At 48.6% G+C, this 59,834-nt stretch overlaps 2 protein-coding genes and 1 long non-coding RNA gene across 3 annotated transcripts; all 3 read left to right on the top strand.

The window, feature by feature from the left end:
* Nucleotides 1–171: 171 nt before the first annotated feature.
* ERG28 (ergosterol biosynthesis 28 homolog) lies at nucleotides 172–6,353 on the top strand. The gene is made up of 5 exons (XM_032974203.2): nucleotides 172–373; nucleotides 2,330–2,504; nucleotides 3,375–3,465; nucleotides 4,194–4,312; nucleotides 4,981–6,353. Exons 2-5 carry the CDS (start codon nucleotides 2,357–2,359, stop codon nucleotides 5,070–5,072), a joined length of 450 nt encoding a protein of 149 aa, XP_032830094.2. The 5' UTR covers nucleotides 172–373; nucleotides 2,330–2,356; the 3' UTR covers nucleotides 5,073–6,353.
* Nucleotides 6,354–9,899: 3,546 nt separating this feature from the next.
* LOC116953965 (dihydrolipoyllysine-residue succinyltransferase component of 2-oxoglutarate dehydrogenase complex, mitochondrial) lies at nucleotides 9,900–48,685 on the top strand. Its single transcript, XM_032974309.2, has 15 exons — nucleotides 9,900–10,051; nucleotides 15,854–15,893; nucleotides 22,522–22,573; nucleotides 23,881–23,942; nucleotides 24,158–24,232; nucleotides 25,032–25,087; nucleotides 25,932–26,040; nucleotides 27,223–27,396; nucleotides 31,059–31,129; nucleotides 31,952–32,049; nucleotides 33,878–34,008; nucleotides 34,708–34,781; nucleotides 39,628–39,711; nucleotides 42,405–42,572; nucleotides 43,151–48,685. Exons 1-15 carry the CDS (start codon nucleotides 9,974–9,976, stop codon nucleotides 43,283–43,285), a joined length of 1,407 nt encoding a protein of 468 aa, XP_032830200.1. The 5' UTR covers nucleotides 9,900–9,973; the 3' UTR covers nucleotides 43,286–48,685.
* Nucleotides 48,686–50,459: 1,774 nt separating this feature from the next.
* LOC116953909 (uncharacterized) lies at nucleotides 50,460–54,584 on the top strand. Its single transcript, XR_012929576.1, has 2 exons — nucleotides 50,460–52,038; nucleotides 52,253–54,584. It is a non-coding gene; the product is annotated as an uncharacterized LOC116953909 (long non-coding RNA).
* The last annotated feature ends 5,250 nt before the right edge of the window (nucleotides 54,585–59,834 follow it).

The following is a 59,834-nucleotide window of genomic DNA, read 5'->3' as shown; positions in this document are numbered from 1 at the left end:
TCTTTGTCTTTGGTTGTGTATAACTTTATTGACAACGGCTGAAGAAAGCTGCCCCGCTATTGGCTTTGGTTGTGTATAACTTTATTGACAACGGCTGAAGAAGGCTGCCCCCGCTATTGGCTTTTGGTTGTGTATAACTTTATTGACAACGGCTGAAGAAGGCTGCCCCGCTATTGGCTTTGGTTGTGTATAACTTTATTGACAACGGCTGAAGAAGGCTGCCCCGCTATTGGCTTAGGGCGGCCACGCCACCACCACCCCCTGCTGAAGCGGCGGATGAGGCCATCGCTCTCTCCTCTTCCTCCTCCTCCATCCCTCACCTCCTCCTCACCCTTCGTCCTCCCACCCGGTCGGAACGGGAACGCAGAGAGAGGTACCGTACAATATTGTTGCTGCCGTGACCCTGTGCCACCTCTTGTCCCGTCGCCCTTTTACCCACCCATCACTGTGAACGGCTTGACAGGCAGCCGGAGTGTTAGGTGGGCCATACATTCAGTGCGGACGCATGGAGGGGAGAGGGGAGAGGTTAACCAAAATGCGTACGGCTTGCGTATGGGGAAGGGGGGGGGTCTACTCACAATGTACGGATAGGAAACAAGGGGGGGGGGTGGTGGTGGTGAAGCCTCGATAATAATTTGTCGAAATTGGCCTTCAAATTAGTTAGATAGTCCGGCGGTGGACTGTCCGTTTGCACGCAGGTTGGTGCACGGTGCTTTTTTCAGGAATATTTTGCTGGGGTTTTTTTTGTCATGTATTTTGCTGTTTGCACGGTCACAAAGTCACTTTAAGATGTTTTTTCTTTGTACGTGTTTTAAAATGTTTTGTTTGTTGTGGTTGCACCCGATTCAAGAGCCGAATGGCTCACAGGGCTATACCAAAATAAACTGAAACTGCTTAAACACGTTAATATTATTATGCCTTGATCGTTTTTGCGTGTATTAAATATCGGCCGTTCTATAGGATTCGTTTGGGGGTGGGTGGTGGGTGTAAAAAGTCCGCGTGCGTACAGGTAGGGAGGAGGGGAGGAGGACTCAAGTTTTGACAGATTTTTGGGTACCGACTGAATGGATGGCCCCTTTAAAGTCGATCGGCAGGCAAAAGCAGAATTTCTCGCGTGTGGCGGGGGTAAATTGTGGGTAACTCCGAGCTGTTCGAACAAGACGTCTGTCTGGCCAGCGTGCAAAAGAGTCGGTCAACGCATCTCCTAGAAGGGTTTTGTTTTAGCGAGATGCTTGCCTCCAGTGCAGGGCCCTTTATTCGTATTTTTTTAAAATTATTATAAAATTCAGTACAACTGGCTAACAGAAGAATGATTTTCCCACCTGATGATGGACGCTTGGTGTTGCGCCCGAAACGTCGTGATTGATTTTATTTTATACCTTTCGTGACTTTACCAAAAGAACCAAAGAGTAATGATCAATTGTCAAATAAAGTTGACATTTTTGTATAAACATATGAATGCATGCCTCCTCTCCGTAATGATGTCATTATCACAGTTTATATTTTTTCCCCAATTATATTCGGATTGTGATTATCAGCGCCATGCCCCGAGACAAATAATTATTTTGGAAATCTTGGAGAGCAGTGCTACCCCCCCTCCCCCCCGTGTTTGAGAACGGCCCGCGGAAGTTGATATCCCACAGCTACCTCCAAGTAACTCTTGGTTCAACGAAGTACAGTGGAGAGAGCAGCACCCCCTCTACGTTAATGTTTGTCGCGTGACAGTCCAACCAATATATTCTCATAACTCGAATTAAACCAAATGAAGAGTTGAACCAAATGTAACGTGATGGATTTTTTTCGTGCAGTAATTCAGCAGTGGATTGACATGAACATGTTGCACTGGATGGCACCCAATCAAAAAGACGGGTTGGCTCTTTTCCCCATCAGCCATGTCTTTCTCTTAGCCCTGCTCACATCCCAGATTGTCACGGCTAGTGAACCAATATACTGTATGTTCCTGTCCGATGGGTTATGACCTGATTTAAGAATAATTTAGTGTATTTGGTATTTGCATCGCCACGAAGGTGCTATGTTTCACAGACGGACAGAGTCTGCCAGGAGTGAGCGATGTTTGCAATGTGTAACCCCAATTGAGTAACTTGCGGCTAATATTTCACATTCGGAGCGTTACGCTGGAATACAATGGGCCCATTTGTTTCGGACGACTTCAGGAGATTTTTTTTTTACGTCCACTTGTGAAGCGGACGTTATTTATACGGTTAATCCACCCGCAGTTGTAACCAGAGCGGGCTGTCGGATTCAAACCAAGAAGTTCTGCGGCAAGTGGCGAACGCGCCACCCCCGGCTCTTTTGTGTGTGCCCTCAGAGACCGCGTGTGAAGAGCTGAGGCATCATGGCCGGGGAGGGACCAGGTCGCGTGCTGTCTGTCCTGCGGGCGTGGCTTCTCATCGTGGCGCTAATGGCCCTCGGCAACACGATTCAGACGTTCCGCAACCACAGCTTCCTCAGCACGCACCTCTACACGGGAAGCCCCAACATGGGTACACCACTTTCTTGTCCTTTCATACAGCGTGATCAAATCACCCGCAATGCATCCGATCTCTTTGGATTTCAGCGAACCAATTTCGGCCTTGCTAGTGCTTGGATTGAGGACTGCTGTGCATAGTGGCGCAACACCTCTAATCCTGCACTGAGGTGGATCGCACAAATGTTGTGTGAAACTCCCCGCCCGTGTGTGTCGAGAAGGAGCCATGTCCTAGCTCACCAGGAGAAGGCAGTACAGCAAAATGTCGATTCAACCTGTTCCGTCTGCATAGGGTAGAGTGTTTCCGTCTCTCACACGTGGGTTTCCTCCGTGTGCTTCGGTTTCCTCCCACATGTAAACGCTCATTAATTGGCAGATAACATCTTTAATATGGATGAGGACTGGAGAGCTTGGGCAATTGTTGGCGCCAGCCCGCATGTCTGGCTTTTCGCATCTATGGATCATTCTCTTTGAGGCTGGAGACTGTGGGCGTTAGAAGTTTAAATTATTACAACAGGTTTTCAGAGGCTGCAGGCCTGCGTGGTGGGCAGCAGACGACCGCAAATTCATTTTTTGTACTGTACTGGCCTGCCAGGTCTGTGCCCTGCTTTGATCAACTGGCACTGACCAGCGCGGCTGGGCAGTGCCGGTCCTCAAGAAGCTCCCGCTAGCTGGAGCGAAACGTCAGACATTGTGCCGAACAACTCGGGTTACAATCCAAAAACAAATCGGAGCTATACGGCACAACCGAAAAAGCCTCCACTGGTATTGGCTCAGCTAATCACGTTCTCTGTCTCAATATGCCTCCCACACTGCCCTTGCCATATTCAAACACCTCCTGATATCCCTGCCACTGCTGTTACGTCTGCCGCTGCTCCCAACCTAGTGAACGGATTGCACGCACGAGCATACGGGGTGTGGACGATGCTGTCTTCGATCGTCCGCCTAGCCTGCGCCATTGACATCACCAATAAATCGTGAGTGAGCGTTCATTTCTGAGCAAGTTACGTTTTGCCACGATATTACGTCTGTGATTACATTTTTAATCCAAAGAAATCTGATGCCCGTAATAGTGATAGTGGGGTGCCGCGGTGGTGAGATGTTAACTCCCTCGCCTGGTCGTGGATTCGATCCCAACCCTGACACCTGTATATTTGGTGTTTGCATGCTTAGAGTATTTGTCTACTATACATTTACACATGATAAACCACTTTGAGCTATAATTTTAAAAAGAGCTATATAGCTCAGTGGGCCTTACCTGGTAAAATAAAAAAGTTAATGGCAAAATTGGGAGAGAAGATATGCTCAACACATGGCCTAATCCAGATGGCCATACTTGAACTGACTTAAGTGTGTTTCTCATATTAGTATCCTTTATTTAATCACCAGGAAATGGCATAAACCCATTGAGCCACATGGAACATAATTGCCTCTTTTGCAAGGGTGACATGGGTTACATCATGCAATTTTAACTACACAATATTTTAAATAGATTTCAAATATAACGATTCTAGATTAAATAATAAAGTATTGAATAATACAGGTGAATTACACTTTAAACATTGACATATAAAAGCATTATACTGTCATTGCTGGAAATGAAACTGACTACATAAGGCAAGTAGGAGTCGATGTACACTTTGCATTGCACTTGCACGGTTTTAACATCTGCACGTTGCGTTGTTCTTTATATCTTTCCCAAAAGGCTTTACCTCGTGTGCTTGAGCACATTCGTGCTAGCTCTGGGCCACTTCCTGTCAGAAGCATTTGTGTACAACACAGCGCTGCTCACCGTAGGCTTGGCTGCCCCGCTGATTGTGGCCGGTACGACCTCAACACCAAAGTCTGTTCGTTTACCATCATCATCAGTCGTGTAGGCCTCTCCAAGCAATTTGTTTGTCATCTCTCGCGATCTTGTGATACTGCAAAAATCCGTTGATTTCCTGCACACTAACTACTTTCATCGCTCCCTTATAATAAGCAAGGGGTCGTTTAGCTCAAAGTAAAGTACGCTGCAACTCTCCAAGTATTGAATAAGCCGTGCAATGTTTGCTGAATGAGTGTAAAAGGCAAGCATTTAAAGTCTGTGCATTAGGGTGAAGACTCATTTGACATTCTGAGCAAGTAATTGCCTGCTCATGCCACTGCTGGCTGAAGGACCATCACTAAAGGTGGCTCTGTTGTGCCTCGATGATATTTGACTTACTCATCCACGCTGGCCAGACATCTGGCAAGAGATGAAAATGCCCTTGCTTTATCCCACCACACGCAACCTGCCGATACTGTGGTGAACCCATTCATACTTCTGCTTGGACAGAGGAGGAAGCGGGGCTTTAAGAAAGTTTCACCGACAAGTTCAGTGTGCCAAACATTGCATACACCATGGCAGCATCCCCGAAATGGCTTTTAAGTTGCAAGTTATGCATGGCTCGCACGTAACCTTGGCATGAATACAGCTGATATTAACTCTTCTGTCTGGTTTGTCCCCCTAGGTTCGTCACTTGTGGCCATGCTGATTGGCCTGTTGTATCTGAATAAAGGAGGAGAGGTCACGTCCAAGGAGAGGCGAAAAAAGGCTTTCTGATGGTGCGGTTCGACTCTGCAGTTGTCGCGTTAACCAGTGAAAATGCACGCAGCATATTGCCGTTCAAGTATTGAAAGCATTTTGCTCATCACTTTGCAAGAGTGTGTGTTACAAGTGACTCAAGTGACGTGTAGACTCATGTTTTGCATTATGCAGCAGTACAAGATATTTCAATATGCATGTGACATTTCATTGTTTAAGAACTATTATATTTAGGCTACTGATACATGCAATTGTGTGTATACATTTTAAATTAGTTTTTATCTATATGTAGTAACATCAATATCAATTGGGAGAGTGTGTACATTGATACCACTCTAGATTCGAAACGCACAACAGCAAAGAAAAAAATCGCTTCTCGAATCAAATCGCGTTCCCCTAAATGTGACCATTCATAATCTACGACTAAATCACCCTCAACGCTCCCGATCTTGCCTGATCTCGGAAGCCAAGCAAGGTTGATTCTGGTTCGCACTTGAATGGGAGACTGCCTAGGAATGCCAGGTATTGTGGGTGTAGTATGAAATGGCTGTATATCAATAGGTATTTGTTAACGTGTTAAACTTTTTGAGTATCAAGCCCTGTCCTCGTGTATGTTTTTTTCTGGGTACTTCTACATGCCACCTACAGTATTAAGGGATTCGGTCAAACATTCCGACGCAAGACCCTCTTGAAATAAAAGGCCTGAGACTACGGGAGGTAATTCTTGGTAAAAAAAAAGAGAGAAATATATATAATCATGTAATTGTTGGGAGTGGTGTGTCGATACTCATAATAAATCTAGTATTCAAAAGTCCAGGCTGCTTGGGTCCAGAAATAAGTACATTAATTAATGTACAATCGTTTGTTATATGTGCATATTATTTTTACATCTGATTATTATGTATTGCCCTGGAGTATTTTTGTGCAGCTGTGACTGTATTCTGGGAAGGCGTCTTTATTTTTTCTTTTTCGATGTGACGTGAAACCGGAGTGAGTTATCTTGTGCACGTTTCAAGTCCCAGCATGCATCTCGTGTTGCCGTGTCTGTTGGCTGAGTCACCCTTGAAAAAGAGCGGGAAATCTCCATGGGTTATTACTCGGATAATTGATTCTGCATCTCAAACCTGACCCCACTCATCTGAAATTGTGCTCAACATGGCTACATCAAAGTGTTCATGTGCAACTCCTGTGCTGCTTCCCCCTTCAAGTTTCACATTCTCTGCAACAACTATAATGATTCGAACTTATTTATGTGGACCTCTGCACCTAACCCTTTAAAATAAATATCCTACACTCTTACCTGCTGCTTGTGCTCGGTCCGTATGTTTTGCCCTGTCGCGGTTGCATAATCCAGGGATGTCCAAACTTCCTGACCCTACAAGCCACTTTCCAACATCTTAATATGTCCGAGAGCCAGAAAACACACGCGATTTTACACATGGCTGTGGAGTTTCGCATTAGAAATCTGCAAAGCACCTCAGGAGTACTCGCATCTGGATCCGCTGCCAGGGGCGAGTGCTCCAAGCTTTTCCCGTTTCAAACATTGTACCTGTTACAAATGAAGGTCTATTGACCAGTAAAATAAAATAAACTAGCCGTGTCTCTATGGAGCTGCACTTGAACTGCCCAGGGAACTACAGTCGGCTTTTGATTGGAGGTGTGGCCACGCCTGGTAGTCTGCCTTTGTATCTGGTGACATCTATTCTATCTCGTGTGACTTTTTCCTTTTGGAACTTGGTATTACAATTAATGAGCTTTTTTTCTATCAAAGTAGGGATATCAAATTTTGACTTAACTTTCGTGACTGCAGGAATTCATATTCTTGGTTCTTTCGGTAAAGTCACGTAAATAGAAAACAAAAAATATAAAAAAAGAATAAATAGAAAATAAAGCAAACAAATAAAAATAGTAAAATTAAAAGAAATTGAAAATAATAAGAGCAACAAACCCACGACGTTTCGACCGCTTGTGTTGCGATCGAACGTCGCGGATTTTTTGCTTGTATTATTTTCAATGTATGTTATTTTTTGTATTTTATTTAACGATTATTTTTGCTTTTATTATTTTGAATGTATTATTTTTAATCATTTTAAGATTTAATTTTTTTTTTATATTTTCGATGTTTTGTTTTCTACTTACGTGACTCTACCGAAAGAACCGAGAATAGGGATATCAAGTCAAGTATGGAAGCATTTGTTTACTTCGAGGCATTGTGTAGAAGCATCCGCCCTCTGGCGCCAACCTCTAGGAGTCCCCCCCCCCCCCCCCTGCTCGTCTCCCAAGCGAGCTCCATTCATACGGATCCCCACTGGCAAAACCCCCCAAGTAAGCTCCCCTTCCTAGAAGTCCTTCCTGGCAAAACCTCCAAGCGAGCCCCAGACGATCTGATGCACCCATAAGGCTGTTGCCATCTCCTCAGCCTCCTCCATCCGTGAGGTTCTCTTAACAGAGAATCTGATTGGCAGGATCATCCAAGGGGGAGAAGCCACGTGCCCAAAGTGTGGTGGATGGCGTTCCTGTATGCAGACAGCAGGCAGCAGGCATCATCTTCGTTTATTGCAATAGCCTTTGGGTTTGACAGGCATCGGGTCGTTACCCCAAGGTTTTACGATGGGACCTGGTGATTAATGAGTTGTGCCATTAATAGGGATATCGGCGCCTTGGAATGTACAGAGGTACGATTGTGCTGTTTTAGGCAATTTTTTCTGAGTAACCGCAACGCGTAGTCAAATCCTCAAGCGAGGAAATGTGATTTGCAAAAGCCGGAGACTGAAGAAATTGATAAAGAATGAAACCATAAGAAGCTCAATCACGATTAAAAATCAAAGCACTCAACACATTCATCAATAGCATTGCCTACAAATAATACACCATTACAATCTGCGACGTCTCGGGCAATGGCCCTTCATATCACGTGCTATGAAGGGCAATCCCCCGAAACGTTGCCGATTATATATACGAAGGCAGTGTTAATTTCGAATGTTGATTTTTGCGTGTGTTGTCAGCATTGCTCTATTTAAAAAGTGTGACTTTCGGTACGGAAAGACTCAGATGTGCAGAGGGCTGCGTTCGAGGCCGGGTTGTGTGGTTCTCAAGTGTGGTGAGTTGATGGTCCCAGCGCAATCACCAACAACTGCTTTAAAAAAAACCCAATCACATTATCTTCTTTGGTTCTTTCGGTAAAGTCACGTAGAATGAGAATACAATAAATTGATAAAATAAAATAACAACACAAGCGGCCTTCATCAGGTGAAGGGACGAGACTGTCTGGAGGACAGCGCTGGAGCGAAAAAGCCACGCTCAGATCGCTCCAGCGCTTTAAATCGAAATCCAATCACATTATTCAATGTTGCTTCTGCATTTTCAACCAATGCCATATTTGTTGTCAGCTTGAACAATATAGATATCGGCTTTTTCTTGCCATACTACGAACATCATTCTCTCACGTGGACAGCCGGTGGAAAAGTGCTGCCCACTCCCCGTCTCGGCCAGATGTAGCGTTGTGAGACAATTTGGGTATGTGTTCGAATTCGGTGAGCATAACTCAGTATTTCAAAGAGCCACAGTTGCAAGTGGTGGTGAATACAAGAAAAGGTGGTCCCTCATCATCTACATATCAATAAGGGTCACGAAGTTTGTCCTTTAGCTTAAAGAGCCGCATGCGGCTCTAGAGAGCCGCGTGTTGCCCGACCCATAGCGGCTTGGGGGAAAACCCAAAGACAAAGATCCCCCGTGTAGCCTCGACATACTGTTGGGGCAAGTGCTGTTAGCGAGTAGCAGCACCTATGAAGGCTGCCACTGTGGCACACGAGGGGGTGGGTGGCCAGCACCACGCCGCCTTTGTCTCCTCCAGTGGCGAGGTTTACTACACACCGCACCAAGTGCTCATTTGAGGCTGAGTAGACCTAGGGGAGGGCCCAGGACCTGAATCGAACTCGGGTCGCCGGGTTCGTAGCGCGAACCGGTACGCTACCACTCCCCACAATCATCATCACCACCACCACAATCATCATCACCACCACGATCATCACCACCACCACCATCATCACCACCATCACCATCATCACAATCATCTTAACCATCACCACCACCGTCATCACCATCACCACCACCGTCATCACCACAATCATCATCACCTTCACCATAACCACCACCACCTCAATCATCACTATCATCACCACCATCATCATCACCACCGCCACCATCATCACCACCATCATCATCACCACCACCACCACCATAATCACCGCCACCATCATCACAATCATCACCACAATCATCATCGCCACTATAACCACCACCACCTCAATCATCACTATCATCATCATCATCACCACCGCCACCATCATCACCACCATCATCACCACCACCATCATCACCGCCACCATCATCACAATCATCATCACCACAATCATCATCACCGCCACTATAACCACCACCACCACCTCAATCATCACTATCATCATCACCATCATCATCACCACCGCCACCATCATCACCACCACCACCATCATCATCACCACCACCACCATCATCACCGCCACCATCATCACAATCATCATCATCACAATCATCATCACCACCACCACCATCATCACTGCCACCATCACAATCATCATCACAATCATCATTATCATCACAATCATCACCACCAACATCATCAACACCGCCACCATCATTACAATCATCATCACAATCATCATCATCATCACAATCATCACCACCATCATCATCACCGCCACCATTATCACAATCATCATCACCACAATTATCATCATCATCACCACCACCACGTGGTTGTATGAAGGAGGCGTGCGAGCCCCGGACTCCTCCCCCTCCCCCCTCCCCTCCCTCCTCCCTCACCCTCCTCCCTCACCCCCTCCTCTCTCTCTCTCTCACTCGGCAGCCAAGCAGCCACCATGTTCGCTTCAGGCCGACGCCTCCCACGGAGCCTTGGCCGAATCCACCTCGCCAGGGGCTCACCCGCCGGCCTCGGGGTGAGTTTTACTGATGGGTGGTGGTGGTGAGTGAGTGGTGAGTGGTGGCGAGTGAGTGGTGATGGACACGCGCCGCGTCTTTTTTGTTAATTTATTTATTTTTGCGATGGTTGACCCCTTCAACCTTAGTGGAAGGTCAGTCTAGCTTGGCCGTCCGAGCAAGGCCTCTGTGTCCTTGTTACGTGGTTTTCATCTTGGGTAGCGATTACAGTTATAGTTGCGGCTTAAAGCTTGGGGGCCTCCGAATCAGAATGTGTAGCGATAGCGGAGAGAATCCTGCACACACGTCACACGGCAAAGATGCCTTGTGTGTTTTGTGTTACGAGCTGCTACCGCCGTGGGGTTTTAAAGTCACTTTGCCTGTAAGTTGTTACCGACGTCTGGTTTTGTTAGCCTTTCGCGTTTCCATTATTGCATTGCGAGGCCCGTGATGATAGTGGTGGTTGTGGTGGTGGTGATGGTGGTGGTTCACGATGCAGCGAGCTGTCCAACTGATGTGATGGTGAAACGCGTGAGGGTTTGTGTGTGTGTTGTGTGTTGTGTCTTCATCTCACTCCTCAGTGTGCTGGGAAAGCTCCTGGCAAGGATTATTCAGCATCGCCTTGCCAGGCACGCTGAGGAGAGGCTTGCGGAGCCCCAATGCGGTTTCAGGAAAGGGCGGTCCTGCACAGATGCCATATTTTCTGTCCGTCTGCTACAGCAGAGGTGTAGGGAATTCCAACAAGACCTACATCTCTGCTTTATTGACCTGGTCAAGGCCTATGATACCATCAGTAGGCCTGGGCTCTGGGTCGTTCTTCGTGCTTTTGGAGTACCTGACCCTCTGCTCACGATCATTAAGGACCTTCATGATGGTGAGCGGGCCCGGGTAAAACTACGTGGCCGGGAGTCAGAGCCATTCCCTGTACACCTTGGGGTGCGACAGGGATGTCCTCTGGCTCCCACATTATTTAACATCTATTTTGACCACGTAGTTCGTGAAGCCTTCAATAGCTGTACCGGGGGAATCTCCATATGGTACAGATATAATGGGAGGCTAATCGATGCCCGGGTGCGGTCAAGGGATGGCTCCCTATTGCTCAACCACGTTATGTATGCTGATGACTTGGTAATAGCTGCTCAGTCAGAGGAGGAGTTGGAGACGCTGCTGCTGAGACTGGAGCGTGCCACTAAGAGGTGGGGCCTTACCATCAGCCCCACCAAAACTAAGCACCTGCCTGGGTATTTTGTACCATCGGACACTCCGCCCCCACAACTCCCAATCGGTGATGGGGCAGTTGTGGAGAGAGTGGAGAGTTTCCCATACCTGGGCAGTGTGCTTATGACTGGCTCCAGTTTAACAGCAGAGGTCTCACTCCGAATCAGTCGAGCGGCAATATCTTTTCATCGGTTGCGTAACGCTGTGTGGAAGCTACCTGGTCTGTCGCTCCGCACTAAGCTTCAGGTCTTCTCGGCCACGGTCATTCCCTCCCTTCTCTACGCTTGCGAAACGTGGACCCCCCTAATGGAACATCTTCGCCGGTTAGAAACATTTAGGCTGACCTGCCTACGATCCATCCTGGGTTTAACCAGACTGGATTGTGTGAGGAGCTCACAAATCCTTGAAAGATCTGGACAGGGTCCCATCGGTGAGCTCCTCCGGCAGGCAAGGCTGCGATGGCTGGGTCATGTAGCCCGCATGCCCAGCCACCGCATGCCGAAACAGCTTTTGTTTGGCCGGATTGAGGGGGCTAAGCGGGCGCGGCACGGGCTAGAGAAGAGATGGAGTGATGTGGTACAGGAGGACGTGGAGCTGAGTGGACTTGCCGATGACTGGTACCAGCGGTGTCAAGATCGGCCTCTGTGGAGGAGGCTCGTGAAGGATGCTACTGGGCAGTTGGAGGCAGTCGCCCTCCAACAACAACGGAGGGCGGAGGAGCGACGCTCACAACAGCGAGCGGAGCGCCGGGTGGCTAAAGCACAGCAGGTTGGCACAGTAGGGGGCACAGGTGGTGCATCAGCCAGTCATCTCAGTCAGTCGACCCATGGCACCTGGGTCTGCCCCGTGACCTCCTGCCAGCGGGCGTTCGACACTTCACGTGGCCTCAGGGTGCACATAGCCTGGCACAAGCGTCGTGGTGACGTCACCGCCACTTAGTGGCGAATGGCGGTTGTTGTTGTTGTTGTTGTGTCTGTGTGTGTGGTGTGTCTGTGTGGTGTGTGGTTGTGTGTGTTGTGTGTGTGTTGTGTGTCTGTGTTGTGTGTTTCTGTGTGTTGTGTGTCTGTGTGTGTGGTTGTGTGTCTGTGTGTTGTGTGTCTGTGTGTGTTGTGTGACCTGGTCAAGGCCTATGATACCATCAGTAGGCCTGGGCTCTGGGTTGTTCTTCGTGCTTTTGGAATCCCTGACCCTCTGCTCACGATCATTAAGGACCTTCATGATGGTGAGCGGGCCCGGGTAAAACTGCGTGGCCGTGAGTCAGAGCCATTCCCTGTACACCTTGGGGTGCGACAGGGATGTCCTCTGGCTCCCACATTATTTAACATCAATTTTGACCACGTAGTTCGTGAAGCCTTCAATAGCTGTACCGGGGGAATCTACATTTGGTACAGATATAATGGGAGGCTGATCAATGCCCGGGTGCGGTCAAGGGATGGCTCCCTATTGCTCAACCACGTTATGTATGCCGATGATTTGGTAATAGCTGCTCATTCAGAGGAGGAGTTGGAGACGCTGCTGCTGAGACTGGAGCGTGCCACTAAGAGATGGGGCCTTACCATCAGCCCCACCAAAACTTAGCACCTGCTTGGGTATTTTGTACCATCGGACACTCCACCCCCACAACCCCCAATCGGTGATGGGGCAGTTGTAGAGAGAGTGGAGAGTTTCCCATACCTGGGCAGTGTGCTTATGACCAGCTCCGGTTTAACAGCAGAGGTCTCACTCCGAATCAGTCGAGCGGTAATATCTTTTCATCGGTTGCGTAACGCTGTGTGGAAGCTACCTGGTCTGTCGCTCCGCACTTAGCTTCAGGTCTTCTCGGCCACGGTCATTCCCTCCCTTCTCTACGCTTGCGAAATGTGGACCCCCCTAATGGAACATCTTCGCCAGTTAGAAACATTTAGGCTAGCCTGCCTACGATCCATCCTGGGTTTAACCAGGCTGGATTGTGTGAGGAGCTCACCAATCCTTGAAAGATCTGGGCAAGGTCTCATCGGTGAGCTACTCCGGCAGGCAAGGCTGCATTGGGTGGGTCATGTAGCCCGCATGCCCAGCCACCGCATGCCGAAACAGCTTTTGTCCGGCCGAATCGAGGGGGCTAAATGGGCAAGGCACGGGCTAGAGAAGAGATGGAGTGATGTGGTACAGGAGGACGTGGAGCTGAGTGGACTTGCCGATGACTGGTACCAGTGGTGTCAAGATCGGCCTCTGTGGAGGAGGCTCGTGAAGGACGCTACTGAGCAGTTGGAGGCAGTCGCCCTCCAACAACAACGGAGGGCGGAGGAGCAACGCTCACAACGAGCGGAGTGCCGTGTGGCTAAAGCACAGCAGGTTAGCACAGTAGAGGGCACAGGTGGTGCATCAGCCAGCCATCTCAGTCATCTTAGTCGACCCGTGGCACTTGGGTCTGCCCCGTGACCTCCAGCCGGCGGGCGTTTCGGCACTTCACGTGGCCTCAAGGTGCACATGGCCTGGCACAAGCGTCGTTTTGACGTCACCGCCACTTAGTGGTGAATGGCGGTTGTTGTTGTTGTGTGTCTGTGTGTGTTGTGTCTGTGTGGTTGTGTGTCTGTGTGGTTGTGTGTCTGTGTGTTTGTGTGTGCGGGTGTCATGAAGTGTGGGGAGCGGTGGTGTAGTTGTTAGCACTACGCTGCGCTACGAACCTGGCGACCCGAGTTCGATTCCCACTCACGTCCAACACCACCGGTGACGATTATCTCCGAACCGGTTCTGGGCCCTCCCCTACTCGGCCTCAAATGAGTACCTGGTGCGGTGCGTATAAACATCGCCACTGGGGGAGACAAAGGCGGCCGGGCGTGGTTGTTGGCCACCCATCGTCTCATGTGCCGTGCCGGCCTTCGTAGGTGCTCGCTAACAGCACTTGCCCCTGCAGTGTGTTAATGCCATGAAGTTAACCTCACAATATTTGTCCTGTCAGATGAGGTAATTGATGCGGTTTTTTTTACACCATTGGAACAAGGAAGTCTTGAGGACAGGTTATTTAAAGTAGGCTCCTGCATTGGAACCAATGTCATTCAACCCAGGAGACTCGGGACTGATCCTATAAGTGTGGTCTTGCATTGCAATAATAATATCTTAACACCTGTATCATTGTCGGAAAGGGTAAAGCCTCATTATTTCTTATTCTTAATAATATAAACGTGTTCACTTTTCAAAAGGGCCCCGCATAGAAATAATAATGTCACTTATAAAGGAATGAGATTGCCTCACGTAGTCTCAAGAATTTCAGGAAGGTCCTTCTGCGTTAGGATGGTAATATGTTTCAAAGCCATTTGTCTACTCATTGCTCTGACGCGTGCAATACTCTCTTAGGTTTGACTCCCATATGTATAAACACCCAATTAATTGGCTGAAAACATCTTCCTATAGAGAGAACCGCAGAGCTTGGTGCAATTGTTGCCGTCTTCACCGCCTGGCTGCCTTTCAGATTGTCTTTGGCTCCTCGGCGCTTGATTTTGCGTGAACGACGACGCTGTTAGCAGGGTTGTGCCTGCGTATGGTGCGAAAGAAGTTCAACATACTGCGCGAAGGTCCTTCTCCGTACTTGGTCGGTTAGGCGGTGATGGTAGCGGTGGCCGGGAATCGAACTCAGGTGACCCGAGATATGGGCACAGTGCGCCGAACCCCTGTGCCAGCGAGCGATCCAACCCTATTATTAATTCCGTGTATTCAGGAAAGCCCCAGTGAGTTTCCAGGACTGTGAAGTATGGTCAAACATACCGCTATGTCCAATATACATAGCAGGGGCTTTCATCCAGCAGTGAATTGATAAAAGGCCGACCCATTACATTATACACATGGAAACGTTCTAGATATGCATATGACCATAAAACGATTTGTACTTTGACAGAGGAGGAAACTTTCTGTACTGCATGACTCTGCTTTGTTTCTGCCGGCATTGACTAGTTTCTGCGCTCGGTCCAGTCCGGTTTGTAGGGGATTTTAAACAATTGATGTCCATTCTGTTTAAATACTGCACAATACTGTATATGGGTAATGAACATCACGTGTGGAACATACCCGGCATCTTCAAAATGCCAGCACTATGACTAATATTGTACAGTGCCTAACTTATAGTTTCATCACAGCTACCTTCTGTAAAATAACTACAGTGCAACGTCGCAAATCCAGAATCGGAATCATAAAATATATTTATACTGGAAGAATCCGATGAGCTGCAAAGCTCTTTTTCACACAATCCGCCCTGATCAATTAACTTCCGATAACCCAGTATTTATGCATGGTATAACTGACCATTTTTTTATACAGATGTTCGCAAATCCAGCCTTCTCTTACATCTCGCGTACAATCACTTCTGAAGCACAATTGAGTATTTTTAGAGCAGTTTGCGCATTAGTTTTGTCCATGAACCTATTGGTGTGCACTCTTAAACTGCCATTCTCTCTGCTCCTTTTCACATTGCCAACATATCACATTTATTCCCTGCTTTATTTCCCAGAGAGGGGTTGTATGTGCGATGTTATACTCTGTGCATATTCAAAAGTCTCAAAGTGAATTCTTCCATCCATTTATATTTTCCACTGTGGTTGTTTTTTTGTCTTCTCATGGTTTCTCACTACCAGGCCAGCAGTAATCGACCTGCAAGACATCTGCTTACTTCGGGTGAGTGGAGTGTGTGTGTGTGTGCGCCCCTTACTCAAGTCTTATTAGGGTGTGGTCCTTGGGGTGTGGTTACTGACTACGTCCTAAGTGCTCATGTGAAGCCGGTCGTTATTGATCAAATGAACACAACCGTGCGCATCGTCTTCCACGACGTTTTCCCGCTGTTGTCGGGGAACCCACCGCAGCCACCCTCGCCAACGCTGCGGCGCCTGTTAACCGTTACGGGCCACGCGTTTTTCTGCTGCACAATGGGCGTTAAAGATTCCGTGGCTTCACTCGAAGACGCTTACGGCCATGTTGTGGCTTGTGCCACGTTTTCAATTTGCCATTTTGTAGGGAAGTCTGACATTGGTTGTCCTACGAGTAGACTCGATCCTGAGATGAGTCATAATAGCTGCTTACATGCTTGCGTCACACATTACGTGCCCGTTATAATAAGTACTGCACTGTAATAGCAAGTGCTTGGTTTACCCAGGAAAGGATCCGGCATTCTGATATTTAGCCAACGCTTAATAACGTACTCTTTGGTTCTATTCGGTAAAGTCACGTAGGTAAAAAAAAATAAAACAACAAAAATCACGACGTTTCGGCCACAACACAAGTGGCCTTCTTCAGGTGAAAGGAACAGACCTTGTGGTCGCGGCATCTTTTGAGGAAGGTCAGCGTCTCGATGAGCTGTGACTTCTTGTCTGGTTGTCTGTTAAAAGCTCTAACAGATAGGTGAAAACCCTCCCCGTAGAGGCTGTCAATTCTAGATTTGAAGCTTTCGTGACTGCAAGGATCCATACTCTTTGGTTATTTTTTTTTACCTACGTGACTTTACCGAATAGAACCAAAGAGTATGGATCCTTGCAGTCACGAAAGCTTCAAATCTAGCTTAATAACGTCGTGAGAAAAACAATGCAAGGCAGGAATTGAGCCCAGGTTCTTCTTACTTTGCCACCCTTGGACGGTCTGATGATTTACTGCCACCCATAGACATGTGGATTTAAGTAATCGATTCCTCTGCAGATAATTATCAGTCCGATTACTCAACTAATCTAAATAACACCAATATAGTTAGACTAAGTCTAACCTCTTTCTCCACGTTTGCTGCTGGACGGGAGGCCAGGGGATGGGTGGGGCTTGCTGACATCATAGTCATCGTCACGATGGGCACGATCCGGTTAAGTGTCCCAGCTACGCTTATATCTAGATTGAAAGCTCATTTATTCGGAACTGTTTCTTGCGTTTAGTTTTTTTCCCTCCACGTCCAATTATCACTGTTGGCTGCGCACGGTGCGAATGCCGTTGAACGTGCGTATTGCTGCGGAAGGAGCTGTGGCGCAGTGGTTTTGCGCACTGCGCTACGATAGCACACGGCGATCCGAATTCGACTCCCGGCCACGACTGACCCGTCAGTGGCGAGCGATGTCTGCACCGGTCTTGGCCCCCGCTACCCCTTTCTTGACCAACTCATATTGACCAGCCATGGTGCAAGTACGGTCAGACAACCCCTATCTAGCGGTTGCTTGACCAAGAGTGTGTGTTTCTAAAATGCAATTTATTGCTGATGTCCGATTGAACATCTTGCAAATGGTACTTGTTTTCCCACGTGAGTTCTCACCCTGGTGAAGTCACTCTATCGGGTTAAGTTAAACCTTATGTATATTTAAGCAATTTCCTAACTGTGCAGTTGACAAACTGAAACCTTCCAAAACGTTTCGCTAGCATGGAAGGGTAAACCAAATACTCTTAAAAGGGGTGTTCCAGACCTCTCTTTAATGCAGGCTATTCTGCCAGCAGTGGCATGAGCAATAAAAAAAATTCAGAAGCAACCTGGCCACAAATGATCTCCCAATGAAGTGGCATTTGTGAACATTTATAACAGCCAAATACTCTAAACTCGTGTTTGTAAATGTGGAGGGAAATACCGGAGGACCTGGCGAATAATCCAAGTGATCACGGGAAGATAGACACGCAAACTCCAAATATGTAGGTGTCAGGTTTGGGATCGTACCCACGACCTCCTGTATAACAGGCGAGGTAATTAACATCTCACCGCCGTGGTGCCAGGCAGCGCTGCACCTTTACATTATGAACTGAAATTATTTGGATTGGTCGCAGGGTCACCATAACGTCGCGATTGTTTTTTTGGCTGGGCCCGGCTGTTTGTTTGGGAGTGCATTTAAACAGTATCCCAAGGGCTATCATCCACTTTTAGATTCGTAGGGACTGCCGGATCTCCCAAACGGCAGTACCAGCTCGCCCAGTTTCCAGATGGCCTAGAACGGTGATTCTTAACCCGAGGTGCACGCACCCCCTTGGTATGCGAGGTTAAGAACCGTTGGCCTAGAATGTGCAGTCGTTTTTTGTATGTTGGGGAGTTTAAAGGTTATTTTGTTTAACTAGGTGAAAACTTTGAAGACCAGGATAGTCTTAAATTTGCAAGTGTGACCCGGGGTATTAGTCTGCCAGTAGGGGAGTGATGATTGCTCTGCTTATACAAAAATTGGTGATTTGTCGGTAACTTTAGAATTTGTAACGTTTGTGTTGAGCTGCATTGTGTATATGTTCATGGTGAGGCTGGCGATTGAGCCATTGGGTGGCTTCAGGAGTAGCCAGGTGAATATCTGAAAGTAAAAAAGTAAAAACTGATTTCCTGCTCAAATGAGCATTGAGGTGGTGCTCATCTGTTTAAAGCACTGAGCCAGTGAGTCTATGGATAGAATAACCACTCTTGACTTCTCCACCAAGTGACACTTATTTTATCAACCCCTAACAATGATGGGCCGAGTCGAACTGCAACCAGGATTTGAACTCGCAAACCTCTCAATTGTGAGTCGTTCACTTTACCGACGAGCCACTTGGCCGGATATTTGCAATGCCGTCAGCGAATGTTCGAAGCGAGCAGCGGTAAACTATCTCATCCACGGTTTAAGGTATTAATTCGCAGAGAGATTTATCGATTTGCATAGCGATCCGTACACTCGTATTAACACCGACAGATGCGCATAGATGCCCCATAGACTGACGTAGAAGACCCATAGACCTACATTAACACGTCGTCTGTATGGCGGAGAGTTAATCAGCAACGTCCATATGTTCATGTTGAGTTTGCTGAGTGAACCACGAGGCGGTTTTCAGGAGTTGCCTGGTGAATAACCCATTATTCTTCCAGTGAATAATTCAAGCAGGCATAGGTGTTACTCTGTGGTCCATATATTTGCGTTCGATAGGAGTAAATGTGGTTGAGATGTCTTCACGACTTTGGGATCAATATAAAATGTTGAAAATTGGGTATCGTTAGGACACATATTGGACGATCTTAGATATGTGTTTTGTTTCGGATTCATAAAAAAAATATGACCTCATGGGAAATTGCGTCACATATTATGTCACGAATATTCCTTTTCTGCCTTCATTGGTGTCATGTGGCATCAGGTGACATAAATTGACCTCTGAATTATTTAGCTGTGCAACGGCATCGACTGTTGGCTGATGAATTGCTTTTTTGCCACCATTCAATGCTTTTGATGGACAGTCAGCGGTTGACTGTGCTCCATCCTATATGTTCCACTCCGCAGTCACAGCCCAGCAAACGTTCAACACTGGGCCAACGTCGGCAGGTAGTTGGAACCGTCGGACCAACGATGGATGGACATTGGCCAAAAACGTTTCACTTTTACTGGGAGGTCGTCGCGAAAGCATTGGCATCAAGTGCCCAAGGAATTAAAAAAAATACTGTAAACTTACCATACGGACAGAGCAATGAACGCGCGTTTGTACCTCTGCCATAGAAATATGACGGGCAGTGCAAACCGGCGATGCACGCGTGTTCGTAGACCCGTACAAGAATGCTAATGCGATAAGGATGCCGCATTGCACGCCACGTGATGTGTGCCTGCCGCCGAAGCAACCGACGGCACGGTTGTATCAGGTTCGATCGAGATGTCATCGTCGCCAAAGCCCTTGATGCTACCGTCACTGCCACCACACCTCGCCAACGCTTTCTAACCTCTGCTAGATACCGCAGCTGCTACGCAGTTGACACGCAGTGACCTCCAAGGTCTGCCCTGACAGCGTCCCGTCATCTTCTCTTAGGTGTTCTCTTCCCCTTTGTCGCTAGACACTGAGGACGCGCTCCCGACTTTTGTACGAAGACAAAAAAATCAAACCTACATTCAAAATCTCAGACAATCCAAAGCATGTAGGTACAGGTGAATGAAATTCAGATGCAGTGATTATTTATTACTATAATTTAGCAATTTACAGATGAGTACGTTGAAAACAGTCTGGATTGTTAAAGTATGTAGCCAATATGCTGGTAGGGGCACACGTACGGGTGACAGGGCTAGTAGTGGTACCCGCATACTTCACAGGGCTTGTAAGGGTACACAGATGGTTGGTAGGGCTAAGCGGGGTACCAACAACAGGTCACAGGGCTGGTATTTATACCCGGATATTTCACAGGGCTTGTAGGGGTATGCAGACGGTTACACCAATGCCAAACTGGTCACAAAAGTCATTTCAATGGGGAACGTCCAAGCGGCGGACCTGCGCAATGATTTTAACCGTGTGTTACCTTGTACTGTACTGCCGGTCCACGCAACATTGCGGCATAATACATTGCGCATGTGACGCTTGTGCAACAACGTGGCTGTGGGCCCTTTGAGTCATGAGCAGCAAGGTCATCCAACTGTAGCGCCGTCGATGGCTAGTTTTGTCCGTCCTGTGTCCTCGTGTCCGCGTGCAATGACGAGCAAAGGTGATTCTAGAATGGAGGGAGACGGACACCGAATCGTTAGTTAAATGCGGTAATTCGATACGAGAAGGGTTGGAACATTTGCGCAGTGGGCAGAGCGCTGAACCCAGCGACCTGAGTTCCAATCCCGGCCACGGTTATCGTCAGTGGCGAGTGATAACTGAAACACTTTTTGAGTCCCCTTCGTGGTGAAGTACGTTCTAACGACCCCTGTGTTTGATGCTGTATTGGGGGGGGGGGGGGGAACCTTGATCTAGCAAGTGGTGTATTGTCAGCGGGCTTTAATTTTCTGCACAATGTGAATGGTTCCAGACTTGCAACTCGCTATTTGTCAACGTTTGATGACACTTTGAAAAATTCAAGTCGGAGCGATTTGCCTGCCAAATGAGCATTGGAGGTGGTGATTTTCGACTCTCCTGTTTACAGCTCTCAGCCACTGATGGAATTTCCACATTCCTATGACGGGGACGAGTCTTTAGGATAACCACCCTTGACTTCTCCACAAAGTGGTACTCATTTAACTGACCTCGAAAGGATGATGGGCTGAGTCATAATCACACTTTTCTATATTTAGTGGTGTAATTGTGCGTAAGACAAACAGTGCAAATAAAAAAACAAGATATTGGCTTTGATTTAAAGCTTTCGTGACTGCAGGGATTCATATTCTTGGTTCTTTCGGTAAAGTCACGTGACTTTACCGAAAGAACCAAGAATAAGCTATTGGCTCTTAAGCGTCACGATGCGTGTGTGCGTTGAATTGCGCACGTAAGAATCTGCGTTTTTTTATGTTCGTGTACGGTGCGTGTCATTGGGATACGTGCATTTAAGTGAGAGAGGGAAAGCGCCCCCGTGAGCTTGACTCTGCCGTGACGAGAGATGCAAAATTTAAAGGCCCCCGAGGTCAGAAAACCTCATCGTAAGCAGATTTAAAATTAGTATTCTGTGCGAGCGGCAGGCCTGCCAGCCTGCTCGATTGTCGCGTTACTTTGTAAGGCCCGGTTGTGTTGTCAGCTACAATAGCTTTCTGTGGGGTGGGGGGCGGGGGCACGTGCACGCTGCGAGGCCATTCATGGGTTATTTTGTCATTTTCACCGAATTCTATCCCAGCTATGCTATCGGCGTCGTGTCTCGACGAAGGTCCTTGCAGAGTTTGCTCGATTAAAAATAATAATTGCTCGATAACTTCGGTCTGGGAAGCCAACAGGCTGTGTACATATGTTCAGCTTCCTTCGCACCGTACAGAGCCAACCGTGCTAATCGGAGGCTGATGGGTTAAAGCAATATTTTTTGTGTATATATTGCCATACGGAAGAATATTTTTTATTTGCATGTGGAGACACAAACTTCTGTTTAAATGTTCTTTTGTTATGGACAAACTTGCACAGGTTAATTACATGAAATGAAACTATGAATAATCTTGATTTGAAGCTTTCGTGACTGCAGGAATCCATGCTCTTTGGTTCTTTCGGTAAAGTCACGTGGGTAGATAAAATCAAATAGATCACGACGTTTTGATCTCTCACCTGAAGACGGTCGCTTGTTGTTGCGATCGAAACGTCGGGATCTGTTATTTTTTCTACCTACGTGACTTTATAGAAAGAACCAAAGAGTATGAATAAAATGTAAGCGGTCTTAGGCAGGACACGTCATGGCTCAAAGGGATGATGGGTCGATGGTCAAGAATAATAACGGAGTGGCAGCCAACGAATGGAACTCGTGGAAGGCAACGTCTAGCAAGGAGATGGAGCGATGAAATAATCTCGTGTGCAGGTGCTGCGCGGATTATTACATCAAAAGATTGCGGTGGCTTCGGGAGGCCTTCATCCAGAAGTGGATTGACCATGCTGGATGGTGATGATGATGATGTTACACTATGTATTTCAGGAGCTACATTGTCATCTACACCAAAGCAGTTGACAAGTGAAAACCTTCAACCGTAAGTCATGACAATACATGAACACAAGGCACGGCTCCCAAATTACGTATGGGAGGGAAGATGGTTATAAGCGCACTTCCTCGAAGCACGTGTAAGCTGAGAGCTACACACTCGGAATTCCATGGAGAGACAGAAAGAGGGGGCACGGTGCATTGGAGAATGTACGCGGGTTAATGACCTCATTCACACTGCAAAGAAAAAGTAAGTGGCCTTGGGCGGGACACTTCATGGCTCCGAGGAATGATGGCCATCGAGGGCCTCCACTCGAGGGAGCTCCAGAGAACCGCTTTTTATTTCATAGCTCTGTTGCAAATGCAGGGACTCCTCTACTTACGAACATTCGACTTATGAACTTTTAGAGATACGGACTAACCTGGTCCGTATGTTCAGTTGCCTGTTCGGACAGAGAGTCGTAAGTTCAACAGTCGCGCAATAGATGGCGGCGGTGGCTTCTGCATCTGCAGCACATGAAGAACCAGTGGCATCTACAGGAGATTATACAACGTTGAAAGCCATTCCCCGTGTTTAGCGCACACGCCTAACGACACGTTTGGAATCGACAGGAGTAAAGTTGGTCTTACGAACAAAGCGACTTGCGAACAGACCTCTGGAACCTAACTCGTTCGTAAGTAGGAGTCCCGTTGCCAGGGTTGCAGCCAAGCGATGGAACGCGTCCTAGAGGATGTCCATTGAGGAGATGGAGCAATGAAATCGTCTTGTGTGTGAGCACTCTGAGGGTTTTTGCATCGCCGGATCATGAGAGATGGCAACAGCTTGTCACGGCTTTCATCTAGCAGTGGATTGATCATGGCTGACGATGATCGCAGATCAACATTTGAAGATTATTTATTGCTTCGTTGCGTGTTGGCGCTCATGTAGGGCGACAGGGTGGCGGAGAGGTAGCACTTGTGCCTCGCAGTAAGAAGAACCCGGGTTCAAGTACAGACTTGGGCGCCTTTCTATGTGGAGTTTGAATGTTCTCCCCCAGTGCGGCATGAGTTTCTTCCGGGTTCTCCGGTTTCCTCCCATAGGAATAAAAAAACAAGTAACAATGCAACTGCTATTGGCCAAAACATCCCAATACTGAAAAACTCCCTGCAAGATTTACTCAGTTGGGATCGCACACAGCAGCAACATCTCACCCCCTTCTGCGAAAAGTTGCCATGACCCTCCTTAAATAGAGCCTTGAAACTCGGTGAGACGTTCGTGGGTAAACCAGCGTCATAATAATAATTATAAAATCATGTTCTCATAGGAAGTAAATGTTAAATGAATGAATGTCCATCTTCTCACTTCTGACACTGCAGGCAGAGAGGTGTATTGTGGGAAAACTGGAGTGTCCGGAGCTTCAAAACCTCTGCGTATTTCTGTAAGTTCGCTGGCCGTTTTTCATTGCAATTAAACACAACATTCGCCTTGTTGCGTCAAACGATTAAGTCAGATTCATGAACGCGCACGGAAAATGACAGTTGCTGTGGACGGTTAATGGGTCGGGCACCGATGCGATGCGACGGTCGGATATGCGACGCTGTACCCCTTGTGAGTGCGCGGTGTGTGCGTCTCTCGTGCGTTTGATCTCAACAGGCGAGGAGGTCCGCGTGATTAACACGCCGGCCTTCGCGGAGTCGGTCACAGAGGGCGACGTCAGGTGGGAGAAAGGTACGGCTGGACGCATTCATTTTTCGTTCCCTCCCATATGTTTAAAACAAAAAAATTGGAGTAATAATGGAAAGTTGTTACGCGCCACCGCACGGTATTTGCTCGCTCTCGAAGGGAGAGAACGACTCGGAGGCGCCGGGGAACCGCGGACGAGTGGGAAGGCAGCAGCCGCGCCCCAGGTGGTTAGGCCGGCGCCAACAATTGCCCAAGCTCTGCGGTCCTCCGTGTATGTTTGGGTGTTATCGGCAAATGAATGGGTGTTTTTACATGTGGGAGGAGGCCGGAGCGCCCCGAGAAAACCCACGCGTGCGAGGGGAAAAACATTCCATCCCTTACAGACGAACAGGGCGAAGTCCACACTTTTGCCGCACTGCCTTCTCCTATGAAGCCGGCGTATGGCACCTCGATGCCCACGGAAAAGGGAGTTTAGCAACATGTGTGAGCGATCTACCAAGCCTCGCTGCCTCCACAGTGCTTGATTACAAGCCACGTGCTTAGCCGCCACCACCGCCGCCCGGCAAAACCGCGTACCTGGCGACCGCCATGCACCCGTTGTTTGCGGCGCTGGTGGTTGCCCATCCGAGCGATTGTCCAGCGTCAACAACCTTGTTTGTCTTCTGAGACCTGATGGGATCGGGCGCAATCCGGGCGCTTTTGGTCGTAGGCGTCGGTACCGGGGCGTGCCGCGGTGTTTGCGTTGGGGGAGGGGGGGGGGGCGTCGCAATGCGTGTATGAATGTTTTTTGGGTGGTGCGTGCGCCTTGCCGCGCGAGATTTACGTGAGATATTTGTCATTGCAGCCGTGGGCGACTTTGTCAAGGAAGATGAAGTTGTGTGCGAGATTGAAACCGACAAGGTGAGACACTTGGCATCCGTCCTTGCCCGTGCCATGCTCGCAGCATCTCTTCCCGTGCCAAGCTCCTCCTCCATGTTGACATTCCTGTTTCCGTCGGCAGTGGCAGAACACGCGTGCAAACAAGGACACTCAATTGATTTCGATAACGTTGGAGTTCTGTGCAAAACTAGTTTCTCCTGGCCAAGACTAATTAGAGAATCTATCGAAATTGAGAGAAATGAAAATAATTTTAGCCGTTCGGATAGCTACAGCCTTCGCCCTACTTGGAAGCTAATTATCAAATAATACATTGTTTAAATGCATGGATTACCTTTGAACAGACAATACAGTTACTGCTATTTTAGTGCACTCAATCGACAGGAGGCACAAGAACAATGGGCTTGCATAATTCGGATGCATAATGTAAGTTGATTACCATATAAATAGCCCAAGCGGAAATGGGTACCCACTTCGCTCAAGAAGGGCTCATAAGTGATGTCATCACATCGACCCCTCTATTTAAGGAACGAAACAGGAGGATTTCTCCACAAGTCTGGCTGTTGCCTGATGAAGCTGGTTGTAATTACTGGTGAAACGTCGTACTCAGACTGTAAATGTTGTGGCTTGGCTCTCCAACACGCCGGTGTGCTGTACTAGTGACGAATTGGCCACGTTCTGTTTACGTGACAAACCTTACAAATTGGCTGTGCCGGGTGGTGGCGGGTTTAACGACACATTTATATATTTACGCGATCTAACCCAAAAAAACCTGTATAATGGATGATATTGGCCGCGAAAGCCTACGTGTTAAACTCTTCTTGATCTAACTTGATTTTATATGTCTCTCTTGGCCGCTGGTTTGCAGACTTCCATCCAGGTGCCGGCCCCGTCAAGTGGGGTGATCCAGGAGCTCCTGGTGGAGGATGGGGGCAGGGTGGAGGCTGGGAACCCGCTCTTCAAACTCAAGATCACCGGTACGATGCGCACACACACAGACAAAGATCCCGCCGTATAGCCTTTAACAGACTGTTGGGACGAGCGAGCGACGCCTACGAATGTTGGCGCGGCACACGAGGCGGTGGGTGGCCGGCACCACCTTTGTCTCCCCAATGCTGATGTTTACCCACCGCAGCAGATGCTCATTTTAGACCCTAGTAGACCTCGGTGAGCCCACGGACGGGTTAAAATATCCGCCGGTGTTATTGCTCACGAGCGGGAATGGACCACGGCTCGTCGGGTTCATAGCGCGGTGCGCTGACCGTTGTGCCACCGTTCCCCCACAACACACACACGACAAAGGTTCCTCGTATAGCCTCAACGAACCTTTGTCCGGCGAAAAACATACATGCAAATAACCACAGTAACTATATAACACTGGCGTGCGAAACCTAAATGAACAGAATTAAAAGAAAATAAACATAATAAATGTACAAAACGAAATGAATAAACAAAACTAAATAAATCAACAAAATTATACCTTTAAATATTTTTATTCTTGCATAAGTTAACACTAGTATTATAATAAATTTTGATTTGAAGCTTTCGTGACTGCAGGGATTCATATTCTTGGTTCTTTCGGTAAAGTCACCATGTAGAAGGGAAACAATAAAATAATAACAATATAAACCAATAGTATTATACTGTTATCACAAATGTTTGCAGTATAATCACAGAAATAAGTACAGTATTAATAATATATGAATAAACACAAATATAAGAGATGGTCACTGAACGACTTCTATTCAAAGGCTGAACGAAAAAAGACGGCGGGTGACAGCGAAAGTCGTGGAAGGTTTGGGATGAAATCAGACGAAAGCGCGTGGACGAAATTTGAAATGTGGTTATCATTGAAAATGGCAGAAAGGGCGAAGCGATGAATGTCAAGGTATTCTTAGCTCTTTCGGTAAAGTCACGTTGAAGGGAAACAATAAAATAATAAAATATATATATATGACACCTGATGACGACCGTTTGTGTTATGGTCGAAACGTCGTGAGAATTTTCATTGTTTTATATATATATTTTATTGTTTCATTGTTTCCCTTCAACACGTGACTTTACCGAAAGCGCTAAGAATACGAATTACTGCAGTCACGAAGGCTTTAAATCGAAAAATGAAAGTCAAGGTGTTGCCGCTGCCTTTTGTTACGTCGCAGACGCGGGAGCTGCTGCTGCCGCCGTCGCCACCAAGCCTGCCGCGCAAGCTCCTGCTGCCGCAAAACCAGCGGCAGAGGCGGCTGCCCCGCAGGCGCCCTCAGGAGCTGGGCCCATCCCAACCACGATGCCACCTGTGCCACCTGTGCCCAAGAAGCCACTGGAGTCGACGCCCGGTAACGGTCGTTTTGTCGCCTTTTTCGCCGCGCTTTCTTGCCAGGTTTGTTTTCGGCCTGATCGGACGCCAAAGGGAAGAAGAATTGTACGACTTGCGAGAAATGGCGCAAGCTCGTTTGAAGATGGGGCTTGTTGTGATTCCGATGAAGTGGGGGATTTGATGCTGAGCGTTACCTACAGTTTGATGAGATCGCGTGAACAATCATTGCTTTGAATGCGAATCGGAATCTTTATTTTAGACTGGAGAAATCCGATGAGCTATGAAGCTCTTTTTTTTTTTTTACAGATCTCCAGTATGGGTGTGGGTCAGCTTTGGGCTGAGGGTGGGGGGTGAAACGTTCCAAGCCGGATAATAAAGAATCTGTAATAATCAGACGATTAACAAAATAATTAAGCGGATGTTTTATCTCCATATAGTCGGCCCCGCCACGTTTAAAAGATTAAATATATTTTTACACTTGCAGTCAACCACGCAGCCTTCTGGGAGTGCAATAATACCCGAAGCATTGGTTAAGTGCAAGCACAACTCTGGACCAGTTTCGACACTCGATGTAACCCCAGCAGTCGGGCTCGCTTGAGCCAATGCTGATGTGAACTGTCAGTTGTATATAGGCTTGTCCCTTTTTTAAGATACGGGTCAGAAGATTTTGGAAACAACGCAACGCAATCATGAGTGTTGTTTTGGAGAATATAAGTAACAAAAAAAACCTTGAATTTTGATTTAAAGCTTTCGTGACTGCAGGGATTCATATTCTTGGTTCTTTCGGTAAATTCACCATGTAGAAGGGAAACAATAAAATAATAAAAATATAAAACAATAAAATTCTCACGACGTTTCGACTGCAACACAAGCAATCATCATCACTTTTTTTAAAATTTCCTTGCTTGTGTTGCAGTCGCAACGTCGTGATGATTTTATTGTTTTATATTTTTATTGTTTTATTGTTTCCCTTCTACGTGACTTTACCGAAAGAACCAAGAATATAAAAAAAACCTTTCTCCAATAATGAGGTTAATGATTAGTTTTGTCTGAATTAGGTCAGTATGAGCTGTGGAAGAGTAGGCCAAATGCCCTCCAGAGGGGCTCTCTAGAGCTTCCTCCAGCAGGGCAAACCCTTTCTCCTGCAGTGGAGTAGGCTATACATTCCAAAGGGCTGCACTTTTACCCTACCGTCTGAGACGTGGACACGCGGTTGGAGCTGGTGGGCATGCGTGACTCCACCACCAGATGGCGTGGACGTGGCATCGGAACAGGCCCTGGGGAGGTGGTGACTTGAGTCACGAGGGCGGATGTCGGGGCCAGTCTTAACACCGTGTGGATTTATATCGCGTCTCGAGACGCTGCACAGAGACAGTGGGCGGGTTGATTGGAGAGCGGCGGTCGGTCGTAGCCACAGGGGACAATGGAAGGTTTTGAGCCTGGACTTGAACGGTGGCAGGGAGTCGACAGCACGGATGACCTGGTGTGTGGGTGGGGAAGGGGGTTCTAGACAATGGGAGCAGCATAGGAGAATGAGCGAACTTCCCACTGAGTGATGGTCGACCGGGGGCCTTCGACAGAAAGCCTTGGTCGTGGAGGGGAAAGTGGAGTGGAGTACAGGCAGTCCCTGGGTTATGGAAGGGTTAGGTTTTCGAGAACGATCTGTAACCTGAATTTTCCGTATGTCGGAAACTGAACAATCTTCCCCGCAAAATCAACGATAGAATCCCATAGCCGGAAATAGTTGTGCCTCCCCTACCCGATTGCTGGGTTCGTTTTCTCTCGGTATTGTATCTTGCTGTCATCCGTTTTCTGTCGCTTCCTGTATCGTATTGCTGTCCATAGACTCTGCACTTCCTGTGATTCTTTCATTTGATCGAATATCAACCCTAGCACTACCCATAATGAAATTAGTGGAACATATACTGTACCCAATTGTTTATGAATACCACGAAACATGTTAATATTAATTGTTAACAGAAAGCAGTACCTTCCAAATGTTCCGTTGACCGTGCATTATTCTAGGCCTAGACATCTCCAATCCCAGTTGGCTGAGACCATAAGCAGTCGAAGTGTAATTGTTTTAAATAAATAGCTCATTAAATGAAGTAAAAATGAATAAAACTAGCAATAGAAACATGGGGGTTAAAAGATAGGTCTAAGCATAGAAAACAAACAATTACGTAATGCAACAAAATGCTATAAAAAAAAAATTCCATTTACCTTAATCCTGGTAAAGCCCGGGTTCGGTGTGAAGGCGGCGTTTGTGGCGGAGCGAGGCGTAAGGCAAGGGCCGCCTTACGCCTCCCTCCGCCGGTATTCACCCGCAACATCGCCGTGCGGCACTGCTGGCGCTCGCGTGACGAACGCAAACCTTTCCGCATGTTGATTTATTTTGTTTATTTGAACATGATTGAGTGAGACCAGAGGGGAAAGAGTTGGCAGAGCACGTAGAGTGAGACGAGAGGGCAGAGGTAGGCAGGAGTGAGCCCACGGAGGATCCGTGGAGACGGTGAACCTCATACTCGTTGGTTCTATTCGGTTAAGTCACGTAGGTAAAAAAAATAAGACAACAAAAATCACGACGTTTCGGCCACAACACAAGCGGCCTGCATCAGGTGAAGGGACCAGACTGTCTCGAGGACAGCGCCGCTTGTGTTGTGGCCGAAACGTCGTGATTTTTGTTGTTTTATTTTTTACCTACGTGACTTTACCGAATAGAACCAAAGAGTATGGATCCTTGCAAGTCACGAAAGCTTTATATCTAGAACGGTGAACCTCGTGCTTAAAATTGATCCGGGATTGGATTGGCGAGCCGGTGGAGGGATCGGAGGAGTACCGGGGTGAGCGTGGTCTTGTTTATCCACCGCGACCGCTTGGTCACTTTGACTGTTGCCGTAACTCATTTTCAATTGCGGTGACCCCACCCACCACCACGACCACCACCACACCCCCCCCCCCGGCTGCCCTCGCTCACTGGCCACATTTCAGGATTCTCCGGTGGCTGCGGGTCCCGCCAACAGAACTTGCGGCTGTGTCCTCAGTCCGCACACACGGCAAGATAAGCGAACACCTCTGCCGTGGGATATCGAAGGATGCGATCAGATGTGCGCATTCAACGATATAAACATCGATCGATTAGAATCGACTCTTACGCCGCCACCCCCCCCCCACCGCCTCCCCAGTGCATCGATTGCATTGTGCATTCCCGTTAGTTTGTATTCGATTCGTGTGCGGTTGGTTCGCGTTGACCACCTGCAGCCACCGTTTTCCACGATGTCTTAACATCGTGACCCTGAATCCGTGTCGGTTCGTCACGTCTCAACAAGGGAGACGCGGAATCCTCGTGGCGGGTAATAGCTCGATTACCAGTGCCTGTTTGCAATCTGCAAGGGTAACTCTATTCGGTTAATTGTGCCAAATAATGGTCGTGATTTCATTTGACGATCGATTATTTTCACACTGAACGCGCCACCTGGCCCTGCTTGGCCCCGAGCCAGCCCCTCCACGGTTTGGCGTCCGGCTCGGCAAATTACCCAGTGGGGAAAAAAGCCCACCCGTGCCGTGATGGCCCCGTGCCAGCCATCTTATCCCTGTCGGGGTGCGGGGGGTGAAGGGCGGGTGTGAACGTAAAGGCACCGTGAGATCAAAATGTTCCCGCGTGCTTGCGTGTTTCCACAGTGGCCGAAGTCCAAGTGACCGCGGCTGTCCCGTCGGGTGCCGGCGCTATCCCGACGCGAGGGGAACACCGCGTAAGAACATTCCCCTCCCCCCAGACGCACGGTGGAAAACGATCGCGGTGACCGCTGGCGCACGGAGGGCACCGGTTGCGCAACAACATGTGGAGATTGGATTTTTTTGTTTTGCGGTTTCCGAACGGGAGGCCCTTAAGCCTGTAATGCAAAGCAGCCGGCAACAGAGCGTAGAGCTGGAGGAAGAACATATGAGGCTAGCGTTGACGAGATGACTTGAGTTTAGTCGGGTCATTCGAGGTTCTGCCTGGCGACCCCATCTGGCCAGCAGTAGAGGGGGCTGCTCGCAATCGGAAGGTTGAGAGTTCAAATCCTAGTTGGGGGGTTGGCTCGGCCCACCATTCCCCCCCAGGGTCGATCAACGGAGTACCGCTTTGTGGGGAAGTCGGCAGTGGTTGGTCTATCGTAAGACTCGCCCCCACCAGAGGAATGTGGAATTTCCACCTCTGGCTCAGGACTACTGGGCCCCATGATGATCACGGAGAGCTCTTGCTCATGAAGTCTGGCAACACGGCAGCATTTGTTTAACAGGCTGCACGCTGCTGATGAGGCAAAAAAAAGACAAAACCATTTCTTCCCATTTAATTCCCGCAAACTCAAAGAAACATTTACCTCCGCGTTTTTGGGGTGCTTTTAAACGACACGGCATATCAAGAGTGCATTTCATCTCAACCTTTTCCAAGGGCGCCCCCGGCGGCAGACGTCCCTGGTGGCACCAGGTGAACCCGCACCGGCCTGCAAGCGGGCGTTAGTCTGCCGATATGGGGCGACGATTGATACGTGTAATCCGAAATTCTTTCTGTCGGGTGGGTGCCCACGCAGGTGAAGATGAACCGCATGCGGTTGCGGATCGCCCAGCGTCTCAAGGATGCGCAGAACACCTGCGCCATGCTCACCACCTTCAACGAGGTGGACATGAGGTGAGCGCGTAGCCCTTGACCTGCTCGCTATCTGCCTGCTGCCCCCCCCACGTCTCGGTACGGCACTTCGAACGTTGAGCCAATGTTGGGGCAACGTTGGGCCGACGTTTCAAACCACATACCAACGTTGGCCTAACATTGCATGTTTCTGTAAAAGGGCTTATTATTACTATTACTCTTGTTTACCCAGGAAAGCCTAATCGAATCTGAAGGAACTTAAAAAAAAAAGCTGAACTGTTTTTATTTTACCAGGTAAGGCACACTGAGCTACATAGCTGGCCGCAAATTATAGCTCAACGAAGTGGCTTATTATCATGCAGATTAACAAAACGGCCGGTACAAACTCTATACTCGATACTCTTTGGTTCTTTCGGTAAAGTCACGTAGGTAGAAATAAAATAAGACAAATCTCGACGTTTTGGTAGAAAGTATGCTACTAGGGGGTGATGTTGCTGTGGCTATTACCCAGTTAATTAAGTTGCTGTTAATTTTAAAAATGTAGCAAAAATTTTGGGCCGTGACGCCGGCACACAAAACGGCCCACTCTTACGAATGATGTCACGGGATCCTTAACGGACGGTGCGTAGTGCGTTTATGGTTAATGCACCCGCGGTGATAACCAGGGCGGGCCTGCCGGATTCGCACCGCGTACCCTCTGCATCAAGCGGCGAACGCGTTATCGCCGGGCCGTGCCACCGCAATGCAATTGGGCTGACCGCAATTAAGTTGATCGGCAGGTCGTATGCGCTGGGGTAAAGTGTGGGATCTTCCACACCTTCCCAACACACGTCTGGCTACGGCTGGTCTGGCTTCCCAGCGTAATCCTCTTCGCCGTGATTGTCATGGGAGGTGGAATTGACCCCTCTCCTGTCTTTTGGGTAACCATGGTTTTTCCAGGACACGCCTCGTGTGTGACCATATTTGGGCCAGTCCAATTCCAATGATAGCCTTATACATGGAACGTAGCCAAGAATCCTTGAAGCTATGCATTTGAGCTTTTAATTTGCCAGGAATTCCTGAACCTTTGCACTAAAGCTTCAGTTTTTTTTAATATGGCTTAAGAAATGCTTAGAATGCAACTCCTTCAAAATTAGCGTTGCAAAATTTTATTGCATAGCTGTCAATCCCATATTGGTGCCCTACCTTATTTCAGACCAATTCAGACCTTATTGGTCACCCCGTGCCCTAATACATCTCAACGTTCATCCTACAAAGTCCCATGACATGGGAGAAACACAAAAAAATTGATGAAGAAATATATTTTTTGCCCGTATTTAAACGGCTGTACGCCATATGGACCTGAACTCCATTTCCCTGTACAAGAATACGGGTGAACAGTATGGGTTGACAGGTTTGTTATCGTGTACTGGTGGGCCATCATCCACTGCTGGATGAAGGCCTCCCCAGGGTGCCGCCACTCCCTCTTGTGATCCTGCAACGGAACAGTCCACCTAACACCTGCACACAAGCTGATTTCATCGCTCCATGTCCTCCACGGATGTCCTCTCAAGACGCGTTCCATTCCTTGGCTGCCCACCCTGTTATTATCCTTGGCCCCATCGTCCATCGTGATGTCATTAATCCGCACATGTTCACTAATCCACGTGTTTCCCTTTCTGTCTCTCAAGTGTAATTCCAAGCGTGCATTTCTCCAGTATGGGACCCACGGAGCCTTGGCGATTGTTGCCTCTGGCTATCTTCACCTATCTGCGTGATTTCCCACTTCTCCGAACCAGTCTCTCTCTCCCCCTCTCCGATTTAATAATCGAGAACCGCGTTCCGAAATTTCACCGTCGCTGACGATCATTTTTTGGCGCCCCCTTTGCAGCAACGTGATGGAGATGCGGAATCGGCACAAGGACGTGTTCTTGAAGAAGCACGGCCTCAAGCTCGGCTTCATGTCGCCCTTCGTCAAGGCCGTGGCTTTCGCCCTGCAGGAACAACCCGTCGTCAACGGAGGTACTCCCCTCCACCCAAGGCCATCGAAACGTCCCAAATGCTAGGAAAACAAACCTTGGGGGGGTTGGGGGGGGGGGATCCTGGCGCCTGGTGGGATGACAAGAACGTGGACTCATCCGAACGATCGGGGAGAGGAAGGACATCTGTATTGGTCTGGTGGTTAGTGAGAGGGGAATGAGCTGAAGGAGATGATTGGCCTGGTGGTTAGTGAGAGGGGAATGAGCTGAAGGAAGTGCTTGGCCAAGTGGTTAGTGAGAAGGGAATGAGCTGAAGGAGGTCATTGGCCAAGTGGTTAGTGAGAGGGGAATGAGCTGAAGGAAGTGCTTGGCCAAGTGGTTAGTGAGAAGGGAATGAGCTGAAGGAGGTCATTGGCCAAGTGGTTAGTGAGAAGGGAATGAGCTGAAGGCGGTGACTGGTCAAGTGGTTAGTGACAGGAGAATGAGCTAAGTGATTGGCCTGGTGGGCAGTGAGAAGGGAATGATCTGAGGGAGGTGATCGAGGCAAGATTCTTGGGGGAGAGACGAAGATGAAGGAAAGCAATGGCGTCCCGGTGTGGCAGTGAAAGCGGGTTACATTTCAACTCAATCCGCACGTGGCGAGAAAGCGAGCGCCGGGTCTTAACGCGAGGGGCTGGTGACGCGCGCACGTCACCGCGGCGCTGACTGCGAGCGTGTGTGCGCTGTGCGCCCCCATTCTCAGTGATCGACGACGTGACGAAAGAGATCGTGTACCGGGACTACATCGACATCAGCGTCGCTGTGTCGACCGCCAAGGTAACGCGACGACGGTGGTTTTTTGCGTGCTTTCGTTTCGCGCCGACCTTCCCGTCGTGCGTCGTGCGCCGTGCGCATGTACGTACGTTGAGCTTCTTTCGTACACCCGTACATAGCCAACCGTGCTAATCGTCAGCCCATGTTGAGGACTCGTGACTACCAGACTCATCAACACCACGTTCAACCACCACACTGCACACCCACTCACTCGCCACACTGAAGGTCACAGCAATGCCCTCGCTTGCTCACTCATTCGCCACACTGAAAGTCACAATAACACGCTCGCTCACTCACTCACTCGCCACACTGCAGGTCACAATAACACACTGGCTCACTCACTCACTCGCCACACTGCAGGTCACAATAACACACGCTCACTCACTCGCCACACTGCAGGTCACACTAACACACTCGCTCACTCGCTCGCCACACTGCAGCTCGCAATAACACACTCGCTCACTCACTCGCCACACTGCAGGTCACAATAACACACTGGCTCACTCACTCGCCACACTGCAGGTCACAATAACACGCTCGCTCACTCACTCGCCACACTGCAGGTCACAATAACACACTGGCTCACTCACTCACTCGCCACACTGCAGGTCACAATAACACACTGGCTCACTCACTCACTCGCCACACTGCAGGTCACAATAACACACTGGCTCACTCACTCACCACACTGCAGGTCACAATAACACGCTCGCTCACTCACTCGCCACACTGCAGGTCACAATAACACACTGGCTCACTCACTCACTCGCCATACTGCAGGTCACAATAACACACTCGCTCACTCACTCGCCACACTGCAGGTCACAATAACACACTGGCTCACTCACTCGCCACACTGCAGGTCATAATAACACACTCGCTCACTCGCCACACTGCAGGTCACAATAACACACTCACTCACTCGCCACACTGCAGGTCACAATAACACACTCGCTCACTCACTCACCACACTGCAGGTCATAATAACACACTCGCTCACTCGCCACACTGCAGGTCACAATAACACACTCACTCACTCACTCGCCACACTGCAGGTCACAATAACACACTCGCTCACTCACTCACCACACTGCAGGTCATAATAACACACTCGCTCACTCGCCACACTGCAGGTCACAATAACACGCTCACTCACTCACCACACTGCAGGTCACAATAACACACTCACTCACTCGCCACACTGCAGGTCACACTAACACGCTCACTCACTCGCCACACTGCAGGTCACAATAACATGCTCGCTCACTCACTCACCACACTGCAGGTCACAATAACACACTCACTCACTCACTCGCCACACTGCAGGTCACAATAACACACTCGCTCACTCACTCACTCGCCACACTGCAGGTCACAATAACACACTCGCTCACTCACTCGCCACACTGCAGGTCACACTAACACACTCGCTCACTCACTCACCACACTGCAGGTCACACTAACACACTCGCTCACTCACTCGCCACACTGCAGGTCACAATAACACACTCGCTCACTCACTCACCACACTGCAGGTCACACTAACACACTCGCTCACTCACTCGCCACACTGCAGGTCACACTAACACACTCGCTCACTCACTCGCCACACTGCAGGTCACAATAACACACTCGCTCACTCACTCGCCACACTGCAGGTCACACTAACACACTCGCTCACTCACTCGCCACACTGCAGGTCACACTAACACACTCGCTCACTCACCGCACTGCAGGTCACACTAACACACTCGCTCACTCACTCGCCACACTGCAAGTCACGCTAACACACTCGCTCACTCACCACACTGCAGGTCACACTAACACGCTCGCTCACTCACTCACCACACTGCAGGTCACACTAACACGCTTGCTCACTCACTCACCACACTGCAGGTCACACTAACACACTCGCTCACTCACTCACCACACTGCAGGTCACACTAACACGCTCGCTCACTCACTCACCACACTGCAGGTCACACTAACACGCTCACTCACTCACCACACTGTAGGTAGGTCACAATAACACGCTCGCTCACTAACCACACTGTAGGTCAAAATGGCTCGTTCTCTCGCTCACCCACTCGCTCACCACGTGTTTGTCATCACAACAACTCACTCACCTACCCACTCACCACCCTATAGGCCACAACGCTTCTTTTTCTGCTTCTTTCTCTTGTACTGCTCCACTATGGAATTCCTTACCATATTTGCCGCTCTCTTTTTTCCCCCCCTAAGCGCTTATATCTTTGCTCGATTAAAAAAAAGTATCGGGTGTGGACCAATCAATTTCAAGGACAGTGCATACATTATCAGAGTTGTTTTTTGTTTGCATTCCGACCGCAGGTATTGTGGTCAATGTAAACATGACTCCTTGTATAAAAAAGGTGTCAGTTTTGTTGCCAGATAAAAGGGTAAAAAAACAATTATCATATTTTGTTACTGGCAAATGAGGTTTCCAATGGTGTAAATGCTTACCCCGAGCTCTCATACTCTGATGGTGCATTGCCTTTGAGTTGTGCGCCTTTTGGCGTCTTCTGGTCCAACACCATGTGAGACGAGGCTCTAAAGAAAGCTGTCTCGGGTGTGGATCAATCAATTTCAAGGACAGTGCCACATACATTATCAGAGTTGTTGTTTTTTGTTTGCGTTCTGACCGCAGGTATTGTGGTCAATGTAAACATGACTCCTTGTATAAAAAAGGTGTCAGTTTTGTTGCCAGATAAAAGGGTAAAAAAACAATTATCAAGTATTCACTCTTTTTCTATTGCACTTTTGAGGGTGCCGTTCATTGCTAGCCACCTGGCGATGTGGGCCTTTTGGCCCTGTGCTTGGCAACTGAGTTAAAAAAATATATAATTTTGAATATTTCAAGGTCGTCATATTTCAACGTGATTTCTCCAGGTACTCCCAAGTCTCCTACCATGCGCGTATAAATCTATTCCCAAGATATGTGTTGGCACCTGATCTGGAGGACAATACACAAGTTTTCTGGTGATACTGCTTTGGCAGTGGTGCACAAGCACAAATAACAATCTCTTTGTTAAGCATATTAGTTAACACCACCGTGTGGCCCTAAGACAAAACATGTAGCAGGTGACGTTTTGGGCAATGGGCCTTCTTCAAAGCGCACAGGAAATACACAGCTAACGTGGGGCATAATGGGCACACACGGCATTCCCCGGGGTACAGCGTGATGGTGAAACAACACTCCGCGTTTTTGTATGAGAGTTCTCCGTCGCTGACCGTGTCAACGTCCTATCCTGGACGGAGCTGTGTCCGAGTGATTATTATCTGTCGCCAAGATTTAAAAATTGTTGTGTTATAACAGTGTTTTAAATATCAGAGCAATAAATTGGTAGTGGAGCCGTTGGCCCAGTCACTGGCTCACCGCAAATTCGAACCAAGCAACCTTAATTTCGTTTTCGAGCCCTCACAGCCAACATCGGTGACGAGCTCGTGATACCTGGGTATGCTCGAACAAACCCGTACGGCCAACAACGGTGTAGGGGAGGCCTTTATCCAGTAGTGGGTTGACCAGGGACTGGTACGTGAAAATGTATCTTGCGTACTCCCATGGTGACGATGTTGACGAAGATTTCGTTGGACTTTTCATCTTTACTGTCCCAGCTCTCGCTTCGCGTTGCTCCTCTTTCTCAACGCGTCCTTTGGCGGTTAGGGGGTGACAATTTTTTTCTTGTTTGCTTTCTAACGGACCCCTCCTTTCCAGATCCACTGTGTACTATTATGCTCGGTAACCCATTTGTTCATGTGGTGTGCCATCCATTATATCAGTTTATAACCCAGGTTTCCCTTTAACAGGGGACTTGTGTTCACAATGGCTCGTCCGGTTTTTAGAATCAAAATCTGTTGTGCGGTGAATCTCTCTCTGTTGATGTCATTTATGTGGTTGCTCGAGGCCTGTTTGCGCCACTATTTGGTGGGGAAAAAAACGGCCAAAGTTCCGCGAGTTTTTGCAGACTTAGTAATTTGTTTTGACATAAATTAGGGAAAAATGTTGTATTTTCCATTAAGGTACGGGTCAGGTCCAAAGTGCTGCATATCACACTTTGTAACAACGTGTGTAATACTAATTAACTCTTTCACAACTGCGCTCTTTAACCGTGTATCACCCCGCAGTGAGTCACTTTTTATAAGTTTCCATTCTACGTGACTTTACCGATAGAACCAAGAATATGAATCCCTGCAGTCATGAAAGCTTTAAATCAAAATCTGTTAACTTTGTTCGATTTTTGGTCGGTTTTTGGAACGAATTAATGAATGGGGCATGACCCCTGGTTAGTCCTTGTGTCCAATGTTTTTTTATTTATTTTCCAGATATTGCCACTAGACAGCAACAGAACACATCCTCTGTGTGTATGTGGCCCGTAAAAAACAAAAACCCACTTTCAGTCGCGAGAATTAAGAATAGATGGTACCTGCTCTGACGAGGGGGTTAATGCATATGCTTGCCTGCAAATGTATGTTTTATATATATCCAGTAAAACCTTAGATTGCGAGCATAATTCGTTCTGGAAACGTGTTTGTAATCCAAAGCACTCGTATATCAAAGCACTCGTGTATATCAGTTGTGATCAAGTGATGCTCGGCAGTACAAAGCGTATACGTACTGCTCGTATTGCTAAGACCTCGCTCGTTTATCAAATTAATATTTATTTTAAAAAATTTGCAAGTCTTGCAGAAACTCGCAGACCAAGTCACTCGCAATCCAAGGTTTTGCTGTATGTTGAACTTATTTTGCCCCCTACGTAACCGACCGTGCTAACCCGGAGGTGAAGATATTGATTGCTCGGGTGACAATTGTTGTTGAACTTTTTGCCGACAGGGCCTGGTGGTGCCCGTGTTGAGGAATGTCGGCCCCATGAACTTTGCCGACATTGAGAGGGCCATCTTCGAGATGGGCGAGAAGGTATGACGCAGTGCCCACCGTGCGTTTGTGTATCGCCACGGTGGCGAAGATTGTTAACTCCCTCGCCTGGTATGCAGGGGGTCGTAGGTTCGATACCGACCCTGTGACGCCTGCTGTATATTTGTAGTTTGCATGCTTTCCCTGTGGTCGCGTGGATTTTTCTCCGGGTCCTCTGGTTTTTCCCTCCACGTTTAGAATCAACGTGCGCTTAGAGTATTGGCTGCTATACATTTCCATGTGACAAGCCACTCCGTTGAGCTATCATTTGTGGCCAGGTTGCTTCTGAAAAGAGCTGTACCGCTCACTGGGCTTTACCTGGTAAAATAAAAAAAATAATTTTAGTTTGACCGCATCTCATGACGCTCTACACAAACAAACGGTGGCCGAACCCGAAAATGAACGATGAATCGTAATATTGGCTGCGAAAACCTACATGTCAAGTGGAACTATTCTGTTTTTTAGAGAGAGAAGCAGTTATCTATCGGCAGAGAGGAAACAAGGAATTTGTTTAACCCGGAATATGAACGTGGGGGCGGAGAGTGTACGAGTCTGCGAGTCCATGTTTAATTCTGTTGGTCTGCGTGAGACTGTGGGCCTCTGTACAATCTATAGGGCTCTGTGATTGTCATTGGCCGGTCGGCTTAACAAAGATTCCAATGCAATTCCGTAAGCCGGCATAAGAGCCTGCATACAAGCTTAGCTTGTGTAATAATAAATGGGTATTTCTAAAGCATATGAAGAATTTAGGTGGCCGGGTGGCTCTGAGGTCAGAGCGCTGAGCTGGGACTGTTGGCTGTGTGATCCTGCGTGTTTGATTCCAGGCAGCCAGCTGTGATTAAAAGCCAGTTCTCAAGTCTGGGACTGTTGGCTGTGTGATCCTGCGTGTTTGATTCCAGGCAGCCAGCTGTGATTAAAAGCCAGTTCTCAAGTCTGGGACTGTTGGCTGTGTGATCCTGCGTGTTTGATTCCAGGCAGCCAGCTGTGATTAAAAGCCAGTTCTCAAGTCTATTGATAGAGACCCGTGGACTCGCGTGGAAGACCCATAGACTAACGTAGACTATTTTGTGATTATACTGCATTCTAAAGTCTAATGTTCTGAGAGTCTCAGCCCCGTCGTCAATAACTGCGCACCATAAAAACCCATCGCATTGAATATGGCTGTGTGCCCAATTTGGCCAATCTCCAGCGCTATAATTGTAATTATTGGGTTTTTCTACCATGCGGCAGTCTGTCGCATGCCGAGTGGGTGGGGAGGTGTGCAGCCCTCTAATGTGCGGACCAGAGGTCACTTGAAGGCAACTCGGAGGGAGCTCTGTGATGCCCCACTTGCGTGGGCCATGCCCTCACCGCAATAGGACGACACGATTATCGCGGATCTTGTACCGTGTCGTCAGTGTCGTCAGTATCGCCACGTCCACGGGCAAGCCTGTCCAGTGATCTAACAGCTTTTGGTGAGTGTTGATGATAATAATATTAATGCGGGCGACCCCCCCGGACCTGCGACCTAATTGTTTCCTGGACTACGTTCGCAAGTTGAGCCATCGTAAGTCGAATCTTGACTTCTCCATAGGGCCGATGTTATCAATTGGGGTTCCGTTCCTGGAAACAGATTACGTACCGTAAAAGCACCAATGTTGACCACGAAAATAAATGAAAATAACCCTAACGAACATTTATTGTAGCTTGACGTAACTTTTACAAACATTTATGACGTAAAAGCCAACACATTTGAAAACCCTCAAGTACATTTCTGCATGTGCGTCACATTTCCTCTTCTCAGGCATAGCGAAATGGGGTGGGACAAAAAAAAATCAAAATTTTACGAAAATGTATAAAAAAAAGTAAGGTGCGTTGCGAAAGAGGATGCTGCTTTCGCTCTAGGCAAAGCTGCAGAGACCGTAGGGCTATACTGTACACACACACATGGCGGAAGAGCAAAGCGGCGCCATCAGGCGACGAGTCTGCGCATGACACTGCGCAGACTCCGTCGCCAATCAACTTACTGTCGTCGGTAGCAGTCGTTAGGCGGTCGTAGATACGAGTTTTGGCCGTTACTGCGGTGGTCTTACTTGCTATAAGAACGGTCGAAAAAGTAAGTCGGGGGTCACCTGTAGTTTGGTGTGTTTGGCGTTTGCACCATTTTTAGAGTGGAAGGCTATCATGTAGGAAGGCGCCGTGTTTCACAAGTCTCCAATAGTTTCAGAGTAGCAGGTGTCGGCGCTGCTGCTGCTGCTGCTGCTGCTGCGTGCGATCCCAATTGAGAGTATTCAGAATTAGCGTCTTTCTGCGTGACGATTGTAAGTCTTCCTCCCGTCCCGCGTGGGTTTCCTCCCCGTAGATTATGAAAGTAAAAAAGCCACACAATCGCAACTGGTATTGGCCAAACGTCCCGTAGCTGAAAAATTCCCTGCAAAACGACTCAAATGGGATGACGCACACAGCGGCAACATGCGCGACAATTGACAGGAACCTCCCTGAAAAACGGTCTTGATGCTCGGTGTGAGGCTTTCCCGGTTTAAACACAAGTGTCGCAATTTGCGTGACATTTTCACATTTCACCAAAATTTGGACCGTCTTATAGCTCGACAACCACCGGTGCACCCTCCCCGCCTGTCGCGTTGCATCTTGCCCCGGGCCGCGAACTCTCTCTCTGTCTCTCTGTCTCTCGTCCTCCCGGCGCCAACATGACGCAGGCGCGCAAGAACGAGCTGGCCATCGAGGACATGGACGGCGGCACCTTCACCATCAGCAACGGCGGCGTGTTCGGCTCGCTCTTCGGCACGCCCATCATCAACCCGCCGCAGTCGGCCATCCTGGGCATGCACGCCATCAACGACCGCCCCGTGGCGATCAACGGCAAGGTAACGTCGCGCATCGCTCCGCCCGCCCGCCCGCCCAGCTCCGCATCCCCTCCACCCTCCCCCCCTCTGCATCCCTCCACCCGCATCGTCCGTTCTTGCAAATTGCATCTCGCAATCGCCAAGGAGCCACGGGGGACGAGCTGGAGGGTCGGCAGCGCGGCGGCGAGCCGGTGCTGCCAACGATTGTCCGAGCTCTGCAGTCCTCTGTATATCGTTTTCGGACAATTCATGAGCATTCATACATGTTGGAGGTAGCCGGCGCACCCAGAGAAAACCCACGCATGCGAGAGGGCAACACCCCATTGACAGATGGTACGAGCTCGCACCTCACATTTACCCGCCTTCTCATGGCAAGCCAGGGTGTGGGCACCTCCCTCGATGCCCACCGATGGGGGAAGAGAGGTTCGCAACATTTGTGCGATCCACCAACCCTCTCTGCCGTCACCGTGCCGGATTCCAGGCGTGCACCGCCACCACCGCGTCCCATCAACCTGTGCACACGCGCGTCCGACCTGTGCCATTACGTCCGCGCGTCTTGTCCCCCCACCCACCCCACCCACCCCTTCCGTCCTGCGCAGGTTGAAATCAGGCCGATGATGTACGTGGCGCTCACGTACGACCACCGGCTCATCGACGGCAGGGAGGCCGTGACTTTCCTGCGCAAGATCAAGGCAGCGGTGGAAGATCCCCGCATCATGCTCCTCGACATCTAACGATGCCTGTCGGCAGGGCGCCTCGCCAGATTTGGGGCTCTCCAACAATCCTCCCTGCTACGCCATCCACCACCGTTACCCTCTTCACACATTGGTCCCAGTCTCCCCCTATCGCTCTCCACTGTCGCTTGCCCCCCCCACCACCACCCCCCCCCATCTGCACACTTGAATTTAGAACAAACTGTGCCCTAAATCAGGAAAATACTTTTTGTCTGGCCTGTGACAGGTGCACTTGCTTCCCCCTTCCGACCCACGCCCAACCCTCACTGCACTTACACAGGGCTCTATACACATGTGCTTGCTATGGCTGCTGGAAAACCAGGCTGTCTGGTGGACAATGCTCCCCCGGGTCCTTAGTCCGTATCTGCGCTCTTTCAGAAGTGGCGGTGAGCAAAAGGGATCGATGGGTCCATTGCACCGTAGGCCCTCCACAAGAACCCATCTCTTGAGCCGTGTTGTTGGGCCAAGTGGCTGATCCGTGCTCTATTTTCCCACAAAACGCTTTGTTCGTTTTCACTCGTGTTGAATCTTTTAACCATTCACGTACCCGCAGAATAAAAAGAAAAAACTCTATCCCACAGCCTCCACTTGAAACCACTTCCCAGTTTCGCGTTGCTTCCCCTTTCATGGACCTCTCGTTCACTCCCCTTTCGTACTCACGAAAACTTCCAAGTCTAGATTTCCCCTTTCGTATTTAACAAATAAACAAAACTCCCAGTTTTCCGTCCCAATTTGGCTTTTCCATCCAACTGCACCCCCCCCCCCCCCCCCATTCTTCACATCACCATGACTTGATTTTTGCGAGAAACTAAGATAGCACCCGGGAAAGCGTGCTTTGGCTTGTCCGAAGCACAGCAGGGCATGTTTGCAACTGCTGCTTGCGCTCGAAACGTATCCGAAACGTCCCGGATTGCACCACGAGTTGCGCCGCGGACGAAGACGCCGCGGCGCCGGCAACCCCCACCGCGGCTCGCGCTGCAACCGCGAGCATCGGCTCGAATTTTAACTGAAGGAATCCACCGCTTGCGTAGCTAGAACAAACTAAATTGGCGCTTCCCCCTTTGCCGTTCGCTCGATTCGCTCGCACGCCGCCTCGCTTCGCGCTCCTACGAGGCGGCAGGAACTATCGTCTGTTTCACCGCTAATCCTAGTTTTAACACTTTCAACGATTCAAAACTTTTGTAAGAGCAATGTACGCACAACCTACGAGCCTCTTGAGTGAAGGGAAAATTATGGATCTGTAATTTTATCTCTCATCGCGTCGCTAAAGCTGCTGTAGTCTTTCCGAATTTATTGGCGATTTTGAACGGTGGCACGTTACGCTTCTGGCTGCTATCTTTATTTTTTTTGTTGTTGAACAGCTGCACCAAAAATATATTTTTGTCTTTTTCTGCTAGAGCTCTTTCAGGTTTCACCCCTTTCCAGAAAATCTAAATTTCAGATTTTAGTTGTCAGATGTCAAGGTAATTGTTGGTCCCACCTTTATTTGGGGACGGGAGGAATGGATTACGACATCGTTTATCCGACTGGACAAAGGTATAGGTGCTGATATGTGAAGGTCGGCAAATGCCACTTGCTCTATTGTCAATATGAATTATAAAAGGGATATAGATTTAAAAAAAATTGTTTGGGTAGATTTTTAACTGATACGTATTGACACCGCATGATTACAAAAAAGATAGAATGATTTTACAACTGTATTCGGTTTGCAAATGTAGGCAGAATTTACCCATTTGATCGCTGGGTAATGTTAAATCGTAATCGTTTTCTTCCATTTTCCACAATATCCCGAGGTGTGCTATCGGCGTCACGGGAATGCCAAGTTATCCGTTTGTAACTCTCACAGAGCGGCGCTCCCATGTCACCGGAGAATGGCCCACGGAAGCGGAGATCACAGAGCTACTTCTTGAGATCCCCCTCCCTGCCAAGTGACTTCTGGTCCACGCGTCAAACTGCAGCACTTAAGCGATAAACTATTAAAAGGAAAAAAAAAATATCTCGCGGCCATTTCCACACAACGCACGACCGCGAGCCGTTTGTTTCTGCCAGAATAATGGAAGGTGGTGGTGGTGGTGCTTTTCAGGGTTTCGCTCGGCCATTTGGCCACGTGTTACACGTGTACAGCCCTTGTCAGTCCACTGCTGGATGAAGGCCTCCTCCAACGCCCTCGTAGGGGTTATTTGAGCTTGCTTCACGATGGGCAGTGCCGGATGAAGGCGTGGAGCAGTGAGCATGGCACCATAGTACGGTACAACTTTGGGTTTTGCTGCACAGCCTATGACGTAGCCCCACAGCAGCCTATTTAACGCTATGCCTTGTAGTCACCCAGCCAAGCACTATAACTCAAGCAATTGTGTATTATGTATTATTATGGTAAGGTGATAGTTCTGACACATTGGTGAAGGAATACTGGTGTAATGTTTAATCACTCGATAGCATAGCGATCGGTCCATGACCCAGAGCAGATATTTCGCTCGTCAGTACCACCTGGGGTGGCGTCACTTTAACAGTTCGAATTTGCCTCCGTTTTGGCCAACGGTGAATTATGCGACGACCATTTGAAACGAGTGGGCTATCAAATAATTTTCTCGTATCATCCACGTAACAAAACAACAAATCTGTGCTACGTCAGGAGGTGCCGAGTTCCGCTCTTGTTTCATCGGATTAATTCTCGTGGGGAGATGGTCCCAATTTTCGCAATAATCTGTCAAAGAGGGCGTGGATACGAAGTCTCGACGCCTCCTCCCCCACCCCCCGAAAGAATGTCCGTTTTGGGACTCGTCGTCAAGTGGGACGCCGCGTGCACTCCGCCACGCCTGTGCCGTGCCTGCCCGGAGTGGCGCTGCGGGACATCGAGTGATGGCGCTCTGCCGGGCGCGGAGGGGCTACTCCCGATTGTTACCTCGAAAATGTAAACGGTCGGGGGGTGGTGGTGGTGGTGTGGAAAGCACGGAGCCCGTCTGCTATATTTAAATCTGGAACTTGTCCTCACCCGTCCTGTTTCTATCTCCCTCTCTCTCTCTCTCGCTTGGCTACCCACGACTTGAGGTCGCCAACTCGATTAATTCTCCCCGGCGTGGCAAGTTTCTCAAAGCCTGTCCGCCCCGCAGCGGGTGTGAATGGGGTTCACCGCAGTCGGGGGGGATGGGCAGCTCGCGCCTGGTGGGGTTCAAGTGTGGGTAACTTCCGCCTCTTACTAACCGTCTGGTCAACGTGGGAAGAGTAGACCAAGTGCCCTGAGAAGAGCAGAGGGAAGAGAGAGGGAGGCCCTTCCGTCAATGGTGGCGTTGAAAAGCAAATTGCAGAGCGGCACTTTTACTCGTCTCTTGCCCACCAATCCCCTCCGTCCCGTTTGGAATTATAATTCTTGGGCAGAATCCATCGGTTCTAGGTGGGGGGGATGAGCCGGACTGCACGCACCGCACATTAATTTAACGCGTCTGTTGTTCACATGTACTGTTTTTCTTTCTCGTTTTGGTGCTGTTGTTTTTTTCCCGGGCTGCAGCAGTGTTGGGGAAGTTGAGTTGTTGGGATTCACACTTTAGCTGTGCGTGTCTGAAACTGTGGTAGTTACAAAATTAAATAACACCCCCAAAAAGGGCATGGCTTAAAAAAAATATCCGATTGAACATTCGAATTTCTTACCATTTGGTCGCTTCAAACCATTGGCATTACATAAGCTTATCGGTACCACCCAGGATGGCATTTGGTGAATGACTGTCTTTTGAAGCGTTTTATCTCTAGATCACAAATGTGCGGTGGCAAAGGTGACATTGGTTGCTTGTTTTATGAGGAACATGCCATTTAAGAAAAAAAAGTGGTCCCCGGAGTGTGTTCGAGAATAGCTATTTCTTTGTGGTGAAAATCTCTACGGAATACCTCGGGCGTGTGTGTCTGTGTGGCTCGCGCGCCGCGCCATGAACCCGGCGACCCGAGTTCGATTCCCGCTCACGGCCAAGACCAGTGACGATTATCTGAACCGGTTCTGGGCTTCCCCTAGGTCGACTCGGCCTCAAATGTTTACCTGGGGCGGTGTGTAAACGTCGCCACGAGGGAGACAAAGGCGGTCGGGGGCGTGGTGCTGGCCACCCACCCCCCTCGTGTACTGTTCAGGCCTTCATAGGCGCTCGCTAACAGCACTCGCCCCAACAGTCTGTTAAGGCTACACGGGGGGGGGGGTTGGGGGGTGTTTGTCTTTGCATGAAACGCGCAGTGTGTGCACAAGCCGCCTTCTGCCGATGGTGGTGGACACTGGGTAGCAATTTTCCACCTTGGGTGATACCGACCCGGCCCTCTAGGCACTCGTAGGGCTTCATGCGACGAGGCACCAACTTATTTAACACTTTAATATTGTCGGCGAAGCGGTGCGTAAAATATTCGGCACACCTTTTGCTTTTGGCCAAATTGTAGCACGGCTCTCGCGTTCAACCGCTACGCAGCATCCAAACCTGAAAGGGACAACGAGGAGCGTGATGGGGAAACGTGATCAATAATTCCGCGCGCATTCGTAACGATAAGAACGAAGCACGCGGATTGGCTAGGATTGTAAACATGCCATTTTTTTTGCGGGACCTCGCTGCAGTTGGATCGATTCGTACTGTTAAAATGCACGTCGTGATTTAGGTTGCGGTGTCATTGTTGGCACGCTAGACTTGCAATTTAGAGGTCGCCGATTTGACTCCCGTCTCGCTGCAACGGCATTTGGTACAACGGGGGGGAGGGGGGTGGCGCATTGATGGAACTCACGAACTCCCCTCGGCGTGCTCCTTGCCCGCCCAGGGGAATTCCCCCGTGGGTACGGAGCCCCAGGGTATTCGTTCGATCGGCAAGGACGCACGTGGTGGAGTAAAGTGCGGGGGGTACTCCACGAACTGGGAGAGTTGAGGTCAGACAACCCTCTGGATGAGCTGTCGAGCTCCCCTCTGTTGAAGGCCCCTCCTCCTGCAGACATTGGCAGGGCTGCACCTTTAACCTACTACCTGTCCGTTAGCCCTCCCCTACGCTTGCTCTGCCCTACCCAGTGCCCTCCTCCATTGCCGACAATGGGGGGTGGAGGGGGGGGTGTGAGAGCGATTCACATTCAGCTGCGTTATTTGTTATTTGTGATCATTTTCCCAATACGATGGGTGAGGAATAAATCTGATGCTTGCTCTCATTTCTGTTGCGTCCGCCCCAACCTCACCGTCCCCCCCCCCCCCTACGGTAATAATATTAAGACGCTAGTGAAATATTGTGATTTAGGGATGAGGGCTTCCGTTTAGAATCGTCACTAACAAACTGAAAGGAATTGCATGACACGAGACACGTTAACTCACAGGACAAAAATCGCTGAAATGATTTACATTGTATTTGGGTTTTTTTCTTTTTTTTTGAGAGAGTGATTAAAGTTGGTGAAAATTACCCGGAACGTGTCGAGGAATTCCATCTCCAACCAGGGTGGTGACCACGGCCCCTGCGGTGTCGCGGTTTTTTTTGCCCCCGTTTGTTGCGGAAGTTCGCGGTTCTCTCTCAACTCTTATATAAACAGTTTTTTTTAAATTATTTTTTTGCCAGATAAGAAGGCACCCACTGAGCGACCACGTAGCTCTTTTTTCAAAAGCTACCTGGCTATCTCAAATGATAGCTCAACGAAGTGGCTTGTGGTCATCATCCGGTGGAAATGTATAGCAGCCAAATGCTCTAAACGCGCGATGTTGATTCTAAATGTGGAGGGGGGGAAACCGGAGGACCCAGAGAATAATCCACGCGACCACGGGGAGAGAGAGAGACACACGCAAACTCCAAATATACAAGCGTCAGTGTCGGGATCGAACCCATGACCACCTGTATACCAGGCGAAGTCGTTAACATCTCCACCGCAGTTCACGCCCGGCGTCCGCCCTGGTAAATCCCGAGGGTATATGAAGCATAATTGTGCATTGTACCAGTCGTGGCGTCATGGCTGGAAGGGATGCTTCTCCGGCGTCAGCATGGTGAAGTATAGTCAAACGGCCTCCCAACTCCACTTCCCCCCCCCTCCCCGTCGCAGGGCGAAAGGATTCATCCATCAGTGACTTAAAGGACTATCAATCAATTAGTCGCATAATGCATTGACATGTATAAATGAAGGGGTAAGTGAGAAAATAATGAAAAAAACGTGAACAGCCACGTCATGAGACCAATGTTAAAATGTGAACGTAGTTTATTTGCTCTAAACAAAAATCTGGTTTATCATTTTTATCTGGAAGCCAATGGGCTGAAGCACTAAACAATGTTTTCATTTATACGTGGAAACAAGGCAATTGTGGTTATGTTTGCTTTTGCTGTGGACAAACGCCCGCTGCATAATGACATCAAACTGGTAATGAAAGTGGGGGGGGGGGGGGATGATGGTGGGGCCCAGGAAACTTGTACGTGGAGTAGGCAAGGTACATGAAGACGTCTATGAACAACTCTCAGGTAATCGATGCATCCTCGTTAATTACAATATAGAAACCCCTCGCCAACCGCGTTTTTAGTATCCGCGGTATTTGCATTATTTTCCTTGGGCATACCAATTTTATAACTGCGGTATGCATATTCTTTGGGTCTTTCGGTAAAGTCACGTAGATAATTTCAAAGAGAACAAAAAACACAACTACGACGTTTCGATCGCAACACAAGTGTTCGTCATCAGAAGAGGGAGTTTTGTGTATCCGTGGTATGGAGTTTTGTGTATCAGTATCAGCTGTATGGGGTTTGCGTATCTGTCGTATGGAGTATTGTGTATTAGTATCAGCTGTATGAGGTTTTGTGTATCAGTATCAGCTGTATGGGGTTTTGTGTATCAGTATCAGCTGTATGAGGCTTTGTGTATCAGTATCAGCTGTATGAGGTTTTGTGTATCAGTATCAGCTGTATGAGGTTTTGTGTATCAGTATCAGCTGTATGGGGTATTGTGTATCAGTATCAGCTGTATGAGGTTTTGTGTATCAGTATCAGCTGTATGAGGTTTTGTGTATCAGTATCAGCTGTATGAGGTTTAGTGTATCAGTATCAGCTGTATGAGGTTTTGTGTATCAGCTGTATGCATTTTTGTGTATCCGTATCAGCGGTATGAGGTTTTGTGTATCCGTGGTATGAAATTTTGTGTATCAGTATCAGCTGTATGGGGTTTTGTGTATCAGAATCAGCTGTATGAGGTTTTGTGTATCAGTATCAGCTGTATGAGGTTTTGTGTATCAGTATCAGCTGTATGAGTTTTTGTGTATCAGTATCAGCTGTATGAGGTTTTGTGTATCCGTGGTATGAAGTTTTGTGTATCAGTATAAGCTGTATGAGGTTTTGTGTATCAGTATCAGCTGTATTGGTGTTTTGTGTATCAGCTGTATGAGGTTTTGTGTATCCGTGGTATGGGGTTTTGTGTATCAGCTGTATGGGGTTTTGTGTATCAGTATCAGCTGTATGGGGTTTTGTGTATCAGCTGTATGAGGTTTTGTGTATCAGTATCAGCTGTATGAGGTTTTGTGTATCCGCGGTATGGAGTTTTGTGTATCAGTATCAGCTGTATGAGGTTTTGTGTATCAGTATCAGCTGTATGAGGTTTTGTGTATCAGTATCAGCTGTATGAGGTTTTGCGTATCAGTATCAGCTGTATGAGGTTTTGTGTATCAGTATCAGCTGTATGAGGTTTTGTGTATCAGTATCAGCTGTATGAGGGTTTGTGTATCCGTGGTATGAAGTTTTGTGTATCAGTATAAGCTGTATGAGGTTTTGTGTATCAGTATCAGCTGTATTGGGGTTTTGTGTATCAGTATCAGCTGTATGGGGTTTTGTGTATCAGTATCAGCTGTATGAGGTTTTGTGTATCAGTATCAGCTGTATGAGGTTTTGTGTATCAGTATCAGCTGTATGAGGTTTTGTGTATCAGTATCAGCTGTATGAGGTTTTGTGTATCAGTATCAGCTGTATGAAGTTTTGTGTATCCGCGGTATGGAGTTTTGTGTATCAGTATCAGCTGTATGAGGTTTTGTGTATCAGTATCAGCTGTAGGAGGTTTTGTGTATCCGTGGCATGGAGTTTTGTGTATCAGTATCAGCTGTATGAGGTTTTGTGTATCCGTGGTATGGAGTTTTGTGTATCAGTATCAGCTGTATGAGGTTTTGTGTATCAGTATCAGCTGTATAAGGTTTTGTGTATCCGTGGTATGGAGTTTTGTGTATCAGTATCAGCTGTATGAGGTTTTGTGTATCCGTAGTATGGAGTTTTGTGTATCAGTATCAGCTGTATGAGGTTTTGTGTATCAGTATCAGCTGTATGAAGTTTTGTGTATCCGTGGTATGGAGTTTTGTGTATCAGTATCAGCTGTATGAGGTTTTGTGTATCAGTATCAGCTGTAGGAGGTTTTGTGTATCCGTGGCATGGAGTTTTGTGTATCAGTATCAGCTGTATGAGGTTTTGTGTATCCGTGGTATGGAGTTTTGTGTATCAGTATCAGCTGTATGAGGTTTTCTGTATCAGTATCAGCTGTATAAGGTTTTGTGTATCCGTGGTATGGAGTTTTGTGTATCAGTATCAGCTGTATGAGGTTTTGTGTATCCGTAGTATGGAGTTTTGTGTATCAGTATCAGCTGTATGAGGTTTTGTGTATCAGTATCAGCTGTATGAGGTTTTGTGTATCCGTGGTATGGAGTTTTGTGTATCAGTATCAGCTGTATGAGGTTTTGTGTATCCGTGGTATGGAGTTTTGTGTATCAGTATCAGCTGTATGAGGTTTTGTGTATCCGTGGTATGGAGTTTTGTGTATCAGTATCAGCTGTGTGAGGTTTTGTGTATCAGTATCAGCTGTATGAGGTTTCGTGTGTCCGTGGTATGGAGTTTTGTGTATCAGTATCAGCTGTATGAGGTTTTGTGCATCCGTGGTATGGAGTTTTGTGTATCAGTATCAGCTGTATGAGGTTTCGTGTATCCGTGGTATGGAGTTTTGTGTATCAGTATCAGCTGTATGAGGTTTTGTGTATCAGTATCAGCTGTATGAGGTTTTGTGTATCCGTGGTATGGAGTTTTGTGTATCAGTATCAGCTGTATGAGGTTTTGTGTATCCGTGGTATGGAGTTTTGTGTATCAGTATCAGCTGTATGAGGTTTTGTGTATCCGTAGTATGGAGTTTTGTGTATCAGTATCAGCTGTATGAGGTTTTGTGTATCAGTATCAGCTGTATGAGGTTTTGTGTATCCGTGGTATGGAGTTTTGTGTATCAGTATCAGCTGTATGAGGTTTTGTGTATCCGTGTTATGGAGTTTTGTGTATCAGTATCAGCTGTATGAGGTTTTGTGTATCCGTGGTATGGAGTTTTGTGTATCAGTATCAGCTGTGTGAGGTTTTGTGTATCAGTATCAGCTGTATGAGGTTTCGTGTGTCCGTGGTATGGAGTTTTGTGTATCAGTATCAGCTGTATGAGGTTTTGTGCATCCGTGGTATGGAGTTTTGTGTATCAGTATCAGCTGTATGAGGTTTCGTGTATCCGTGGTATGGAGTTTTGTGTATCAGTATCAGCTGTATGAGGTTTTGTGTATCAGTATCAGCTGTATGAGGTTTTGTGTATCCGTGGTATGGAGTTTTGTGTATCAGTATCAGCTGTATGAGGTTTTGTGTATCCGTGGTATGGAGTTTTGTGTATCAGTATCAGCTGTGTGAGGTTTTGTGTATCAGTATCAGCTGTATGAGGTTTCGTGTGTCCGTGGTATGGAGTTTTGTGTATCAGTATCAGCTGTATGAGGTTTTGTGTATCCGTGGTATGGAGTTTTGTGTATCAGTATCAGCTGTATGAGGTTTCGTGTATCCGTGGTATGGAGTTTTGTGTATCAGTATCAGATGTATGAGGTTTTGTGTATCAGTATCAGCTGTATGAGGTTTTGTGTATCAGTATCAGCTGTATGAGGTTTTGTGTATCAGTATCAGCTGTATGAGGTTTTGTGTATCCGTGGCATGGAGTTTTCTGTATCAGTATCAGCTGTATGAGGTTTTGTGTATCCGTGGTATGGAGTTTTGTGTATCAGTATCAGCTGTGTGAGGTTTTGTGTATCAGTATCAGCTGTATGAGGTTTCGTGTGTCCGTGGTATGGAGTTTTGTGTATCAGTATCAGCTGTATGAGGTTTTGTGTATCCGTGGTATGGAGTTTTGTGTATCAGTATCAGCTGTATGAGGTTTCGTGTATCCGTGGTATGGAGTTTTGTGTATCAGTATCAGCTGTATGAGGTTTTGTGTATCAGTATCAGCTGTATGAGGTTTTGTGTATCAGTATCAGCTGTATGAGGTTTTGTGTATCAGTATCAGCTGTATGAGGTTTTGTGTATCCGTGGTATGGAGTTTTGTGTATCAGTATCAGCTGTATGAGGTTTTGTGTATCCGTGGTATGGAGTTTTGTGTATCAGTATCAGCTGTATGAGGTTTTGTGTATCCGTGGTATGGAGTTTTATGTATCAGTATCAGCTGTATGAGGTTTCGTGTATCCGTGGTATGGAGTTTTGTGTATCAGTATCAGCTGTGTGAGGTTTTGTGTATCAGTATCAGCTGTATGAAGTTTTGTGTATCCGTGGTATGGAGTTTTGTGTATCAGTATCAGCTGTTTGAGGTTTTGTGTATCCGCGGCTTGGCACGCCTTTCGGGCGCTCGTTATTTCAAAATCGCCCCGCAATCCGCGTTCCCCTTCCTTGCACCGTCTCCATCTCCCAGATCCCACCACCACCATCACTCGCTCGCTCGCTTGTTCGCACGGCGACTGTTTCTGTCTCGTGTGGACGCGGGGAATCTCTTGGTCCGGTGTCGACACAGTCCGTGTCACCGCGGGCCGCTTTGCTTGAATCGATGCCGGTCAACTTCCAGATTTTGTCACGTCCAAGTGCCCTCTGCCGTTCACAATTCGGGTCAGTTTACGCCTTCAACAATTCGGATTGTTGCCGGCCGCTTGGCGTATTTGACCCGGCCTCTCTAGCTCAAGGTTACTTCTCAGTCCGCCGAAGAGCCTGGCGTAGGATGAAGTAGGAGTACAGGGTGCTTCAAAAAAGTGTTAACACTTACATGGGACTCGTTTTTTAAGGAATGGATTATCATATACCGTAAACATGATAACAAATGTATGTTGTTGATAGCTCCACTCGTTCGCCATCGTTGTCAACACGTGGCCTGGAACCTTCTCCAGGTCACGTGTTCGCCATCGTTGTCAACACGTGGCCTTGAATCTTCTCCAGGTGGTCTCTAAGAGCCTGGAGGCAGCAGCACATGTCACGTGGTTTTGCAAATTCTCAGAAGCTTTATAAAATGTTTACGCACAGAAACCGTCTTTTTTGTTGTTACAAACGACGACACGTTTTATGATACCCGCACATCAGCCGGGGGTGCAAAGCTCAGAATGTCACGCTCATCGCTGCACCACCGCTCCCTCCGCGCGGCGTGGTGGAGAGATAAGCGGCGTGCGTGTGACACGCGGGGTGTGTGTGGTGTGTGTGTGGTGTGTGTAGTGTGTGTGTGGTGTGTGGTGTGTGTGTGTGGTGTGTGTGGTGTGCGTGGTGCGTGTGTGGTGTGCGTGGCGCGTGTGTGGTGTGTGTGCGTGGTGCGGTGTGTGATGTGTGTGGTGCGGCATGTGGTGTTTGTGGTGTGTGGTGTGTGATGTGTGTGGTGTGTGCGTGTGGTGTGTGCGGTGTGTGTGTGGTGTGTGCGGTGTGTGTGTGGTGTGTGATGTGTGTGGTGCGGTATGTGGTGTTTGTGGTGTGTTATGTATGTGGTGTGTGTGTTGTGTGTGGTGTGTGGGGTGTGTGTGTTGTGTGTGTGTGGTGTGTGATGTGTGTGATGTGTGTGTTGTGTGGTGTGTGATGTGTGTGATGTGTGTGGTGTGTGTGGTGTGTGCGGTGTGTGTGTGGTGTGTGATGTGTGTGGTGTGTGATGTGTGTGGAGTGTATGTGGTGTGTGCGGTGTGGTGTGTGATGTGTGTGGTGCGGTATGTGGTGTTTGTGGTGTGTTATGTGTGTGGTGTGTGTTGTGTGTATGTGGTGTGTGTGTGGTGTGTGCGGTGTGTGTGTTTGTGTGTGTGTGGTGTGTGATGTGTGTGGTGTGTGATGTGTGTGATGTGTGTGGTGTGTGATGTGTGTGGTGTGTGATGTGTGTGGTGTGTGATGTGTGTGGTGTGTGCGGTGTGTGTGTGGTGTGTGATGAGTGTGGTGTGTGTGTGGTGTGTGCGGTGTGTGTGTGGTGTGTGTGTGGTGTGTGATGTGTGTGGTGTGTGTGTGGTGTGTGATGTCTGTGGTGTGTATGTGGTGTGTGATGTGTGTGTGTGGTGTGTGCGGTGTGTGTGTGGTGTGTGTGTGGTGTGTGATGTGTGTGGTGTGTATGTGGTGTGTGCGGTGTGTGGTGTGGTGTGGTGTGTGTGTGGTGTGTGATGTGTGTGGTGTGTGTGTGGTGTGTGATGTCTGTGGTGTGTATGTGGTGTGTGATGTGTGTGTGTGGTGTGTGCGGTGTGTGTGTGGTGTGTGATGTGTGTGGTGTGTGTGTGGTGTGGTGTGTGTGGTGTGTGTGGTGTGTGTGTGGTGTGCGTGTGTGGTGTGTGTGGTGTGTGTGCGTGGTGTGGTGTGTGATGTGTGTGGTGCGGCATGTGGTGTTTGTGGTGTGTGATGTGTGTGGTGTGTGCGTGTGGTGTGTGCGGTGTGTGTGTGGTGTGTGCGGTGTGTGTGTGGTGTGTCATGTGTGTGGTGCGGTATGTGGTGTTTGTGGTGTGTTATGTGTGTGATGTGTGTGTTGTGTGTATGTGGTGTGTGTGTGTGTGGTGTGTGCGGTGTGTGTGTTGTGTGTGTGTGATGTGTGTGGAGTGTGATGTGTGTGGTGTGTATGTGGTGTGTGTGGTGTATGATGTGTGTGGTGTGTGTGGTGTGTGCGGTGTGTGTGTGGTGTGTGATGTGTGTGGTGTGTATGTGGTGTGTGCGGTGTGTGTGTGGTGTGTGATGTGTGTGGTGTGTGTGTGGTGTGTGATGTGTGTGGTGTGTATGTGGTGTGTGATGTGTGTGTGTGGTGTGGTGTGTGCGGTGTGTGTGTGTGGTGTGTGATGTGTGTGGTGTGTATGTGGTGTGTGATGTGTGTGGTGTGGTGTGTGCGGTGTGTGTGTGTGGTGTGTGTGGTGTGTGTGGTGTGTGCGGTGTGTGTGTGGTGTGTGATGTGTGTGGTGTGTGTGTGATGTGTGTGGTGTGTGTGGTGTGTGGTGTGTGATGTGTGGTGTGTGTGTGGTGTGTGTGGTGTGGTGGGTGTGTGGTGTGTGGTGTGTGTGTGGTGTGTATGTGGTGTGTGTATGGTGTGTGCGGTGTGTGTGGTGTGTGTGTGGTGTGTATGTGGTGTGTGTGTGGTGTGTGCGGTGATGTGTGTGGGGCGGTATGTGGTGTTTGTGGTGTGTGGTGTGTGATGTGTGTGGTGTGTGTGTGTGGTGTGTGTGTGGTGTGTGTGTGGTGTGTGTGGTGTGTGATGTGTGTGGTGCGGTATGTGGTGTTTGTGGTGTGTTTGTGGTGTGTGTGTGGTGTGTGATGTGTGTGGTGTGTGGTGTGTGTGTGGTGTGTGGTGTGTGTGTGGTGTGTGTGGTGTGGTGTGTGTGTGGTGTGTGCGGTGTGTGTGTGGTGTGTGATGTGTGTGGTGTGTGATGTGTGTGGTGTGTATGTGGTGTGTGTGGTGTGTGTGTGATGTGTGTGGTGTGGTGGGTGTGTGGTGTGTGTGTGGTGTGTGTGTGGTGTGTGTGTGGTGTGTATGTGGTGTGTGTGTGGTGTGTGTGTGGTGTGTGTGTGGTGTGTGTGTGGTGTGTATGTGGTGTGTGTGTGTGTGTGGTGTGTGCGGTAATGTGTGTGGGGCGGTATGTGGTGTTTGTGGTGTGTTATGTGTGTGGTGTGTGTTGTGTGTATGTGGTGTGTGTGTGTGGTGTGTGCGGTGTGTGTGTTTGTGTGTGTGTGGTGTGTGATGTGTGTGGTGTGTGATGTGTGTGATGTGTGTGGTGTGTGATGTGTGTGGTGTGTGATGTGTGTGGTGTGTGATGTGTGTGGTGTGTGCGGTGTGTGTGTGGTGTGTGATGAGTGTGGTGTGTGTGTGGTGTGTGCGGTGTGTGTGTGGTGTGTGTGTGGTGTGTGATGTGTGTGGTGTGTGTGTGGTGTGTGATGTCTGTGGTGTGTATGTGGTGTGTGATGTGTGTGTGTGGTGTGTGCGGTGTGTGTGTGGTGTGTGTGTGGTGTGTGATGTGTGTGGTGTGTATGTGGTGTGTGCGGTGTGTGGTGTGGTGTGGTGTGTGTGTGGTGTGTGATGTGTGTGGTGTGTGTGTGGTGTGTGATGTCTGTGGTGTGTATGTGGTGTGTGATGTGTGTGTGTGGTGTGTGCGGTGTGTGTGTGGTGGTGTGTGATGTGTGTGGTGTGTGTGTGGTGTGGTGTGTGTGGTGTGTGTGGTGTGTGTGTGGTGTGCGTGTGTGGTGTGTGTGGTGTGTGTGCGTGGTGTGGTGTGTGATGTGTGTGGTGCGGCATGTGGTGTTTGTGGTGTGTGATGTGTGTGGTGTGTGCGTGTGGTGTGTGCGGTGTGTGTGTGGTGTGTGCGGTGTGTGTGTGGTGTGTCATGTGTGTGGTGCGGTATGTGGTGTTTGTGGTGTGTTATGTGTGTGATGTGTGTGTTGTGTGTATGTGGTGTGTGTGTGTGTGGTGTGTGCGGTGTGTGTGTTGTGTGTGTGTGATGTGTGTGGAGTGTGATGTGTGTGGTGTGTATGTGGTGTGTGTGGTGTATGATGTGTGTGGTGTGTGTGGTGTGTGCGGTGTGTGTGTGGTGTGTGTGGTGTGTATGTGGTGTGTGCGGTGTGTGTGTGGTGTGTGATGTGTGTGGTGTGTGTGTGGTGTGTGATGTGTGTGGTGTGTATGTGGTGTGTGATGTGTGTGTGTGGTGTGGTGTGTGCGGTGTGTGTGTGTGGTGTGTGATGTGTGTGGTGTGTATGTGGTGTGTGATGTGTGTGGTGTGGTGTGTGCGGTGTGTGTGTGGTGTGTGTGGTGTGTGTGGTGTGTGCGGTGTGTGTGTGGTGTGTGATGTGTGTGGTGTGTGTGTGATGTGTGTGGTGTGTGTGGTGTGTGGTGTGTGATGTGTGGTGTGTGTGGTGTGGTGGGTGTGTGGTGTGTGGTGTGTGTGTGGTGTGTATGTGGTGTGTGTATGGTGTGTGCGGTGTGTGTGGTGTGTGTGTGGTGTGTATGTGGTGTGTGTGTGGTGTGTGCGGTGATGTGTGTGGGGCGGTATGTGGTGTTTGTGGTGTGTGGTGTGTTATGTGTGTGGTGTGTGTTGTGTGTATGTGGTGTGTGTGTGTGGTGTGTGCGGTGTGTGTGTTTGTGTGTGTGTGGTGTGTGATGTGTGTGGTGTGTGATGTGTGTGATGTGTGTGGTGTGTGATGTGTGTGGTGTGTGATGTGTGTGGTGTGTGATGTGTGTGGTGTGTGCGGTGTGTGTGTGGTGTGTGATGAGTGTGGTGTGTGTGTGGTGTGTGCGGTGTGTGTGTGGTGTGTGTGTGGTGTGTGATGTGTGTGGTGTGTGTGTGGTGTGTGATGTCTGTGGTGTGTATGTGGTGTGTGATGTGTGTGTGTGGTGTGTGCGGTGTGTGTGTGGTGTGTGTGTGGTGTGTGATGTGTGTGGTGTGTATGTGGTGTGTGCGGTGTGTGGTGTGGTGTGGTGTGTGTGTGGTGTGTGATGTGTGTGGTGTGTGTGTGGTGTGTGATGTCTGTGGTGTGTATGTGGTGTGTGATGTGTGTGTGTGGTGTGTGCGGTGTGTGTGTGGTGTGTGATGTGTGTGGTGTGTGTGTGGTGTGGTGTGTGTGGTGTGTGTGGTGTGTGTGTGGTGTGCGTGTGTGGTGTGTGTGGTGTGTGTGCGTGGTGTGGTGTGTGATGTGTGTGGTGCGGCATGTGGTGTTTGTGGTGTGTGATGTGTGTGGTGTGTGCGTGTGGTGTGTGCGGTGTGTGTGTGGTGTGTGCGGTGTGTGTGTGGTGTGTCATGTGTGTGGTGCGGTATGTGGTGTTTGTGGTGTGTTATGTGTGTGATGTGTGTGTTGTGTGTATGTGGTGTGTGTGTGTGTGGTGTGTGCGGTGTGTGTGTTGTGTGTGTGTGATGTGTGTGGAGTGTGATGTGTGTGGTGTGTATGTGGTGTGTGTGGTGTATGATGTGTGTGGTGTGTGTGGTGTGTGCGGTGTGTGTGTGGTGTGTGTGGTGTGTATGTGGTGTGTGCGGTGTGTGTGTGGTGTGTGATGTGTGTGGTGTGTGTGTGGTGTGTGATGTGTGTGGTGTGTATGTGGTGTGTGATGTGTGTGTGTGGTGTGGTGTGTGCGGTGTGTGTGTGTGGTGTGTGATGTGTGTGGTGTGTATGTGGTGTGTGATGTGTGTGGTGTGGTGTGTGCGGTGTGTGTGTGGTGTGTGTGGTGTGTGTGGTGTGTGCGGTGTGTGTGTGGTGTGTGATGTGTGTGGTGTGTGTGTGATGTGTGTGGTGTGTGTGGTGTGTGGTGTGTGATGTGTGGTGTGTGTGTGGTGTGTGTGGTGTGGTGGGTGTGTGGTGT

The sequence above is a fragment of the Petromyzon marinus genome, chromosome 53 (assembly GCF_048934315.1).
Source record: "Petromyzon marinus isolate PM22_M1 ecotype Great Lakes invasive population chromosome 53, UKy_Petmar_22M1.pri1.0, whole genome shotgun sequence".
Taxonomy (NCBI): domain Eukaryota; kingdom Metazoa; phylum Chordata; class Hyperoartia; order Petromyzontiformes; family Petromyzontidae; genus Petromyzon; species Petromyzon marinus.
This window is presented reverse-complemented; position numbering and strand designations above follow the sequence as displayed.

Excerpts from the sequence above, each read along its gene's own strand:
- LOC116953965 (XM_032974309.2), top strand. The coding sequence starts at position 9,974 with ATGTTCGCTTCAGGCCGACGCCTCCCACGGAGCCTTGGCCGAATCCAC. Across the intron at positions 22,574-23,880 it reads ACAAGTGAAAACCTTCAACC|GCAGAGAGGTGTATTGTGGG; the intron begins GTAAGTCATGAC and ends CTGACACTGCAG. Across the intron at positions 26,041-27,222 it reads CTTCAAACTCAAGATCACCG|ACGCGGGAGCTGCTGCTGCC; the intron begins GTACGATGCGCA and ends GTTACGTCGCAG.
- ERG28 (XM_032974203.2), top strand. The coding sequence starts at position 2,357 with ATGGCCGGGGAGGGACCAGGTCGCGTGCTGTCTGTCCTGCGGGCGTGG. Across the intron at positions 3,466-4,193 it reads ATTGACATCACCAATAAATC|GCTTTACCTCGTGTGCTTGA; the intron begins GTGAGTGAGCGT and ends CTTTCCCAAAAG. Across the intron at positions 4,313-4,980 it reads TGCCCCGCTGATTGTGGCCG|GTTCGTCACTTGTGGCCATG; the intron begins GTACGACCTCAA and ends TTGTCCCCCTAG.